Source organism: Schistocerca serialis, chromosome 6, assembly GCF_023864345.2.
Source record: "Schistocerca serialis cubense isolate TAMUIC-IGC-003099 chromosome 6, iqSchSeri2.2, whole genome shotgun sequence".
NCBI classification, from domain to species: Eukaryota; Metazoa; Arthropoda; class Insecta; order Orthoptera; family Acrididae; genus Schistocerca; species Schistocerca serialis.
Window position 1 is genome coordinate 637156363 of NC_064643.1, and position 72089 is coordinate 637228451.

A 72089-nucleotide genomic window follows, 5' to 3' on the forward strand; every position below is an offset into this window, starting at 1 on the left:
TATCTGAAACCTTCTAATATCTCCAGGCTTCTTCCATGTATACAACCTTCTTTTATGATTCTTGAACAAAATGTTAGCTATGATTAAGTTGTGCTCTGTGCAAAATTCTACCAGGCAGCTTCCTCTTTCATTTCTTAGCCCCAATCCATATTCACCTACTACGTTTCCTTCTCTCCTTTTTCCTACTACCGAATTACAGTCTCCCATGACTATTAAATTTTTGTCTCCTTTCACTATCTGAATAATTTATTTTATTTCATCATACATTTCTTCAATTTCTTCATCAACTGCAGAACTAGTTGGGATGTTACCTTGTGCTACTGTAGTAGGCATGGGCTTCATGTCTATCTTGGCCACAATAATGCGTTCACTATGCTGTTTGTAGTAGCTTACCCGCACTCCTATTTTGTTATTCATTATTAAACTGACTCCTGCATTACCCCTATTTGATTTTGTATTTATAATCCTGTATTCGCCTCACCAAAAGTCTTGTTCCTCCTGCCAGCAAACTTCACTAATTCCTACTATATCTAACTTTAACCTATTCATTTTCCTTTTTAAATTTTCTAACCTACCTGCTTGATTAAGGGATCTGACATTCCACGCTCCAATCCATAGAACGTCAGTTTTCTTTCTCCTGATAACGACGTCCTCCTGAGTAGTCTCCGCCCGGAGATCCGAATGGGGGACTATTTTACCTCCAGAATATTTTACCCAAGAGGACGCCATCATCATTTAACCATACAGTAAAGCTCGGGAAAAATTACGGCTGTAGTTTCCCCTTGCTTTCAGCCGTTGTAATTAAATATTATAAAGCATTAAAACCCTGATATCCATTTTTAAACACCCTGTACGATTGTTGACAGAGCTTCTCCATATGAAAAATATGCTGCCAATACTAATTTGTCTGGCAGGAACTGTATCTCTCTTCCCTATTACTGTATAAGCCCACAGTACCAAAAAGCTTTCAGGATCATGCTTCATTAATAGTTAGCATCCTTTTCCACAATTTAGGCAATGGTGCAACAGAACAAGAACTTCCAATCACTCTAGCACAAACAGTATGCTATTCACCCAGTTGCACATTATATTGTTAGATCACTAAACTTCACAGTATGTGGTCACAAAATCTTCCAGCTGTTACTGATTCCAAAGTAGAGAGCTTATTGCTCCAAAAAATCTCCATCGTAAGAAGCAATTTGACACTCATTGGTGGATAAGAGCCCTGTCTACACTTCTGTACTACACTGTGATATTCAGCCATGCACAACCACGTAGTTCATGGATAAGTCATCTATCTGCCTTCCATTAGGTTGCTGTATCAGATTTTTTATATCACTTGAGTTCCAATTAAGAACTTCCTTGGTCCATCTAAGATCCATTCACTTGATTATGTGCTCAATTTTCATTTTCATTAGAGCCATTACCGAATCCATTTTTTCATTTTACTCTTTCTTACATCTATCCAACTAAGGATGGATAGAAAAAGACCTAGAGAGTGCCCAAGAACACTGTGGAAAATGGGAGTGAGAATATCTGTGGAAAGGAGAGGTGTGATATGGCAACAAGCAGAGGAAGAAAAGTGGAGGGAGAACTGAGCCAAATGGAGAGGACTCTTCAGCTCCCAGACCCAGCAGTAGCTGGAGTGGGATCCGGATATAGATAGATTAATCTCTTTTAGTAATTTCTAACATGCATCTATCATTGCTCACTGAACAACCATCAGTTTCTGATTAATATTCACATTAAAAACCCATGTCTCTCTGCTATGAGGCAAAACTGGAAATGTATAAATGTTAATACACGGTGATTGTAAACATTCCTTTTTAGATTAATGGAAGGTTAGTCTTTCCCATTTATCCATCCATGGTATTCCACAGATCCCACAAACAAGGAGAACTTCCAGGAATGTGGTATGGGTCAAGGTATATGTCACCAAAAGACACAGAAGTCATACAAACTTAATCTATATACTTTATTAGAAAATTCTATTTAATTTACCAAAAGCAGTCCAGGACATTTTACCTTTCTTTTTGCATCCAGTCATTGTGTTCAACTGTCCTAAAGACAAAAAAACTCAACCGGTTTAAAAACTTCATTAATAATTTCTGCAATTTTTTTTTCAACTTACTGGTTATACTTCATTTCATTGCTACCTTATTATAATTGATTTTCAGACTTATATTAAAACTTGCACTTTTTGTTTATTATCTTGAATTGAGGCTACATGGACTGTGTCAACAACAAATCTCATTTTTGGTGTCTAGATATTGTTTGTCAGCTAGCTGTGACATCTTCCTATACAGTATCTTGAGCCCATCAATCAGCCATTTGTTCTTCAGGTAAAAGCCCCCCACCCCCCCTCCCCCGTCTTCTGTGCAGTGATTCCACAATAAAAACCTGACAGCTTTTCACTGTCCTTTTGAAACTGTTTCTGTCATTTATTATATATTCAGCAATGTCTATATCTTGTAGACCTCTTTTACACTCCTCAAGCTGTCTTAACTTATTTGGTTTTGGGTTTAGGAAATTCCAAATTTTCTTAGTGAGACAGTTATCATCTACATCATCATATACACAGAAGATGTGCACTTAGAGCAGTAACCTTTTCTTTGTAATTGTTGCTGTAAATGGTTCCATCTTGCTGTATATCTCTTTACTGGATTGCAATCAATATAGGCCATGGTACTTCTTGGCTCTTGCAGTCTTCCCATGGTCAGTTATCATCCATTTTGGCCCATTGCTGACAATCATGTACTTCTTCTTCTCAAAGAAGATTCATAGTCCTACTCTTCTTTTTTTAATTATTTTTCTTTCTGTCTATTAAACCGATGTTTTTGGCAAGAGAAACCAGTTCATCAGTGTGTCAACATACACTCCTATTGGCTGTGGGACCTAACTGAAACTGATCTTCTTCTTCTTCTTCTTTGTTACGAAATTTTCTTCATTCTCAAATGACCTTTTGTAAGATATAGTTGAAAAATAGGGACAGTCCATTTTCTTGTCTGAGCAAACTTGCTCTGCAAATATCAACTGAATTAAATTGTGTAAAATAGGAGTGAACTCAGTGAAGATGTAATGACACAAAATGATGTCAGTGTAAGACGTTCAGAAATGCTGAACATGGAATCTAATGAATACATCGTGAAAAGTGAAAATTTGTGCCAGAGATTTGACATCAATTTTTATTTGAAATTATATATTCATTGCTCTGTTAAATTCTGTCATTCATTGTTGGTGTTTTATTGTACTAGAGGTAAACAGGACAATGTCATAAGGAAAACTAAGATAGTTCAGACACAATCATAATCTATGAACATTTATTCCTTATTGGTTTTCCTAGTTTAAGGGTCTGGAAACTTCTTATAGGCTAGCTGAAAATAGTTTAGGTACACTGAATTGCAAGGCAGACTCCTCTCTCAATTTTACATTTGTCACTGTCCTGATAAAGTTTAACAGAAGCTGTAGCACTGACACACATATGCTGATGAGCCAAAACATCTATGAATACCTGCTTAAGAGCATGTGGGTCCACCTTTGGAAAGCAGTACTGTAGCGATTCTTCATGGTATGGAGTTGACAAGTCCTTGGTAGGTTCCAGGAAGTATATGGTATCAGATGTCTAAGCAAAGGTCATGCAGTTCCTGGAAATTATGGGCTAGTGGTTTGTGAACACTGAGCTGGCCCCCAAAAGTGTTCCAGACGTGCTCTGTCAGGTTCAGATCAGGCAAATTTGTTGGTTAAGACATCAACATGAGTTCACTGTCATGATTCTAAACTCTCTGTAGCATGATTCTGCCTTTGTGACACAGATACTTATCCTGCTGGAAGAAGCCATCACCATTGAGGAAGATGTCAAGCTTAAAAGATACATGTGTCTGCAATAACATTCATGTACTCTGCAGCTGACATGGTGCCTTTGATTACTACTATATCTCCTAAGGAAGCCTGGGTGAATGTCTCCCATGACATAGTCCTGCCACCAACTGCAAGTGTCTGTGGTGTGATGTATGTCTTGAGGAGCCATTCACATGGGTGATGGCGTATCTGGATGCAACTATTGACGTGGTGTAACAAGAAATGTGATTAATCTGACCATGCGCCATGTTTCCCTGAATTCATGGCCCACTCTCAATGATCCTGTTCCCACACCGATTGCAACTGACGAGGTCATTGGGTGGACAACGGAGCTTGTAGTGATCGTCTGCCGCAGATCCCCATGTTCAGTAATGTGTGCTGAACGGTGCACTCCAAAACATTTGTGCCTGTACTTGTATTTTGTCATCAGATCTGCCACAGATTGCCACCTTCCTGCTTTGCAGAGGAGGCAAGCATTAGATCTCCACTTTATGTGGTAAGAAAATTAAAATATTATCAGCCATGAGGTTTAGGTGTTACATAAAATCGGTAAGTGGTTCAGAATCATTTATTCAGTTATTCGGAGACCAAAACAGAAATGCCACAGAGCAGGCCAAAACATTGAATTCAGTCTTCCAAAATTGTTTCACCACAGAAGGTACAAATACAGTCTGTCTTTTCAATCATCATACGAGTTCGAAATAGCATATGTTAAGATAGCTGGTTGCAGAATAGAAAAACAGCTGCAATCACTTTGTAGTGGAAAGGTTGCTGGACCAGATGAGATTTCTGTCAGTTTCGACAGAGTTTGGCGTAAGGTCAGGTAAGAGAATGTGTCTGGCAGGAGTTCGTAGTGGCATTTTCTCTACATTGGCAACACTAACCAACAACAAAAACCTTCTATAATGACGCCATCACATGTATCCTTGTAGAGCTCATCCGGATTTATTGATTATAGCAGTTAAGTATGAGTTTTTGTTTCAGATTATGTAATCCTTAAGTTGTATATTGTAAGCAATAAGCACTATCTGGGTATGTGCAAGAGGATAAAATTATTTGGCAAAAGAATCACGGGTCTGTGAAGAACAAACCAAGTCATGACAAGCAGTGGCTGACACTTGTGATAGTTTTTTGAATTGTATGGTGCATTCATTAAGAGTAAGCTGTAAGATAGCGGGATAGACTATGCAGGTACTCTTACCCCCCCCCCCCCTTTATTTCTAATGGTTAATAATCCAGGAAGATCCATTAGGCAGACAGAGGTGAGAGCTTCATTTCAGGCTATGTATTCTAGAGTATCCCCACCCAATCAGCTTGGAAATCCTTCAAGTCAAAGAGAATATTCCCATTCAATCCGGATTTCTCCACAGCAGAAGACTGCGCCATCAGAACTCACAGAGAGAGCCGAATTTCCAACAACTGAAGAAGGCAGAGCGATTCAACAGGAGCCCATGGACAAATGATGCTCCTCAGTGACAGACAATTTGTCTGTCACAGTCACCAGGAAAAAACCAAGAACATGACACGAATGAAGTTTGGAATGCCAATGTACGAACAGGTGTAGGCCTTCTCAGTATTTATCTACTGCCAAAATATGATCAATGCACAACAAAAAGAAAAATGGCAAAACAATCCGAGATTTTGCCTGGGTCTCTATACAAAAATCCATTGTTAGAAAAGCAAGCTAAACCAGAAGAAAACCATGAAGGACAAAATACCAGTAACGAACAACGCAGGATCTCTAGAGTTAATCTGGATTTAACCGCTTCATCATCTTCATGAACAACTAGGTCCAAATCCAAGGAGGGATCTGATGTTTTAAATTACCCAGGGTGTAGTAAAGTGTACAAGGAGCTTATCACGGAAGGCTGGACTGATTGTGATAATTTCTCCCAATTGTGGCAATAAGAAAGCACGATTTATGAAATATGTGGTGAATTTTCTTGTGTTTTATATTAATGGGTACTCTCTGACTACATGTCGCATACTCTTACCAGACGATGTGGCTAAGAGTACGAACAAGAAGTTCTTACGTATGTTGACATTTAAGGTTTGTGTTTAAAGTTGGGCAGCTGTCACTAATAAATAAACCAGATATAATTTGTTATAAGAAAAGTTTGGTTAACCTCCTCATCTACTAGATATTCTACTAGATTTGTGCGGTTAAATGCTACGTGTGTACTCTTTTCCGATTTTCCCCGGTGCGAAAGAAATTGTCCGCCTTCTAGCAGCTGTTTATACGAGGTCGCTGAAGCAGCGAAGGGTATCTAGGAGACTGGGCAAAATGTACAGTCATTTTCGTTTTCAACAAGGGTCGTTTGACAGTTGCACGTAATTATACTACTATGTCGTTGACGTCTATCTGTTGTAGAATTACGGAACACGTTTTACGCGCTTGTATTATGACGTTTTTGAGAAAGAGCACCTCTTCTGAAAAATTCGACATAGATCCCGCAGAGATCTAGCGAAACTCAGTTCGCTTTGTTCTTCCATGAGATCCACAGCGCTGTAGACATTGGCGCTGACGCTGATGTCGTGATCCTCGACTTCAGAAAGGCATTTGACACTGCAGTTTCGTGAAAAAAGAAAAAAAAAAAACGAGCTTACCGAGTATCGTACCAGATTTGCGACTGGATTCAAGCCTTTCTGACAGACAGAACTCAGTACGTCGCTTTTAAAGGGATCAAAATCGACAGACGTAAAGGTAATTTCATGGGCAACCCACGGAAGTGTGACAGGACTGTTACTGTTTACAATGTATATAAATGATCTGGTACAAAGCATCGGAAGCTCTTAAAGGCTGTTCGCAGATGATGCGGTTGTCTGTAAGATGGTAGAGACGCCAGAAGACAATCAGGATTTGCGAAAGGACCTGCAGAGGACTGATGAGTGGTATGGGGACTGGCAGTTAACCCTGAACGATAAATGTAACGTGCTGCGCGTACACAGGGAAAGAAATTCGCTATTGTACAACTGCACCATCGATGACAAATTGCTGGAAACAGTAACTACCATAAAAAATCTAGGAGTATCCATCCGGAGTGACGTGAAGTGCGATGATAACATAAAACAAACAGTAGGAAACGCAGATGCCAGACTGAGATTCGTAGGAAGAATATGAAGGCAATGTAATTCATCTTATAAAGAAGTGGTTTAGAAGGCACGTGTTCGACCGACTCTTGAGTATTGTTCGTCAACCTGGGACCCTTACCAAATAGGACTGATAGAAGAGGTAGAGAAGAAGTAACGTAGAGTGGCACGTTTCGTCACGAGATCCTTCAGTCGGTTCGAGGGCGTTAGAGAGATGCTCAACAAACTCCACTGGCAGACGTTACAAGAGAGGCGTTGTGCTTCACGGAGAGATTATTGAAATTTCGGGAGAGTACTTTCCAGGAAGAGTCGGACAGCATACCACTTCCTCCTACATACCCTCGCGGAAGAACCATAACGAGAAAATTCGAAAAATTAGATCTAAGACAGAGGCTTACCAACGATCACTTTTCCCGCGAGCCTTTCGCGAATCGAACAGGGAAGGGAGATCAGTTAGTGGTACCGGAAGTAGCCTCCGCCTCACACTCAGATGGGTTATGGAGTATTGATATAAATTTAGATGGCGTGACGTCCAGCGCCATTTCATTTGACTCACAGTTTCATCGTCCTTCAACTACTTTCCATATATGCTCACGACTGTAGCTCGCGAACCGCTGACCAGCTTTGCCATTTGCTAGATGTTCGTTCCCAGGCGTCGGGCCCTATGTCGAAGTCGCTTTTGTCTGGATTTCCTAACGCGCAGCCTTTATTATTGTTCGTCTTTGCTCCGTTTACTAACTTTCCTTTTCGCGTCAGGTGCCCGCAACGCGAAACGCAACCCAATTTCGCGGTGCGCGGTGGTCGTAATGTTACGTAGGTTCAATTGGTGCCCTGTTCTCAGGGACGGTTGGTACAGATATTTTTGAATTAAAGTCAAAAGATTTCTCAAAAATCAAATGATTTCAAACGTTGTAGTTCATACCCATTGGTCCGTTCGTTAACATTGTTCGAAACTTGCAAGTGTTCATTGAGGTATATACCATATACTAAACCAGTTAGTTGCTTTACCTGTGCTCTAATTGGCAATGAAGGCAATTCTGCAAACCCGCTTGCTAAGAAACGCCTCGCCACAAGTAGCCTTCCTCATCTCTCCAATAGAATCGCAATTGCCCGCCGAAATAGAACCATATTTGATACAAGGCTGTCCTTCCGCCGCCGTGCAGGATGGAACAATGAAAATATGCCCTGTACCTCGGAACCATTATAGGATCACTTTGTTGTCTGTCAGTCGACTCTCCAAAACCCTTTTACTCAGGAAAGGGCAGACGTTGTAAGCTCAAATTTATGTCACACAGTGGTGGTGTAAGAAACTGACGCTTCTAAGTCAATGCAATCAAAAGATAAAGCCATTTGTGTCACATATTTTGATACTCGCAAACTCACTCATCAAAACCGGTAGGTAACTTACCGTAAGTCTAGAATCATGAAATTTGGCAAGACTCAAGGTCTCACTGCATGGGCGTACCCAGCAAGGGGTAGGGGGGCAACTGCCCCCCCCCCCCCCGCCCCCCCCTAGAAGATATTCGCAGTTTTTCACTAGTTTACTGTTTTATTTAATAAGAAATGCTGCATGTTTTCTCGGATTGTACAAGTGCATCCTTGTATTTAAAATGTTTATTAAAAACAGTTTTTCACTGGTTTACTGTTTTATTTAATAAGGAGTGCTGTATGTTGTCTCGAGTCCTTGTTTCCTGAGACTAGTATGACCTGCCCCCCCCCCCCCTCCCCCCCCCTCCGACAGTTCAGATCCTGGGTACGCCCTTGTCTCACTGCACAAATAATGAAAAAAAACGAAAATTTTGTGATCATATCACAGACAAAGAAGCCACTTGTTATCTGTTTGTCTTTTCGTCCGTCTGTCTGTTCAGACCATTTTTCTCAAGAAGGGGTACACCTATCGAGCTGAAATTCATACTAAGGTCTGTGGTTCATTGGTGGTATAATAAATGTTAGCTCCTAAGTCACTGCTATCAAAAGATATGGCCATTTATATCACATATCCGATGTTCGCAAACTCACTTATGAAAACCTTCAGGGGCTTCCCGTTACTGTACAATCCTGAAATTCGGCACAAAGAAAGGTGTCAACAAAAAGAGAAAAATCCTAAATTGTTAATTTGTAATTATATCAGAAGTAAAAAAATTATAGCCATTTGTTATCCGACGGTCTGTCTATCGGTCTGTTAACATCCCTTTCTCTCAGGAACGGAAGGACGTATCAAACTGAAATTTAAGTCACATACTGAGGTCTATGGTCCTTTTGTGCTGTAAAAAGGTTAATCGTCTAAGTCAATGCAATCAAAAAATTCCCCCATTAATGTCACATAATTTGACACTCGCAAACTCACTCATTAAAATCTATAGGGTGCTTTCCGTTGACGTGGAATTTGACAAGAAGCAAGGTTTCACAGTACAAGTGGAGGGAAAAGATTGGAAAATTCTTAATTTGTAATTATATCACACGAAAAAATACTTCTTTTGTCATTTGTCATGAGACTTAAAACTTAAATTAAAACATTCTCGAAAGTCTTAGAATCCCTCGGACCGAAATCTTGCCGGTATCAATGTGGATAACACGCAAAAACTGTCAAGATTCTCGATTGCCGGAATGAATGAACTGCGTATATACGTAATTAAGTTTGTACGGAACCTTCAGTGTGCGACTCCTACTTACATCTGTCCATTTTTTCCCCTTTTGGCTGGCGATAATCTTTGTGGACGTTGTGCGCGTTAAATAGAGGAGGCTAATAGGTCTGTAGTTGTGTACGTTCTCTCTGTCTCCTCTCTTGAGAAGTATCAGAATTAAAGCGTTGTTCCAGTTCTAGGTACTATCTTCCCCCTCAAGACACTTTGTGAGCAATTTTGCGAGTCCGTTTTGTGTTACTTTGCTTCCAGCTTTAATAATCTCTATTAAAACACCTTCATCTCCAGGCGCCTTTTCGTTCCTCACATCTCGAGTGGCTTTACATACCTCATTCGGTACTATTTCCATTACTACTACTTTATCTTGCGGTTTTTGTAATCCGATTTCCCACTTCCGTTCACAGTTGGTCTGTTAAACACTGTGATATCGGTTCAGGACGGCTGCCGAATTTCAGTTTCTACAATCGGTTTTCGGCTCCTTGTAAGTGCTATACCGCGTTTGAGTCGTAATTAATCCGTCAGGCTGCCACATGCCTTTTAAAATGTTGTTCATTGTGGACGAAGAGATTGTTCTGTGGGCTGAAGGAAAATAAGTGCTTGGCTGACAAGGAATTTATCAAATTCCTTAATTTAATTGACGAGAATCTTTTATCTTTATCTCAGATGAAATGTATTCTCAACGGCTAAATATTCGTTGATTCTACGTACAGGATTAAGAATGTATCTAGTCTCATGAGGAAGTTTTGTAGCCATTTTCAGTTCCAAAACATTGGAGTGTAAGTTCTACCAGTTGCAACTTCTTCTGCAACGCGCGTTATCTACTTAGGTGCAATAAAACAAATTCGCATTCCATAACCACCGGGAACAAGATTTTAATACATCTTTTCTTTCAGATATCTGAAAATGTTTTCTTAACGTCTCCCTCTCCTTCTCCCCCTCCTCTTCCTCCTTAAGAGTTCAGTGGCATACAGAAAGAAATTGTACTTTCTCTTTGTTAAAAATATCGCGTCATCGTGATGAAGAAATCGGAACAGCTGCTTTACAGGCACCATTCGTGTGAAGCAACTAACCCTCGGAAAACCGATATTTTGTTCGTACTAACAATACCAGTTCTGGCTTTACACGTAGACACTACGAAAACAGGTTTTCGTATTGCGTTAGTTATGTTTACGTAAAAGTGGTGTGTTTCGCATTCATATCTTGAACAACACAAAGAAATTTGAAGAAGATATCGGATTCTTGGATAATTTTATCTCTGTTTGTAGTTACTGCAACATCTGTCATCTTCTGATGAAATGTGGAGCCTACCAAACATTAGCTTCTTCAAATTGTTTTCAGTTGTTTGTCTTGTTATTCTTTGTATCTTCTCACATCCTCTCGAAAATATTTCCGAATAGTTTTGTTTAAGCCCAAAAATTTCCCATGTTCCTATCATCATCTACGGAAGCCCTTACCTGCTCTTTAGTAGCTGCTTTTACTATTAACAAAACAGTAGTCAGTTACAAATGAAGCGATGAACAGAATCACTATAAAATGGACAAAATTGTGACGACAATTAACAACGTAAATGGTCTTATCTGTTAATTGACAACTATATACAGCAGAAATAAATAAATGTCACTGTTTCGAGATCCTTCACAATGATTGGTAACATCTCTGCGTTTCTCTCATCCGCCAATGTATATACAAATTGGTAGACTTTCCAGTACTCTTGGCTACGGCGATTTTCAGTTAAAATTGTTATCGCTGACGACAATAGAGTAACCAATCATCACAGGCTTGTAGAATATAATGACTCAAATAAAAGAGCACTGCGGTGGATCCGTGTAGAGCACGACGCGTTTCAGGAATTTATTCCCATAGTTACGTTTTCTTTTTCCAATCACAGAATAAGGCATTTGAGGGATTTACTTCCATTTTATGAGGATAAATACCTGATACTAAGCATCGTGCTCTGGTGCATCGTGACAGGTGCAGTACTTTTTTATTTAAAGCGTAGAATAACATATTTCAGAAATTTACTTACATTGTACGGGAATAAATTCCTGATCGCAACGTGAACTACACGAAAAATGTAACTGATGCGGTACTTTTTCGAAAAACGGGTGTTATGATGGATGAAATTAAGTTTCACAGTAAAGTTAAAATATGCAAACCGTCGATGTGCAGCCCTTGTTTCATCAACAACGCTTCTTCAGCCATTTGATTTTCATCGCATATGAACTTGTTTTTTCTGCGTATTTTCATATGGTTCAAAAACACGTATAAAATTTTCATACATTCTCCTATGTGTTACTTATCTATTGTTAACAGTGAAATGAAGTCCTAATCAATTTCCATGCAGTAGAAACCACTTTTCCTCTGATGAACTGAGTACGTGCCAATAGAAGTGTTTTACGATGTTTCAGTAGACAAATAACTGTCTGACTGGATATAATACGTAATATATTTTGTCTATTTCATATACGCTTTTGTAACTCCGTACTTTACGAAAGAATTGTTTTATTTTCCAGCCCATGGAACCGTGTATGGCACTATGACCAGAACTTCAGAAAACTTCCTAAGGGCAGTGAAACAGATAATGGTATAAACGCAATTATTCTATTTCTTGGTTAACACAGAAACTAAAACGTTGTAATGATTATGTAAAATATTAGCTGATATGTTTAAGTACTCCACTACAGTAATTTTTGACAAACTATGCAAGGAAATGCAACTACATTGTTATAACGTAGCGTGTTATAAAAATGCACAGTTGTAAACGAATCCTGTGAAAACGGAAATGTAGCAACAAAAAATTATTTCTTACTGATAAATTCGCTAGTTGTTAGTGTCAGTCTTAAAACACGCATTGATTTTAAAATCATGTTACATTCTGGAATCTGTAAATACCGCACACTATTCAACATTTATATAAATTACAAGTCGACGGCGAGTAGTGCGACACTCTCCGAGAGGTCATCAATTTACATGGCTACGTTTCCACGATACTTATATCTGTTTGCGTAACTTTCGAATGAAACACACACGTACAGGAAAACACCAAGAGGAAGCAAAAATATTATTAACACAATTCAGTTTGCTTACTTTGATATTACGAGAAGATTATTAAGCCCTTGAATGTTTAGCAAATATTCCACGATCCTTCATTATTACAAATCACGCGTCGGCGATAAATACCGACTGACACAATGTCTTCCGAGGTTTCACTGTTACTTGAAGTGGCTGGCCGCTCAACGTGGAATGGACATGGAAGCCCGTTGGTGGCCTCGCCGCCCAGGGAATCAGTGTTCTACGCGGCCGTGAAATCTCTATAGATTTCTGGGTAATGACGTCACGAATAGCTAAATAGAACGGCAACGCTAACGTGACGTCACGGCTATGACGTTGCGGATCGAAGACGCCATGGGTTGTGCTAATGTTGCATCGCGAGAAGGGGTGTCCGGTATGCGGAGCGGCGCGTCGGTTTGAAAACGAAGCTAGACTGATACGTATTGGCTTCACTGAATCAAAGCAACTAATAAACTCCCCGTTATTTAAAGAATCTAACCCTGATGTATACAACAGCTTCAAACTTTCGATTACTTTACAGAGTAATGAGTTTATGTGTTAAATATTTGACGTTAAGCATGTAAGCAAGAACACGTTTAGAAAACGTTTGAAATTATGTTTGAAGTGTATTGGAAGTCGGTAAGTTCTCTCATTATCAATCACTGGATGAGTATAGTCTGGGTAGTTTTAAGCAAAAGCTGGTTTTTCACGCATCTCAATGTTTGTGAAATCATGCTTCCTGATCTATCGGTCACACAGTGGTACAGTTTTGCAGGTACCTTCAGTGGTATAATTAGATACCGTCTGCAAAATGTATTGCGAATGACGTTAATAGAAAAGAAGTAATAATTGAAACGTCGTGAAGTTTTACTGCATGAGCAGCGAAAATATAGCAGATGATAAACTTTCATCTCTTCAGCATTTTGTGGAGTGTGTCAGCAAGAAAAAGTTTTGTAAAGGTTTGAAATTAAGTGTAAAATACGTTAAGCGCTCATTCCCAAATACTGGATGAATGTAATCTGGGCAATCTGTGCATCGCGAATTGCATTGCCTCAAGACATACACACAGTTTGTAACTGTAATACTTCTTTTACTGTGTTAAAACCTTTTGACGTAAGATCATACCTATTAATGTTACATGAAATACTGAAAATTACATTTTTGTTGCCTCTGGAAGCCGTTAGGTAGGCACCCTGCAATTGGTATTGAGTATCGCGAACCGTATTATTCGTTAGTAATATGGATAACCAGAGGAAAAACGTTTCTGTTGGAGCACAGGAAAGGCGTAAATGTTCCTCTTCAAAAAACACCCTGACAGAAAAGAGGGGAATCAGTTGCCGTGGTCTTTATTCCGCCTTCCTCATCAAAAATTTTCGCATGCGAACACACTCGCGGCTTTTGAACAAGGAACATTCTAAATCTTTATACCGAGTCTCTCTTTGCAGTTAAGGCTTCATACACAGCATCTCCCTCAAACTGACACTGTCTCCTTTTCCTCCCACTGATTTACAGCATACAAGGACTGTTCTAAAAGTAAGGTGACTTTTCAAATTGCGCGGGCAACGTACATTCGACTATCATTCGTTTTCTGTTATGTTGGTGCACATGTCCCGAACGTATGTTCACAGTTTCAAGTGTACAGCATACTTCGTTTGTTTTTGACAGATAGAAAGGTTAAATGTGTTTTAAAGTGCTCGGCGGTTTTCAAGTATTATAAAAAATGGACCAAAGAATTTGCATCAAATTTTGTGTGAAAAATCGAATCAAGTGCTCTAAAATACTTGAAATGTTGACAGTGGCATACGATGAGTCTGCTCTAAGTAAAAAAAAAAGTTTGCAAGTGGTATAAGCTCTACCAAGGTGGCCGAGAAGATGCCAATGACGAACTCGCTCTGGACGCCCCAGCCCATCAACAGCAGATGATGACCTCGAAGCTGTGAAGAAAATTGTTTTGGAAAATCGTCGAATTACCGTAAGAGAAGTTGCTGAGGATGTTGGCATATCGGTCGGCTCATGTATTGCCATTTTTTTGGATGTTTTGGGCATGAGTCGCGTGTCAGTTAAGTTTGTTCCAAAACTTCTCAATTTTGATCAGAAGAACCGTCGCATGAGCATCGCCCAGGAGCTCTTGAATGATGTCACTGATGATCCTGATTTGCTCAAAAGGGTCATAACTGGTGACGGAACGTGGGTTTACGGTTATGACGTCGAAACCAAAGCTTGATCGTCCCTATGGAAGCATCCCAGAGAGCCAAAATCGAAAAAAGCACGCCAAGTTCGATCAAATGTCAAAGTTTTGCTCACTGTTTTTTTTTTCAATTACCGAGGTCTAGTGTATCATGAATTTTTGCCTCGTGCGGTCAATGAGGAGTATTAACTTGACGTTATGCACCGTCTGCGAGAAGCAATACGCAAAAAACGTCCGGAAATGTGAAAAAACAGTTCCTGGCTTTTGCATCACGACAATTCACCTGCTCATTCATTGTTGCTTGTGATAGATTTTTTGGCCAAAAATAACACGACAATCATGCGTCATCCACCAGTTCACCGGATTTGGCCCCCTGCGACTTTTTCCTGTGCCCAAAACTGAAGAGAGCTATGAAAGGACGAGGATTTTCAACGATTGAGGAAATAAAGACCGCATAGCTGGCAGTACTCAAGGCTGTACGAAAAAGTACTTATGAGAAGTGCCTCGAGGACTGGAAGAAGCGTTGGCACAAGTGTATTGTATCTTAGGGGGATTACTTTGACAAGTACAACATGAATACTGATGGATAAACAAATATTTTTTCATAAAAATATAAAGTCACCTTACTTTTTGAAGACACCTCGTATTCCACTACCACAGTTTCCTCTCTCACTCATTCACTTATACTATCTCCTTTTGTCTTTCTTTGTCCAGACTGTAGTCCCTCCTCCCATGCCTATGTATGGTATCGAATCATCTCACTTTTTCGTTTCCACTATCTCCTCTCTCTTTTCCTCCCACTCCTTCTGTCTCCATCCATTTCTCTTTCTCTTTCATTGTTACTGTCTCCCAATCAATATCTTCTCTCTAGTTGGCTCCCATTGCTATTGTCTTCATCTTCTTTTTCTTTCACTGCCACTTTCTCTCTCCCAGCATTGTCTCTTTTCTCTTTCTCTCCCACTGGCACCATCTCCTCTTTCTTCGGCCGGCCGTGGTAGCCGTGAGGTTCTAGGCGCTTCAGTCTGAAACCGCGCGACCGCTACGGTCGCAGGTTCGAATCCTGCCTCGGGCATGGATGTGTGTGATGTCCTTAGGTTACTTAGGTTTAAGTAGTTCTAAGTTCTCGGGGACTGATGACCTCAGATGTTAAGTCCCATAGTGCTCAGAGCCATTTGAACCATTTTTTCCCCTCTTTCTTCCACCGTCACTGTCTTCTTGTTGCTCCCTTTCAGCACGAAGAGCGTGAATAAGCATGCTCGCATGCCAGAATTTTTGATGAGGAATGTGCGAGGTGGACTGAGGCCGCTGATTCCCCCACTTTTCTGTCAGAATCTTTTAAAGAGGAACGTATTTGACTTTTTTGTACTCCGGTAGGAGTATTTTTCTGCTTGTTTCGTTCTTTTCCCACTTAATAGCGGGGTGTGCTGCTTATGCAAAACAAATTCTATAGGTCAGTGAAGTTTTAACGTTTTATATATGTACTGCGACTCATTTACAGACACTGACGGGAAAAATAATCGCGACACCAAAAAATAGTTGATGTAGTGTAATGAAATTTCGGGGATACGTTTGTCTAGGTAGTGTATTTAAGTGATTAACGTTGCTAGACCGCAGATTAATGTAAGCGCGAGGTAAGGCACTGCAAATGTGAAATGCTAGTACTTTGGTAACATGCGTAAACGTCAGAATGTTGAATGCAAGCACGCATACGTGCATGCATTGTGTTGTACAGGTGACAGATGTTAGTTGTGGGCTGGAGTTTGTTATGGTACTTGAATTACGTAACCATTAAGGCACCTCACCTCAACCTCTCGATACCAGCAATATTCTACTGTGTTTCTGTAAAATAGTTAACTTATTTCTGTGACAACATTCAGATTTGATTTCACTAATGTAGAGGTACTACGATACATCGATATGTATATATTGCAATGATATTATTCTTATGTGTATTCTTTCTTTTGTCACTATGATCTTTGACGTACTTGTAACTGATTTTTGGGCGCGTAAGCTGTTATTAGAGAGTCAAGCTATGGTCGTCATGTTTTAAAGACGCAAATTGTAGTCAGTTTATGAAACGTGAACTTTAACAGTGAGGAAGATATTTTCAAGTATGTTTTATATTCTGAAGTGATGTTTTGGAACGAGTTACGTGATATTGCAAGAAAAGTAATAAAAAAGAAGTGTAACTTAAATTCGGAGTGCTGATTAGTTTTTTACATCACCATTGTCCTAACTTGCAAAAGTTTAATCTTCAAGAATGGTTTATGAAACACATCTATAAAACTTTTGAATATCGCAGAATAACACCTAGGCCTCTTTGCATCCGAGCTTGGAATCATCACTACCTAGATTGAGCCATGAGTTCACAACAAGACCAGCGTGGGAAACACGAAAAGATGAGTGCCTAGTTTATCCATTATTTCAAGAAATGACTTTATTAACTGTGTTCTAATGACACCTGCCACATAATATAACTTTGTTGTTGCCCGAAAATGCAATATTTAGCAGCGTGAGCAACACTACAATCATAATTAATTTTTGACTTTTGTTGCGGTAGGGTTGTTAGAAGTTCCATGCCTGTTGCACTTGGTCGGTCAATAGAGGGACGGTTAATGCCGTTTGCGGATGACGCTGGAGTTGTCGTCCGGTGATGTCCCATATTTGCTCGATTGGAGACAGGTCTGGTGGTCGAGCTGGCCGAGGCAACATGTCGACACTCTATAGAGCATGTTGGGTTCCAACAGCGGTATGTGGGTGTTCGTTACCCTGTTGGATAACACCCCCTGGAACGCTGTTCATGAATGGCAGCATATCAGGCCACGTCACCAGATTGGCGTACAAATTTGCAGTTAGGCAGTGTGAGATAACCACGAGAGTGCTCCTGCTGCCGTACGAAATCGTACCCACACGATAGGTGTAGGTCGAGTGTGTCTAGCACGTAGACAGGTTGGCCGCAGGAACTTAACTGGCTTCCTTCTAACCAACACACGGCCAGCATTGGCTCAGAGGCAGAACCATCTTTCACCAGAAAACACAACAGACCTCCACCATGCCCTCAAATGAGCTCTCGCTTGACATAACTGAAACCGCAAGTGGCGGTGGTCTGGTGTTAATGGAATACTTGCTACACGGCGTGTGACTCGGAGCTACCCTTGAAGTAACCGATTTCTACATCTACATCTACATCCATACTCCGTATGCCACCTGACGGTGTGTGGCGGAGGGTACCTTGAGTACCTCTATCGGTTCTCCCTTCTATTCCATTCTCGTATTGTTCGTGGAAAGAAGGATTGTCGGTATGCCTCTGTGTGGGCTCTAATCTCTCTGATTTTATCCTCATGGTCTCTTCGCGAGATATACGTAGGAGGGAGCAATATACTGCTTGACTCTTCGGTGAAGGTATGTTCTCGAAACTTTGACAAAAGCCCGTACCGAGCTACTGAGCGTCTCTCCTGCAGAGTTTTCCACTGGAGTTTATCTATCCGTAACGCTTTCGCGATTACTAAATGATCCTGTAACGAAGCGCGCTGCTCTCCGTTGGATCTTCTCTATATCTTCTATCAACCCTATCTGGTACGGATCCCACAATGCTGAGCAGTATTCAAGCAGTGGGCGAACAGGCGTACTGTAACCTACTTCCTTCGTTTTCGGATTGCATTTCCTTAGGATTCTTCCAATGAATCTCAGTCTGGCATCTGCTTTACCGACGATCAACATTATATGATCATTCCATTTTAAATCACTCCAAATGCGTACTCCCAGATAATTTATGGTATTAACTGCTTCCAGTTGCTGACCTGCTATTTTGTAGCTAAATGATAAAGGATCTATCTCTCTGTGTATTCGCAGCACATTACACTTGTCTACATTGAGATTCAATTGCCATTCCCTGCACCATGCGTCAATTCGCTGCAGATCCTCCTGCATTTCAGTACAATTTTCCATTGTTACAACCTCTCGATACACCACAGCATCATCCGCAAAAAGCCTCAGTGAAATTCCGATGTCATCCACAAGGTCATTTATGTATATTGTGAATAGCAACGGTCCTATGACACTCCCCTGCGGCACACCTGAAATCACTTTTGCTTCGGAAGACTTCTCTCCATTGAGAATGACATGTTGCGTCCTGTTATCTAGGAACTCCTCAATCCAATTTGTAACAGTTCGTTCTGTCTCTGTGGTGCCAACTGCTGCTCAAATTGCTGCTGCGGATGCTGTATGGTGCGCCAGAGCCATAAGCCGAACACGATGGTGGTCTCTCTCGGTAGTGCCACGTGGCCGTCCGGAGGCCGGTTTTCTTGCGACCCTACATTCCCTTGACTACCGCTGTCAGCATTCTTGTACAGTGACTACATTCCTGACAAGCCTTTCTGCAATATCACAGAAGCAACATCCAGCTTCTCGTAGCCTTATTAGTCGACCTCGTTCGTTCAAGCTCAGTCAGTTGCTGATGATAGAGTCTTTGTCGTCTTAAAGGTGTCGTTAGCTGACATCAACTCACCATGCCCAGTCTCAAAGGTAACTACTGTTACAGCGTGCATTTGAAACAAACTTGTTTTGCAACCTCATACTGACGCTTCTACAATTACTTTTATGTGTTCGGCGCGAAATTTGAATAGACATTATCTTTCAGATACAGAAACACGTCTGCCAACTTTAGTTTTTGTTGCTCAACTCCTTCTTGGCGACGTGATTTTCTTTCCGTCGGTGTATTTTGAGAAACATAAACAACAAATAAATAGGCACAACGTAAGGTCAACACAAAATAAAAAAAATGGTTCAAATGGCTCCGAGCACTATGGGACTTAACATCTGAGGTCATCAGTCCTCTAGAACTTAGAACTACTGAAACCAAACTAACCTAAGGACATCACACACATCAATGCCCGAGGCAGGATTCGAGCCTGCGACCGTAGCAGCAGCGCGATTCCGGACTGAAGCGCCTAGAACCGCTCGGCCACAACGGCCGGCAACACAAAATCGTTTGCTGTACATTTTTTCTGAATCCTTCGCTAATTGATCGCAATTCATCGAAAACGTCCGACTTTCGATTTGTATCTTAAAAGAGTAAAAATGTTACTTGAAATATTTTACTGAATTTGTAGTCCCCCAGTTATGTATAGTTTTTGGCGGTAATTTTAAGATCTTTTCAGACATGTTAAGACCCTTTCTAGTCCTTTTTTTGTCATTGCAGTACCACTTAGGGCACATTTTTACAGGCATGGTGCCTATTGTACAGAGACAGCACGTTATAAAGTTTTACTGTTGAGAAATGCTGACTAAAAACATAGTTCATGGTGACCCTATAACTCTTCCAATGTGTTCGCTACGTCACTAAATCTTCGATTACGCCTCAGAGCGGGGATTACGTGTATATTTTGAACCTCTGGTGCTCCGCAACGGATAATGATATCGAAAAAATATCGAAGTTCCCCGAAAACATCATCTTAAGAACATGTGGTAATATATTCTACGGTTTGCTATAAATATAAATTATAGAAGTGGCTATCCCCACAATTGGTACTTTTGGGACCTAAAGTCATGGTTTTTCGAGCGCATATTGATAACGGACACAGATGGCGTTAAGGAATGTACAGGTAAATTTGAGCCATTTGCTATGGTTCGTTATTTAGATAATTGCGGCCCACGGTGCAAAAACAGCGAATAACTGGTTTTGCGGTTTTCTGCAGAAGTATGGTAACTTTGAACTCCTGGATCTCGGTAACGGATTACGATATCGAAAAAAAAAGTCTCGAAGTTTCCAGAGAATATCATCTTAAGAACAAAACATTTCAACTATCTGCTTTGAACGGAAGTTGCAGAAGTGGTCATCCCCACAACTGATACACTATGTGATCAAAAGTATCCGGACACCCCCAAAAACATACATTTTTCACATTAGGTGCATTGTGCTGCCACCTACTGCCAGGTACTCCTTATCGGCGACCTCAATAGTCATTAGACATCGTAAGAGAGAAGAATGGGGCGCTCCGTGGAACTCACGGACTTCGAATGTGGTCAGGTGGTTGTGTGTCGCTTGTGTCATATGTCTGTACGCGAGATTTTCACACTCCTAAACATCCCTAGGTCCACTGTTTCCGATGTGATAGTGAAGTGGAAACGTAAAGGGACACGTACAGCACAAAAGTGTACAGGCCGACCTCGTCTGTTGACTGACAGAGACCGCCGTCACTTGAAGAGGGCCGTAATGTGTAATAGGCAGACATCTATCCAGACCATCACATAGGAATTCCAAACTGCGTCAGGATCCACTGCAATGACTGTTAGGCGGGAGGTGAGAAAATTTGGATTTGATGGTCTAGAGGCTGCTCATAAGCCAAACATGACGCCGGTAAAAGTCAAACGACGCCTTTCTTGGTCGGTGGTGTTATGGTGTGGTCGTGTTTTTCATGCAGGGGTCTTGCACCCCTTGTTGCTTCGCGTGACACAGTGATGTTTTAAGAACCTCCTTGCTTCCCACTGTTGAAGAGCAATTCCGGGATGGCGATTGCATCTTTCAACACAATCGGGCACCTGTTCATAATGCACGGCCTGTGGCAGAGTGGTTACACGACAATAACATCCCTGTCATGGGCTGGCCTGCGCAGAATCCTGACCTGAATCCTATAGAACACCTTTGGGATGTTTTGGAACGCCGACTTCGTGCCAGACCTCACCGTCCGACATCGATACGTGTCCTCAGTGCACCACTCCGTGAAGAATGGGCTGCCATTCACCAAGGAGCCTTCCAGCACCTGATTGAACGTGTGTCTGCGAGAGTGGACGCTGTCATCAAGGCTAAGGGTGGGCCAACACCATATTGAATTCCAGAATTACCGATGGAGAGCGCCACGAACTTGTTAGTCATTTTCAGCCAGGTGTCCGTATATTTTTGATCACATAGTATACTTTTCGTACCAAAGAATCACGGTTTTTCGGGGCTATCTCAGGAAATGCCCACGAACAAATGATACTTTTATGGGACACCTAAGATCCACCCTAGAGCACACCTAACGCAAAAGAACCAACCGATTTTGTTCAATATTCCAGCGCTGTCAAATAGTTTTATAGCTGCACATTTTATGCCTTTCTTTGCCAAAGTTAGATGTATTAATGGATAATTCATGTCATTTTCCTCGTAATCTTGTACTTGGGAATAATTCTTTAATTCTCAAACTTAGAGGGATTGTTAACGACAAATTTCGTAAGCGAATAAATGCACTGTGAGGCTGTGGTTAACATCCCCAGCTGCTTAAAGAGAAGCCTGCGCTATGTACATGTATAAACTCTAAACACAAATCTAATTCCTGTCTTTTGTGGAATAAGTCATTTTTTACATAAATGAAGAATTGTCCCAATATATTATCCTATAATACATTAGTGAATGAAAATGTGCTAACATACTGACTTCAGTATCTCCTAAGCTGGCAATTATTTTTACTGCGAAAGCATCTGAACGTAAATGTTTTTCAGGTCTACTGTATAGTTTCCCCGCTTTCAGCTTTCACCAATATGCACACCTAAGAACTTATAACTTTCTACCCTGTTTATTATTTCTTGTTGGTGTATTAGATTAATAGGAGGTGGGATATTTTTGACAGTGCAACACTGGATGAGCTGTGTTCTACAAGTTTAAAACTAGCTTATTTGTGCAAAACTGATCAGTAATTATCATAAAAACATTATTTACTATTTTCGCTGTCGATGCTTCTTTGCTGGACTTCACAATAACGCTTGATCATCTGAAAACAGTGCTGATTCTGCCTCCTGATTCAAATAAAATGGAGAATCATTAACATAAAGCAAGAATAGTAGTGGGCCAGTGATTGAACCCTGTGGGACGTTCACTATGATTTCCACGCAGATGATGTGGTGTCCTTTCTATTACTCGAACAGCTTTCGGTAATTCTCTGCATTTCAGTTCTTAAATAAGAATTAAATAAGGCATGCTCCATAAGAACTTAAATTCTCTAACAGAATATTATGATAGACACAACAAAACGCATTCGATACGTTACAGAAGGTCACAAATGGTGATACTATATGATTTAAAGATTTTAGTATGTACACTGTAAATGGATAAATAGCTGAGTTAGTAGAATGGCCCTTCGGAAATTTTGAAATTCAAACTGTGACTGGCTAAAGATCCCATTACTACACAGGTAGATGACAACCTCAACTTCTCAAAAATTTTAGATACCGACTGGCACTTTAATCTGCACAAATTGCTAGGACTTTTTAACGATACGCTGACAGTCTGCAGTGAGAGTTCGATTTCGCGAAGAGCCGATTTATTAAGCAATGACTCAGAAAACTTACCACTTCTTGCTTCTTGTCCCCAGACACAATCTCTTCAGCTCTTCGAGTTGGCGAAAATCATTTTCAGGTAATTGTATTCGTTAATGAGATGGTTAGGTTAGGTTATGTGTTGCAGCAAGGAATTGTAAATGAATTAAATATATTTATAATTTGCATTTTTATTACGTTCATTTTGTTATCTGACAATTGGCCAACAAACAAGTTTGCGTATAGTTACAATACGGTTCTTCTTTTTTAACTGAAATGCTGCTTTTCGCATGGACATACAGTTACAGTTATTAACAAACCGTTTTGAGTACCTTAATGATTTTAATTATATTCATTTTGTAGTCTCATAAGTACATTTAATCATAAATTGTTTAGTAAAGTTTTAGGCAGTTAAATAATATTTGTTGCGTCATAGGTTCTTAATTTGAAAATTGCTCTAAAATGCTGTGTTTATGGATTGGTTACAGTACCACAAAATTAGGGCACTGGCCATAGTCTCAGTCTAGGGTGTGTAAATCGTAAATACTGGCCTCTTAATAACGCACTTGCATGCTTGCTTGTATAAACATATTTGAAATGGCTGATTTCAGTCTATGATTTTATTATTATTAGGAGTTACGGTCGTGTAGCATTGTTAAAGAGATAATGATTTCGTAATTTGACTGTTATTTTGTTACCACTATTGCGGTTTCGAGTTTGTAGTTATTACCACGTAATTCTGCAATTAACATACACGTTTAAGCATTAGTACACAATTACGACATTGTAATTTACAACATGAAAATTCGTATCCAGTGTACTGTTAATAGACAACACACCATTATTGTTCCATGGAAATTTGTTGGCTTGCATATCATGGCACAGGTCAAGAGCATCATCCCATTAATTGACAGTACAGGGATTGTCATTTTAATGCTTGATGCATCAGAATGTGAAGTGAGAGTATCGTGTAGGAAAGTTGTCAACAGGGACTCGATAACGTTTTTCGACACAAGCGACAAATTATTAGCCCCCCCCCCCCACACACAGACAATAGTTACTTTGCACTTAGTTGCACCAAGAGGCCGTTTGTAAGAGGATATTCATTCATTTATTAAATGGCACCAATAGCAAATGTAATCCAAATAAAATATGGTAACATCGTTAACCGTAGGCCATATGCTAATCACTTGTAAACCTGCACAGCTATGTTTCGTCTAAAGCCAGTATGATATACTTGCAATTTACTATTGCAAGCAGTACACCTACTTTCGAAAGGCCAATAGTGAATCACTCCATAATGGCTGTTGTTGTTGTGGTCTTCAGTCCGGAGACTGGTTTGATGCAGCTCTCCATGCTACTCTATCCTGTGCAAGCTCCTTCATCTCCCAGTACCTACTCCAACCTACATCTTTCTGAATCGGCTTAGTGTATTCATCTGTTGGTCTCCCTCTACGATATTTACCCTCCACGCTGCCCCCACCCCAACACGAAATTGGTGATCCCTTGATGCGTCAGAACAAAAAAAATGGTTCAATTGGCTCTGAGCACTACGGGACTTAACTGCTGTGGTCATCAGTCCCCTAGAACTTAGAACTACTTAAACCTAACCAACCTAAGGACATCACACACATCCATGCCCGAGGCAGAATTCGAACCTGCGACCTTAGCAGTCGCACGGTTCCGGACTGAGCGCCTAGACCGTTAGACCACCGCGGCCGGCGTCAGAACAGGTCCTAACAACCGATTCCTTCTTCTAGTCAAGTTGTGCCACAAACTCCTCTTCTCCCCAGTTCTATTCAATACCTCCTCATTAGTTATGTGATCTACCCATCTAAACTTGGGCATTGTTCTGTAGCACCACATTTCGAAAGCTTCTATTCTCTTCTTGTCCAAACTACTTATCATCCATGTTTCACTTCCATCATGGCTACACTCCATACAAATACTTTCAGAAACGACTTCCTGACACTTTAATCTATGCTCGATGTTAAGAAATTTCTCTCCTTGCCATTGGTAGTCTACATTTTATATCCTCTCTGCTTCGACCATTATCAGTTATTTTGCTCCCCAAATAGCAAAACTCATCTACTACTTTAAGTGTCTCATTCGCTAATCTAATTCCCTCAGCACCAACTGATTTAATTCGACTACATTCCATTATCCTCGTTTTGCTTTTGTTGATGTACGTCTTTTATCCTCCTTTCAAGACACTGTCCATTCCGTTCGACTGCTCTTCCAGGTCCTTTGCTGTCTCTGACAGAATTACAATGTCATCGGCAAATCGCCAAGTTTCTATTTCTTCTGCATGGATTTTAATTTCTAATCCAAATTTTTCTTTTGTTTCCTTTACTGCTTGCTCAATATACAGATTGAATAACATCGGGGAGAGGCTACAACCCTGTCTCACTCCCTTCCCAACCGCCGCTTTCTTTTCATGTCCCTCGACTCTTATAACTGCCATCTGGTTTCTGTACAAATTGTAAATAGCCTTTCGTTCCCTGTATTTTACCCCTGCCACCTTTAGAACTTGAAAGAGAGCATTCCAGTCAACATTGTCAAAAGCTTTCTCTAAATCTACAAATGCTAGAAACGTAGTTTTGCCTTTTCTTAATCTATCTTCTAAGTTAAGTCGTAGGGTCAGTATTGCCTCACATGTTCCAATGTTTCAACGGAATCCAAACTGATCTTCCTCGAGGTCGGCTTCTACCAGTTTTTCCATTTGTCTGTAAAGAATTCGTGTTAGTATTTTGCAGCCGTGACTTATTAAACTGATAGTTCGGTAATTTTCACATCTGTCAACGCCTGCTTGCTTTGGAATTATTATATTCTTCTTGAAGTCTGAGGGTATTTCGCCTGTCTCATACATCTTGCTCACCAGATGTTAGAGTTTTGTCAGGACTGGCTCTCCCAAGGCTGTCAGTAGTTCTAATGGAATGTTCTCTACTCCCGGTGCCTTGTTTCGAATTAGGTCTTTCAGTGCTCTGTCAAACTCTTCACACAGTTTCGTATCTCCCATTTCATCTTCATTTACATCCTCTTCCATTTCTATAATATTGCCCTCAAATAGATCGCCCTTGCATAGACGCTCTATATAGTCGTTCCACCTTTCTGTTTTTCCTTCTTTGCTTAGAACTGGTTTTCCATCTGAGCTCCTGATATTTATACAAGTGGTTCTCTTTTCTCCAAAGGTCTCTTTAATTTTCCTGTAGGCAGTATCTATCTTACCCCTCGTGAGATAAGCCCTTTACATCCTTACATTTGTCCTCTAGCCATCCCTGCTTAGCCATTTTGCACTTCCTGGCGATCTCATTTTTGAGACGTTTGTATTCCTTTTTGCCTGCTTCATTTAGTGCATGTTTGTATTTTCTCCTTGAATCAGTTAAATTCAATATCTCTTCTTTTACCCAAGGATTTCTACTAGCCCTCGTCTTTTTAGCTACTTGATCCTCTGTTGTCTTCGCTATTTCATCTCTCAAAGTACCCATTCTTCTTCTACTGTATTTCTTTCAACCGTTCTTGTCAGTTTTTTTTCCTAATGCGCTCTCTGAAACTCTCTACAACCTCTGATTCTTTCAGTTTATCCGGGTTCCATCTCCTTAAATTCCCACCTTTTTGCAGTTTCTTCAGTTTTAATGTGCAGTGCATAAGCAATAGATTGTGGTGAGAGTCCGCATCTGTCCCTGGAAATGCCATACAATTTAAAACCTGGTTCCTAAATCTCTGTCTTACCATGATATAATGATTAAGTTATGCTCTGTGCAAAATTCTACCAGGTGGCTTTCTCTTTCATTTCTAACCCCCAATCCATGTTCACCTACTAGGTTTCCTTTTCTTCCTTTTCCTACTATCGAATTCCAGTCCCCCATGACAATTAAATTTCCATCTTCCTTCACTAGCTGAATAATTTCTTTTATCTCACCATACATTTCCTCAATCTCTTCGTCATCTGCGGAGCTAGTTGACATATAAACTTGTACTATTGGGCTTCGTGTCTATCTTGGCTACAGTAATGCGTTCACTGTGCTGCTTGTAGTAGGTTACACGCGCTCCTATTTTTTTACTCATTATTAAACTACTCCTGCATTACTTCTATTTGATTTTGTATTTATAACCTTGTATTCACCTAACCAGAAGTCTTGTTCGTCTTGCCACCAAACTTCACTAATTCCCGCTATATGTAACTTTAATCTATCCATTTCCCTTTTTAAATTTTCTAACTTACCTGTCCGATTAAGGGATCTGACATTCCACACTCTGAACCATAGAACGCCAGTTTTCTTTCTGCTGATAACGACGTGCTCCTGAGTAGCCCCGCCCGGAGATCCGGATGGGGGACTATTTTACCTCCGGAATATTTTACCCAAGAGGACGCCATCATCATTTAACCGTACAGTAAAGCTGCATGCCCTCGGGAAAATATTACGGCTGTAGTTTCCCCTTGCTTTCGGCCGTTCGCAGTACCAGCACAGCCAGGCCGTTTTGATTAGTGTTACAGGGCCAGATCAGTCAATCATCCAGACTGTTGCCCCTGCAACTACTGAAGAGGCTCCTGCCCCTCTTCGAGAACCACACGTTTGTCTGGTTTCTCAACAGATACCCCTCCGTTGTGGTTGCACCCACGGTACGGCTGATTGTATCGCTGAGGCAAGCAAGCCTCCCCACCAAAGGCAAGGTCCACGGTTCATGGCACAAAGCCGAAATCGCAACAGTGCATCCAGAAGCAAATACAATAGCAGTCAAATGGCGAAGGAATTGCAGTTTAGATGGACGAAGATGGTCGAGTTAGTGAGCCGTGTAAGTCAAAGTTCTTAGTACTGATCAACACATTAAAACAAAACTTTCTTTATATACATTTATATTCATTTATACATTTATATTCATTTATACATTTATATTCATATATTTCAAGCGAAAGTGTATGAGTTCGTTACTCTCGTCCAATTTTTCTGAAGGCACCGCTGCAGTTGATTTTATTTATTTTTAATTTTGTGGGGAGTCCTTTGAGCATAACTAGGAATTAATTTTGTCAAACCCAAGGGAGCGCATGGCGTTTGTGCGGTGAAATATATAGCCATATACCGTTTAGGTGGCCGCACGTATTATTTTTCTCAGCCTTTTTATGTGGTTTAGAAGAAAGCCTCACAAACAGTTTATTGTTAAAACCGATCTCCGTACCCAGTATTATGATATTTATTTTCGTCGACGGGATGGCGTGCCTTTCCCAAAAGGATTTGCCAATAACTGAGAAGAGTTTTTTCCGGCGACAGCCCGCGGCGTGGAGACTGCAGAGCGCCCTGGCGGCGGACGGCGGCAGCAGCGGCCTTGACCAGCGCGCGGCCTTGGCGCGGCCGGTCGATCGCCGCGGCCAGAATTATTCCTCGCACATCCACCCACACCTGCGAGCGGGGCGCAGCCGCCCGCCCACACGCGACCGCGGCTGACACCGTTTGCCCCACTCCGCACTCGGCCCGCGCCCATCCCGGGAGGACCCGCGGCGGGCTGGCGCGAAACCCGACAGCTCCCTCCTGTGTGACTGCTACATCGTTAACGGACAACTATGGCAGTCTCCTCTTGTCAAAAGCAACCTAATCCACCATCAGATTAAAAAAAAAAAAAAAAAAAAAAAAGAAATGTTTTTGTATTCTTGAGTCCGGAGACGGGTTTAATGTAGGCTGTACAATCCCTTTTATCCCTGTAAAATTAGGTGGACTGATAAGGTAAGGAATTAGGTGGTTCTACGCAGAATCGGAGAGGAAAGGAATATGTGGAAAACACTGATAAGGAGAAGGGACAGGATGATAGGACATCTGCTAAGACATGAGGGAATGACTTCCATGGTACTAGAGGGAGCTGTAGAGGGTAAAAACTGTAGAGGAAGACAGAGATTGGAATACGTCAAGCAAATAATTGAGGACGTAGGTTGCTACTCTGAGATGAAGAGGTTAGCACAGGAAAGGAATTCGTGGCCGCATCAAACCAGTCAGTAGACTGATGACCAAAGAAAAACTACTACAACCCATATCCAGGTGAACCTGCTTATTGTACTCAAACCCTACAATTTTTGCCGCTCAGACTTCTTCCATTACCCAATTGCCAAATCGTTAATGACTCACGATGTATCCTATTAACTGATCTCTTCTTTTTGTCAAGTTGCTTCATATACACTTAGGTGATAAGTTATTGGATACCTCCTAATATCGTATCGGACCCTCCTTCGTCTGGCTTAGTGCAGCAACTCGACGTGGCAAGGACCCAACAAGTAGACGGAAGTCCCCTGCAGAAATCTTGAGCCATGCTGCCTCTATTATAACTCCGAAAGTGTTGCTATTTCAGGATTTTGCCCATGAACTGCCCCCTGGATTATGTCCCATAAATGTTGGATGGAATTCACGTCGGGCTATCGGTCGCCATATCATTCGGTCGAACTGTTCAGAATGTTCTTCAAACCAGTCGTGAACAACTGTGGCATGGTGGCATGGCGCACTGTCATCCATAAAAATTCAGTCGTTGTTTGGGAACATGAAGTCCATGAATGGCTTCAATTGGTCCCCAATATCCGAACATAACCATTTCCATTCAATTATCGGTCCAGTTTGGCCAGAGGACCCAGTCGGTTCCATGTAAGCACAGCCCACACCATAATGGAGCCACCACCAGCTTGCACAGTGCCTTGTTGACAACTTGGGACCATGGGTTTGTAGGGTCTACGTCACACTCGAGCCTACCACCTGCCCCTACCAACTGAAATCGGGACCCATCTGACCAGTGTACTATTTTCCAATCGTCTACGATCCAACTGACACGGTCATTACGTCCCATAAATGTTGGATAGAAGTCACGTCGGGCTATCGGTGGCCGTATCATACGCTCGAACTGTTCAGAACGTTCTTCAAACCAAGCGTGAACAACTGTGGCATGGTGGCATGGCGCACTGTCATCCATAAAAATTCAGTCGTTGTTTGGGAACATGAAGTTCATGAATGGCTTCAATTGGTCCCCAATATCCGAACATAACCATTTCCATTCAATTATCGGTCCAGTTTGGCCAGAGGACCCAGTCGGTTCCATGTAAACACAGCCCACACCATAATGGAGCCACCACCAGCTTGCACAGTGCCTTGTTGGCAATTTGGGACCATGGGTTTGTAGGGCCTACGCCACACTCGAGCCTACCACCTGCTCCTACCAACTGAAATCGGGACTCATCTGACCAGCCTACTATTTTCCAATCGTCTACGGTCCAACTGACACGGTCATTACGTCCCATAAATGTTGAGTGGAAGTCACGTCGGGCTATCGGTGGCCGTATCATACGCTCGAACTGTTCAGAATGTTCTTCAAACCAATCGTGAACAACTGTGGCATGGTGGCATGACGCACTGTTATCCATAAAAATTCCGTCGTTGTTTGGGAACGTGAAGTCCATGAATGGCTTCAACTGGTCCCCAAGTATCCGAACATAACCATTTCCATTCAATTATCGGTCCAGGTTGGCCAGAGGACCCAGTCGGTTCCATGTAAACACAGCCCACACCATAATGGAGCCACCACCAGCTTGCACAGTGCCTTGTTGGCAATTTGGGGCCTTGGGTTTGTAGGGTCTGCGCCACACTCGAGCCTACCACCTGCTCATACCAACTGAAATCGGGACTCATCTGACCATCGGGACTCTTCGGTCTAGCCGACATGGTCACGAGCCCAGGAGAGGCGCTGGAGAGGATGTCGTGCTGTTAACAAAGGCACTCGCGTCGATCGTCTGCTGCCAAAGACCATTAACGCCAAATTTCTTCTCACTGTCCTAACAGACACGTTCGTCGTAGGTCCTACATTGATTTCTGCGGTTATTTCACGCAGTGTTGCTTGTCTCTCATCACTGGCAACTCTACGCAAACGCAGCTGCTCCCGGTCGTTGAGACAGGGTCGTCGGCCACTGCGTTGCCCGTGGCGAGAGGTAATCCCTGAAATTTGATATTCTCGGCTCACTCTTGATGCCGTGGATCTCGGAATATTGAATTCCCTAACGATTCCCGAAATGGAAGTCACACGCGGCTAGTTCCAACTATACCCCGTTCAAAGTCTGTCAATTCCCATCGTGCTGCCGCAATCACATCGGAAATCTTTTGACACGAATGACCTGAGTAGAAATGAGAGCTGCGCCAGTGTACTGCCTTTTTAACCGCCAACCGTATACGTCCTCATCGCCGTCCCACGGCCTCACTGTATTTCTTTTGTCCACAGCTTGGTTCGGTATCTCCTCATCAGCAATTCGATTTACTCACCTAATCTCCAGCATACTTTCTGTAGTACCACATTTCGAAAGCTTCTGTCTTCTTCCTGTGAACTGTTAATCGCCCACGTTTCACTTCTGTACAAGACTATTCTGCAGAAAAATACCGGGCGATGAAAAAATAAGTATAAATTTGAAAACTGAATAAATCACGGAATAATGTAGATAGAGAGGTACAAATTGACACACATGCTTGGAATGACATGGGGTTTTATTAGAACCAAAAAAATACAAAGATCAAAAAATGTCCGACAGATGACGCGTCATCTGATCAGAATAGTAATACACTCCTGGAAATTGAAATAAGAACACCGTGAATTCATTGTCCCAGGAAGGGGTAACTTTATTGACACATTCCTGGGGTCAGATACATCACATGATCACACTGACAGAACCACAGGCACATAGACACAGGCAACAGAGCATGCACAATGTCGGCACTAGTACAGTGTATATCCACCTTTCGCAGCAATGCAGGCTGCTATTCTCCCATGGAGACGATCGTAGAGATGCTGGATGTAGTCCTGTGGAACAGCTTGCCATGCCATTTCCTCCTGGCGCCTCAGTTGGACCAGCGTTCGTGCTGGACGTGCAGACCGCGTGAGACGACGCTTCATCCAGTCCCAAACATGCTCAATGGGGGACAGATCCGGAGATCTTGCTGGCCAAGGTAGTTGACTTACACCTTCTAGAGCACGTTGGGTGGCACGGGATACATTCGGACGTGCATTGTCCTGTTGGAACAGCAAGTCTCCTTGCCGGTCTAGGAATGGTAGAACGATGGGTTCGATGACGGTTTGGATGTACCGTGCACTATTCAGTGTAGTAATCGAATTCGTTGCAAAAGAATGGAAAAACGAATTCTGTTACTATTTTGTAACCTGACTTATTAAACTGATGTGCGGTAATATTCACACGCATGTCACCACCTGCGTTCCTTGGAATTGGAATTACTACACTCTTCTTGAAGTCTGAGGGTATTTCTCTCTTACATCTTGTAGATCAGATGGAAGTTTTGTCACCGCTGGCTCTTCCAAGGCTATCAGCAGTTCTAACGGAATGTCCTCTACTTCAGGAGATTTGTTTCAACTTAGGCCTTTCAATGCTCTGTCAAAGACTTCTCGCAGTATCATATCTCCCATCTCATCTACGTCCCCTTCCCTTTCTATAATACTGCCTTCAAGTTCATCTCCATTGTACAGATCCTCCATATAATACACTCTTGGGAACTGTGAAACAGGCCGCTGTGGCCGAGCGGTTCCAGGCGCTTCAGTCCGGAACCGCGCTGCTGCTACGGTCAATGTTTTGAATCCTGCCCTGGGCGTGGATGTCTGTGATGTCCTTAGGTTAGTTAGGTTTAAGTAGTTCTAAGGCTAAGGGACTGTTGATCTCAGATGTTAAGTTCCATAGTGCTTAGAGTCAATTTTGAGTGGAAAAAATTGCAGAAGCCTAACTAGGGAAAGATCAGTTTGGATTCCGGAGAAATGTGGGAACATGGGAGGCAACACTCACTCCACTACTTCTCTTACAAAAGAGGTTAAGGAAAGGCAAACCTACGTATGTAGCATCTGTAAACTTAGAGAAAGCTTTTGGCAAAGTTGACTGGAATACACTCCTTGAAATTCTGAAGGTTGCAGGGATAAAATACAAGGAGCGAAAGGCTATGTGTAATTTGTACAGAAGTCACACGGCAGTTATCAGAGTCGATAGGCATCAAAGTGAGGCAATGATTGAAAAGGAAATGAGACAGGGTTGTAGTTTGTTCCCGATGTTATTCAATCTGTAACATTGAGCAAGCAGTAAAGGAAACAAAAGAAAAAATTTAGAGTAGGAGTTAAAGTTCAGGAAGGAGAAATAAAAACTTTGATGTTTGTCGATGACATTTTAATTCTATCAGAGAAAACTGGGGAGAAAAAAAGTTTGTGGCACAACTTGACTAGAAGAAGGGATAGGTAATTATCTAAAGGAATACAATAATTATAACAGAAACCTTATTTGTTCGCATTACGCCGGCCGTAGTGGCCGTGCGGTCCCAGGTGCTACAGTCTGGAACCGAGCGACCGCTACGGTCGCAGGTTCGAATCCTGCCTCGGGCATGGAGGTGTGTGATGTCCTTAGGTTGGTTAGGTTTAATTAGTTCTAAGTTCTAGGCGACTGATGACCTCAGAAGTTAAGTCGCATAGTGCTCAGAGCCATTTGAACCATTTTTGTTCGCATTAATTAATAATACTATCCAAAACAATAATATCAAAATGCTCAGTGGGAGAAACAGTGTCACCAATAGTTCGTTAACAGTGGAACTAATATCTTCAAGGTATCTTACAAAATATCATAATTTCAAATTGAGTTCTGGCTCAACCAAACTAGAAACCCTCAATCAGGGAATAACTCAACATGTTAACTATAAAATCATAACCTAGGGGGCGTAAGATAATATCACACTTAAAACTTAAATTATGCAAAGTAAGACAATATGCAATAGGTAACAAGGCACTTCGCAATACTGGCAAAAGCCAAGTTACTACACTAATTGAAAAGGTTATATCCCACACACACACACACACTCACACACACACACACACACACACACACATACACACACACACACACACACACGCAGTCATGTCATTCAGTATTATGAACAGCAATAGATAGTAAGCTTATGAAAAGCTCTTAGCACAGCTAAACATCAAACCGGAAAAGTATCGCGATACCAAACCCAAAAGTTGACATTTTAAGAAAGGAAGTTTTAACAGAATCAAGACGAAGCTTCCCCAAGGGCTACCCACAAATAAGCTGCAATGAGACAGCTAGGCAAGGTCACTATGTGCCAACGACAGTCGTCTGCAATCGCCTGCCAGTAAATAGTGGGCAATAAAGCATACAGTTTGAAAAGACAGCAAGCAAACAACTGACAAAGTCACTGTTACACGCTACAGAATCCGTAACAAGTATTAAGGACTGTTAGCACTCCGAGGGTCAAAAGCTTCCTTGAGCAATCCTGTGTCCGGGCACACAGCACTGAGTCGCAGTCACGCCTGTGCTCCTCAGAAACAGTAACAGTTTTCCTAGGAAGTAGAAAAACACAGTCTGGCATGTTTTCGGTACCAGTCCCTCGGATTCGTCGGCCACCAACTGCCACTCAGCTCCGCAGGCGTAGGTTTCCAGACTAGACTGTAACGCAGCTCCCCAAAAAACTCCAGGAGAGACGTTGCGGAACCACGCAACTCTTAATGGCTGGTCCCCGTGTGATTGGCCCGCTATCCTATGCTGTTAGCCAGCAGACGCCACACGTGGCCCCGGCTCCGAACTCCGGCCGTTCCACTGCTTTCAGCGAAGGTCTCCAGAAATAGCCAACCGGCGCACCACCAGAGCAACCAATGCCGCTACCCTTGCGTTGTCGGCCACCAGGCATCCATCTTCTTCTACATCTACATCTATATACACTGCTCAACAAAAGTTTGGAATACTATCGTAAAATGTAGTCTATGATACTAGAAGTCCCACCGACCTAGGCACTTTGTGCATTCTCCAGTTACAGCCCGTATACTGGACGGCGTTTACTGCTGGCATGCTTTGTGGCCGTATCCCAGTCATGTAAACATACCGCTGCCGCAGTCCAGTATCAACAACTGCTTCATTCAGTTGGTGTTCAGCACTGCAGTTGAGAGGCACCCACATGCCTTGCTCATACTGTGGCATCAAGCAGTCAGGCCTGCAAGATGAGTGGTCTGCCAAGCGAGTGGATTCATTCTTATTTATCGAGTAACATGAACTCTAGTACTCACACTTAAGTTACAAGTTATCCTCCTATATGATTAATACGCAACGGAAACACGCATCTGACTATCAGTAATTTACAGAACTCTGACTGTACACTACGCACTGGCAATACCCCATTTTCTTTTTGTCTTTTATTTAACAGCTTTTGTCAACACGTGGCCACCGCACTGAATATGAATGGCGCACACATTATAAATTCGGGACATTATGACAACATACAATTCGAAGTAAAAGTCCACCAATCTTTTTCTTTTCACTATCTTATTTATTCCGATAAATTCTCTAACCTAAACACAAATTCTATAACCTACAACAATAACACATGAGAAATTCCGCCCAGTGGGCATAGCTTTACAATGGTGAATCTCTATATTATGGTCTCGTAATTATTTTTAACACTACAGTGCACTTTCTGGATAGGGTGGTGGATCTTTTATTATACCTCACACTTCGACTCTCACAATCATCATCACGAAACTTTCCTCCAGACCGAGCGGTACCGAAGGAACAAGCATAACCCACTAATCTTTTGAAACTACCTCGCTACTCTCCCATGCAAACCACACATACCCAAATTACATGACATACACCACACTACAACATGAAATACTACACAGAGAATAGTCACAACATTATCACTTTCAGCTTTCCCACTTCAATTAGTATTTATCCCAGTTTCACACGACACTGCCCCACTTTATAATTCTACTTTCCTACTATGAACTCTGGAGATATTTGCACGTCTTCCTGTGCAATGCAAGCCAAGTAGCGTTGCTGGATAGACGGCCGACTCACCTTGCTTCTCTCTCAGAGTTTGAATCAAGCGTCACACGGAATCATATCAGACAAAGTAATATTAAGAACATCACCCACGCGAGTCCTCAACTGATACCATGGACGAGTACTTCTCTTTATCCTTTGTCTCATACATAGATTGAGACTCACACAGTACTCACCACGTGGAAGTACTCGTCTCGAATTTCAAGTCCTGCACACGCCATTTCTTAAATATTTCAACTTATGGCACACACGCTATTTCTTAAATATTACAACTTATTGTACACACGCTAGTAATTCAGCTTAACTTAAGCACACGGAAGTATTTCAACTTATTGCTACACGTGGTTTCATTGTGACCGTTGGTCACTTCCGAAGATTACTACAATCCCTTTAATATTACCTGCCTGACATTTAATTCTCCCCACAAAAGTTCCTGAAATAGAGAAATTATTATTTCAAACTGCTCTTAAATATTCCACATGCATACCATGTCTCCACTCATTCGTCATTACGGAGCACAATTAAAAAAAGGTCTTAACAGCACAAGATCCAGCGGCAGAGTGCCGAAACATGGCCGTTCTCTAGGTCCTCTCCCATCTCTGTCGAGGTGGGGGAAGCACCTTGCTATCGTATTGGTCAGCCACATTTCAGGCGCTCAAAGCTCTGGTAAATTTCATCTCTTTGGTACCACCAAAGGTGGCCAAAGGATCGACTCAAAGATGATCATATATTCACATTCACTATCTGCGGTTAGCAGACGACCATACATTCATTCATTTCACAGATCTCACCAAACTGGATGTAGGGATTTACTTTGTGGGAGTGCACATGTGATCAATTAAATAAATAAATTGTCATTCTTTCCCACACTGGTATCCGGCTTCGCTGTATCAATTGAAATTGAGTTATTTTACAAAAAAAAATTGTTGTTCTGACAAAAATAATGAAGTATGTTGTACCTATTTTCAATGTCGGGCGGTACTGTACCCTTTCACAGTAACAACCCATGTAGAGACATACAACACTTTGACGCAGTCAGAATTGTGGCTTTACTTTCAGCAGGTTATACCCAGCGAGATTTTACCGATCGGTTACGTGTCACTCAAAGAGGTGTGTCTAAGGTATGGAGAAAGTACAGAGAGACGGGAAATGTGAACGATAGACCTCGCAGTGGTCGTTCTCGTATGACAGTTCTGAGGCTGGATCATTTCCTCCAACTGTCGGCTCGCAGGCGCCCAACATCATCTGCTAAAAATATTGGAAATGACTTATCCAGGGCAACAGAGATTCCTATCTCTGACCAAATAGTGGGTAGAAGATTGCATCAGGGCGGTCTTCATTCCAGAAGACCAATGAGAAGTTTTACACTGAACCAACGGAACTGACGCGAAAGACCCGGGCTCTTGCATATCAGTACCGGACCGTTGCAGAATGCAGTAATGTCATGTTTCCTGACGAGACGAGGAATGGTTTGTGACCTGACACTAGACGTGTTGGGGTTTGGAGAAGCGCTAGGCGACACTAGGAACGCCGTTACGATCAGGAAGTCCATCCGTTTGCACATGCAAATGTAATATTCTGGGTGGCAATAATGATTGGTTGGCGGACCTCTATAATTTCCATTTGCAACAATTAGACTGGTCCCCAATCTCTGCAAGACGTAATATAAACGATTGTAAGGCCCCACAGACTTGAAGTCAGTGACAACTTCACCCTGATCAATGACAGCACCGTACCCTAGCAGTACCTCGGTATCTTCAAAGAATGCATTGGCCAGCACAGTCCCGAGACATGAATGCACATGTGCATGTATGGGACTTCTTGCAGGTGACTATTGTACAGCGACCGAATCCAGCTGAAAATCTTTGGCACCTCACCGAAGCTGACATTGAGGAGTGGGACTGCATAACCCAAGATAAAATTGATGATCTGAACCAGAGGATGCCTTCTCAAGTGGAAAAACTCATCCGTGAGTGGGGAGGACATACTCACTTACTATGTGATAATCATCATGAGATAAAGATTTTCACTATTTTTATTGTAAAGATTTACAGGAAGGAGAGAGCCTGCCCTGTGTTGCAATGTTTTTTTTTTTTTTTTTAAATAACCAAAGTCCTTCTTGTTTTCAAAAGGAATTATGTTTATTTTGTTAGTGAGGTTTTGTACAAACCTCAATGGGCGTGCAATAAGAAGTCATTGTAGTATACCCTATGATATTCCAAACTTCTGTTGAGGTGGTACATACTCAGCAAACCATCACACGGTGGATGGCGGGTGATACCACGTGTCACTACTAGTCATTTACTTTCGTGTTCCACTCGCAAATAGAGCGAGGGGAAACTGGTTGTCTAAAAGTCCTCACATGAGCCACGATCCTGACGTGAAATGTGCGTTGGAACTGGCTTCAGGCTCCGATCCGCCCGCCGCGTGTAAGATTACAGATATCCATCCTATACTTGAAGGATGGAATCTACCCTTACGCTCTTTTGCTCTTTGCTCTGCGGCATCGTCGACGGGAATGCCCCATCTTGCTACACTCATGCTCATAAATTAAGGATAATGATGATACATGGTAAAACAACGCTCTGGCGAGCGGTTTGCGGGTTTAAATCACCTCGGGGTATGACCGTGCGGTGCATTTGACCAGTGGTCGTCGCACAGTGGCGCTGGCAGCAGTCCACATACGCAGAGGTGTGTTAGTGCATGTCAGAGTACGGTACAGCGACTAAGTGTACAGACGTTCCCAGACTTGCTGATGGTGACTGTGTGTTGAAAATGGCTCAAAGAACACATATTGATGACGCTATGAGGGGTAGAACACTAGGGCGACTGGAGGCAAGTCAAACACAGCAGGTCGTAGCATGGGCCCTCCGTGTGCCACAAAGTGTGATCTCAAGATTATGCCAACGATTCCAGCAGACAGGAAACGTGACCAGGCGCTATAGTACGGGACGTCCACAGTGCAGAACACCACAAGAAGACCGATATCTCACCATCAGTGCCCGCAGACGGCAACGGAGTACTGCAGGTAGCCTTGCTCGGGATCTTACCGCAGCCACTGGAACAGTTGTCTCCACACACACAGTCTACAGACGACTGAACAGACATATTTATTCGCCCGGAGACCTGCAAGGTGAATTCCACTGGCCCCTGGTTGCAGTAGAGCCCGTAAAGCCTGGTGTCAAGAACACAGTACATGGTCATTGGAACAGTGGTCCCAGGTTATGTTCACGGACGAATCCAGGAATAGTCTGAACAGTGATTCTCACCGGGTTTTCATCTGGCGTGAACCAGGAACGAGATACCAACCCTTAATGTCCTTGAAAGGGATCTGTACGGAGGTCGTGGTTTGATGGTGTAGGGTGGGGTTATGATTGGTGCACGTACACCCCTGCATGTCTTTGACAGAGGAACTGTAACAGGTCAGGTGCATCGGAATGTCATTTTGCACCAGTATGTCCGCCTTTTCAGGAGTGCAGTGGGTCCCACCTTACTCCTGATGGATGATTACACACGGCCCCACCGAGCTGCCATCGTGGAGGAGTACCTTGAAACAGAAGATATCAGGTGAATGGAGTGGCCTGCCTGTTCTCCAAATCTAAACCCTATCGACCACGTCTGGGACGCTCTCGGTCGACGTATCGCTGCACGTCTTCAAATCCCTAGGACACTTCAGGAGCTCCGACAGGCAATAGTACAAGAATGGGAGGCTATACCCCAGCAGCAGCTCAACCACCTGATCTGGAGTATGTCAACCCGTTGTGCGGCCTGTGTACGTGTGCACGGTGATCATATCCCATATTGATGTCGGGGTACATGCGCAGGAAAGAGTGGCGTTTTGTAGCACATGTTTTTCGGGACGGTTTTCTCAAGTTGTCACCAGTACGGTGGACTTACAGTTCTGTGTCGTGTGTGTTCCCTATGTACCTATGCTATTAGCGCCAGTTGTGTGGCACCACATTCTGCAATTATCCTTAATTTATGAGCATGAGTGTGGACTGGAGGGCCAGCCGTGGTGGCCGAGCGGTTCTAGGCGCTACAGTCTCGAACCGCGCGACCGCTACGGTCGTAGGTTCGAATCCTGCCTCGGGCATGGATGTGTGTGATGTCCTTAGGTTAGTTAGGTTTAAGTAGTTCTAAGTTCTAGGGGACTGATGACCTCAGAAGTTAAGTCCCATAATACTCAGAGCCATTTTGTGGAATGGAGGGATTGTCGCCTGGACATCTTTCGGCGCGAAGGAGTGAGTCATTCGAGCCTGACTAAGCGTGCAGGGCATATCCAAGGAGAGCGTGCTCCACGCATCGCGGGTAAGAAAATGAATTAGCTTTGTGATATTGCGGAATGTAATCAGTCGAGCCGGAGCGTGCTTACCGGGCAGATCTTCAGTCCCTACGCTTCTCGCGATCGCGCATAAGAGTGAAATATGTTACTGGTAATCGCACCAGAGTTAAAACGCGAGCAGGACGCGTATGTGTGTGAGCAAAGAATTTTGAAGCTCAGAGTTATAATTCGTATCCCGGAGAATTGTTGCCTAACAAAAGGTGATCGTACAGTAATGGATATTTTGGAGGAAACAGACTCGTAGAACAATGTGGGAGAATACATAGGGCATGCGTCGTAGGCTCACGGTCAGAACTTTAGTTACCGGTGCATATACCTTGGGACTAAGTTCGCCCTCTATAATTGGCTGCTTATAAATGTCTGATGCCCAACTTTTCGAAGTAGCCAGACGAAAGCTAGTTTTAATTAACTATGTGCACTAATAAAAGCATAAAATACTAGTGGCGGCTTGCACGTGCGATGGAAGACTCCGTAACGTTGTGGCGTTCGCCCCCTCAGCGACTCAGATGGCGCTGTGTTCGGCTGTCTCGATGCTCCGCACGCCCTGTGCCGTGGCGGGAGCACTCCACCAGCCTTGGAACCAACTGCCGAACAGGGTGGGATTTTTACTCTGCCACGTAATCATGCGACGCAATAAACAGAGAAGAAGCCATGAAGAACCATCAGTCAGCGACTCCGACCATGCTAGGATAACGTAAAATATAGAGAAGAGTTGCTCGTTTTCTCACAGGATTGTAGCTGCTCAGCTAACTTCAGTGGCAGACGTCATAACTGAAACGTTGTGCGCGACAACAAGTTTACGGTTCACATTCCGAGTGCGTGTGTACCAGGAAAGAATCTGGCAATACACATCGTCTCTCCAAAAGTTCCGAGAGTGGTTTTATTCCTGGCGTATAAGCGGCCTCCGTGTACTAACTAAAGTGGCAGCTTGAGCTAACAACTGTGAACAACAGATGTGCATTCGACCAGTCAGCTGGGAGCAGGCAGTTGTGGGCGTGCAGCCGTAGAATGTCAACGTTTTTGTGTCAGAAATCGCAATGGAGCAAACATCTCTAAATGAGGAAAGAGATTTTCACTCTGCAGCGGAGTGTGCGCTGATATGAAACTTCCTGGCAGATTAAAACTGTGTGCCGGACCGAGACTCGAACTCGGAACCTTTGCCTTGCGCGGGCAAGTGCTCTCTGAGCTCCCCAAGCACGACTCACGCTTCGTCCTCACAGCTTTACTTGCGGCAGTAACTCGTCTCCTACCTTCCAAACTAAGGCAAAGGTCCCGAGTTCGAGTCTTGATCCGGCACACAGTTTTAATCTGCCAGGAAGTTTCATATCAGCGCACACTCCGCTGCAGAGTGAAAATCTCATTCTGGAAACATCCCCTAGGCTGTGGCTAAGCCATGTCTCCGCAATGTCCTTTCTTTCAGGAGTGCTAGTTCTGCAAGGTTTGCAGGAGAGCTTCTGTGAAGTTTGGAAGGTAGGAGACGAGGTACTGGTGGAAGCTGTGAGGACGGGGCGTGAGTCGTGCTTGGGTAGCTGAGATTGTAGAGCACTTGCCTGCGAAAGGCAAAGGTCCCGATTTCGAGTCTCGGTTCGGCACACAGTTTTAATCTGCCAGGAAGTTTCATCTCTAAATCAAATGTTCGAGACAGAAAGTTCTGAAGAAGAGAAAAGTTGTAGAAAGTTTGTCCCGCACACCTTGACATCCGAACAAAAATGGCGACGCATGGACACCTGCCGTGACCTGACTGAAATGCAAAACGAGGACAGTTCATTTCTGGGAAAAATCACCACACGTGGCGAGAGTTGAATCAAGACGCGCCTACTACAAAACGACAATGTGCAGAAATTCGCATGGAGGCTCAACACTTTGATGACATAACCAACATTCAAGCCAATGTGACGTGGGACTTGAACAACATTCGAAAGAAGGACGCGTCTGAATGTTGCAGGGTTCGTACGAGCATTCTGCACGTTTTACGCAAGTGGGGGCAGACTATGTAGGACACTTGATGCAGTAAAACCACAATATTAACTTTTCTTTTTTTTTTATTCACTCAACCTCAAATGTTTTTGGGCTGATGGGATGTTACTTCCTCCCAGAACCGTCTCGCAAACTGACCGTGCGGAAAACGCAGACACTGGAAATCAGAGGTTTAACAACAATCTTTCTTCCCACGCTTCATTCGTGAATGGAACGGGTAAGTGTGGGAAATGATAGTATACCAGTAGTACCCTCCGACACACACCATGTAGTACCTTCTGGAATATAAATGTACATCTAGATACACACTACTGGCCATTAAAATTGCTACACCACGAAGATGACGTGCTATAGAAGCGAAATTTAACCGACGGGAAGAAGAGGCTGTGATATTGCAAATGATTAGCTTTTCAGAGCATTCACACAAGGTTGGCGTCGGTGGCGACACCTACAACGTGCCAACATGAGGAAAGTTTCCAACCGATTTCTCATACACAGACAGCAGTTGACCGGCGTTGCCTGGTGAATCGTTGTTGTGATGCCTCGTGCAAGGAGGAGAAATGCGTACCATCGCGTTTCCGACTTTGATATAGGTCGGATTGTATAAATAATATTGTGGAACATTCATACGTTGTATTCAAGTTATTATTATGTCTATGTTCCTCCATGAGCCGACGGAATATTCCATAAATATTACCTTAGTTATACTTTTTATACGCTTTTGTATATGTTCCTTGCTGCTAGCACAACAACTTGACATGTACGTAGATGTTGTCCAGTTACTATAAATTGCCAATCTATGTTTTCAATAATCACGTAGCGTATGTGCATATTTGGCCATATTAAGACTTTACGGTTCTACTGTCAAACTATTACTAAGTAAGTTTCTGTAACATACTTTACATAAATGTATAGCAAAGGTCTAAAGATTAATAATATCCCTAATTTTGTAGGCTTCTGAAGATGAAAAATTAATTTGTCAAAATCGGTAAAGCGAAATAAAAATGTATTTGCAACTGACGACTAAATTTTATTCTGAAATGATCATAGCACTAGATTTGCGTTTCCATATACAGACTGACTGATGTAAACGTTCATTGAATCAAAACTGAGGCGATCAATAAGCACTTCAAGTGGACTACTGACGAGAAATAACGCTAAGTAGACTGCCGGAAGAATCATCCAATCCAGAAAATTCCTGACCAAGCAGCGCACGATCTTAAAGTGTCAAAGACGGACGGTAACACTACACGTACCGGTGTGGAAAGTGAAACAATGTGTCGCAAGTCGTTTTAATTGATTCAACTGTGGTTTCTTGGCGAAACATTGTATATTGTATTAACTAAACGAAACATTTTTCTGCTTTGTTTCACTAAACTTTATTATTTTTATACGACCTAGCTTTCGGATTGTAAACCAATTTTCCAGTACGTAACTGACATCTTGGGATTCTGTTGTTTGCCAGAAGATGGACTTACAATCTAAAACCTTTGTAGTATAATACCGTAATAATAAAGTTTTGTAAAACAATGGAAAAAAGCGATTCGTTTTGTTAATACAAGCACACTATCGACTCGATTCAGCATAGGCTGTTCCTGAATACGGTGTTTAATGACGCTTTAACTGTTCGTAGTGATGATAAAGCACTACCACACATGAGGTCAGCTGACATCGTTAAAATGAAAGATGAAGAGCAGCAAAATATTTTGAGAGAAAATACCATACAGTTAACAACTATCAACAACGTACCGTTAAGGTGAGATCAAACCGACAATGTAAATTTCTGCCGACACTAAAGCCATTATTTCTGAAACTATTGAAGATATCACTATCAAATTTTTACCAGTTGAACATCTGAATGTACTTAATACATTGATCTAGAATGGAGAAGGTACACGTAGTGTCAATTGAGATAAAATTTTTAAATCTACCTATTTTTTCAAAAAACTAATTGTGTTTTATATAACATACCATCAATTATGTAACAATCAAAACACTGATTCTAGATCCATATAATCACCTCCACAATATGAATAATTTCTACGGTTTTTATGTTTATCCATTTATTGGATCCTCAGAAAACAGGGCTTTTGTCAGAAAATTTGCCTTTTGATAAAATTCGAATTAAAGCAGTAGGTCTGTTGTTGTTGTTGTGGTCTTCAGTCGTGAGACTGGTTTGATGCAGCTCTCCATGCTACTCTATCCTGTGCAAGCTTCTTCATCTCCCAGTACTTACTGCAACCTCAATCCTTCTGAATCTGCTTAATGTATTCATCTCTTGTTCTCCCTCTACGATTTTTACCCTCCACGCTGCCCTCCAATGCTAAATTTGTGATCCCTTGATGCCTCAGAACATGACCCACCAACCGGTCCCTTCTTCTTGTCAAGTTGTGCCACAAACTCCTCTTCTCCCCAATTCTATTCAATACCTCCTCATTAGTTATGTGATGTACCCATCTAATCTTCAGCATTCTTCTGTAGCACCACATTTCGAAAGCTTCTATTCTCTTCTTCTCCAAACTATTTATAGTCCATGTTTCACTTCCATACATGGCTACACACCCGACTTAATTCGACTACATTCCATTATCCTCGCTTTGCTTTTGTTGATGTTCATCTTATATCCTCCTTTCAAGACACTGTCCATTCCGTTCAACTGCTCTTCCAACTAATTTGCTGTCTCTGACGGAATTACAATGTCATCGGCGAACCTCAATGTTTTTATTTCTTCTCCATGGGTTTTAATACCTACTCCTAATTTTTCTTTTGTTTCCTTCACTGCTTGCTCAATATACAGATTGAATAACATCGGGGAGAGGCTACAACCCTGTCCCACTCCCTTCCCAACCACTGCTTCCCTTTCATGTCCCTCGACTCTTATAACTGCCATCTGGTTTCTGTACAAATTGTAAATAGCCTTTCGTTCCCTGTATTTTACCCCTGCCACCTTTAGAACTTGAAAGAGAGTATTCCAGTCAACATTGTCAAAATCTTTCTCTAAATCTACAAATGCTAGAAACGTACGTTTGCCTTTCCTTAATCTTTCTTCTAAGATACGTCGTAGTGTCAGTATTGCCTCACGGGTTCCAACATTTCTACGGAATCCAAACTGATCTTCCCCAAGGCTGGCTTCTACTAGTTTTTCCATTCGTCTGTAAGGAATTCGCGTAAGTATTTTGCAGCTGTGGCTTATTAAACTGATAGTTCGGTAATTTTCACATCTGTCAACACCTGCTTTCTTTGGGATTGGAATTATTATATTCTTCTTGAAGTCTGAGGGTATTTCGCCTGTCTCATACATCTTGCTCACCAGATGGTAGAGTTTTGACAGGACTGGTTCTCCCAAGGCTGTCAGTAGTTCTAAAGGAATGTTGTCTACTCCCGGCGTCTTGTTTCGACTCAGGTCTCTCAGTGCTCTGTCAAACTCTTCACGCAGTATTGTATCTCCCATTTCGTCTTCATCTACATTCTCTTCCATTTCCAGAATATTGTCCTCAAGTAAATCGCCCTTGTATAGACCCTCTATATACTCCTTCCACCTTCCTGATTTCCCTTCTTTGCTTAGAACTGGATTTCCATCTGAGCTCTTGATATTCATACAAGTGGATCTCTTTTCTCCAAAGGTCTCTTTTATTTTCCTGTAGCCAGTATCTATCTTACACCTAGTGAGATAAGCCTCTACATCTTTACATTTGTCCTCTAGCCATCCCTGCTTAGCCATTTTGCACTTCCTGTCGATCTCATTTTTGAGATGTTTGTACTCCTTTTTGACTGCTTCATTTACTGCATTTTTATATTTTCTCCTTTCATCAATTAAATTCAATATTTCTTCTGTTACCCAAGGATTTCTATTAGCCCTCGTCATTTCACCTACTTGATCCTCTGCTGCCTTCACTACTTCATCCCTCAGAGCTACCCATTCTTCTTCCACTGTATTTTTCTCCCCCATTTATGTCAATTGTTCCCTTATGCTCTCCCTGAAATTATGTACAACCTCTGGTTTTATCAGTTTGCCCAGGTCCCATCTCCTTAAATTCCCACCTTTTTGCAGTTTCTTCAGTTTTAATCTACAGCTCATAATCAATAGATTGTGGTCAGAGTCCACATCTGCCCCTGGAAATGTCTTACAATTTAATACCTGGTTCCTAAATCTCTTTCTTACCATTATATAATCTATCTGATACCTTCTAGTATTTCCAGGATTCTTCCATGTGTACAAGCTTCTTTCATGATTCTTGAACCAAGTGTTAGCTATGATTAAGTTATACTCTGTGGAAAATTCTACCAGACGGCATCCTCTTTCATTTCTTTCCCCCAATCCATATTCACCTACTATGTTTCCTTCTCTCCCTTTTCCTACTCTCGAATTCCAGTCACCCATGACTATTAAATTTTCGTCTCCCTTCACTATCTGAATAATTTCTTTTATCTCATCATACATTTCATCAATTTCTTCATCATCTGCAGAGCTAGTTGGCATATAAACTTGTACTACTGTAGTAGGTGTGGGCTTCGTGTCTATCTTGGCCACAACAGTGCGTTCACTATGCTGTTTGTAGTAGCTTACCCGCACTCCTTTTTTTTTATTCATTATTAAACCTACTCCTGCGTTACCCCTATTTGATTTTGTATTTATAACCCTGTATTCACCTGACCAAAAGTCTTGTTCCTGCTGCCACCGAACTTCACTAATTACCACTATATCTAACTTTAACCTATCCATTTCCCTTTTTATGTTTTCTAACCTACCTGCCCGATTAAGGGATCTGACATTGCACGCTCCGATCCGCAGAACACCAGTTTTCTTTCTCCTGATAACGCCGTCCTCTTGAGTAGTCCCCGCCCGAAGATCCGAATGGGGGACTATTTTACCTCCGGAATATTTTACCCAAGAGGACGCCATCATCATTTAACCATACAGTAAAGCTGCATGCCCTCGGGAAAAATTACGGCTGTAGTTTCCCCTTGCTTTCAGCCGTTCGCAGTACCAGCACAGCAAGGCCGTTTTGGTTAGTGTTACAAGGCCAGATCAGTCAATCATCCAGACTGTTTCCCCTGCAACTACTGAAAAGGCTGCTGCCCCTCTTCATTAACCACACGGAAGGAAATCGTTCTTCCTAAAAAAAAAAAAAAAAAAAAAAAACTGGTCAATAACAGTCTGCTTTATAGTCCGATCCTAATGGTTCAAATGGCTCTGAGCACTATGGGACTCAACTGCTGTGGTCATAAGTCCCCTAGAACTTAGAACTACTTAAACCTAACTAACCTAAGGACAGCACACAACACCCAGCCATCACGAGGCAGAGAAAATCCCTGACCCCGCCGGGAATCGAAGCCGGGAACCCGGGCGTGGGAAGCGAGAACGCTACCGCACGACCACGAGATGCGGGCAGTCCGATCCTTCTTCACCTAAATTCGTCTTTCTTCTTTCTTAATTGGTCATTTCCTGAGCAGAAATTTCAGCCTTCCGCACTCTTAATCGTTCCATAGCTTCCAATATTCTTGACGTATTCTGCCGCATACGTATTCCCGGCTGTTCCAGGACTTTTTCTCTTCCACAGGTCCCATGACTGAAGGAGATAACTGCATCACATATACTTATTCTTAAAGCTTCGACGCCTACAAAGGCATTTTCTGGAATCCGAATGCACACAACGTTGTTAAATGGCTCGTTAACATTCTATACTTTACCATGGAGGCACTTCTTTAGCAAGTCAGGATTCGCTAAGTCTCTGAATATAGGCTTAATGGCCGCCATTACTACTTCAGGTACTGAATGTTTATGTTTGAATTCATCCAGTTTGCCGCTTTCTCTGCTTTTCTATACTTGCATCATGTTGGTGCAGGCAGGCACAAGTCATCTACGGGGATAGTAGCTATCTGTGGATAGCATGTGGAAATAATTGCTCCCACTGCTCTTTTAATGCATTCCAAATCACATAAGTTCTCCCTAAGGGCTTTGTCGTATTATTCCTGAAATTCATCAATAACGTTATCAGTAAACCTTCCAGCATATTTTATACTTTTTCATCTGTTAACCTGGTGTCACCAAGTTTCTTTTTCAGTTGACGAAGGGGGGCTCCGATTCTTTACTTTACTTGGTCTACATGTTCAAGCTTTGTAATAGATTCATCATAGGGTTTGATTTGTAGAACGGTGTTAAAGGATTTACAGTTTCCGTCTCCCAGACATTTTATATATCGAACTCCTCCCTCTGTCTGCGAGCGATGTAAAGTAGCTACAGCTGCTGCGACCTCCATACTACAACCTGGCCCCTTATAGTTCTTTGTACACGAGGGCTTATGGGAACTCTTTTTCTCTTCAGTATCAGCTACTAAGGCGCATCCTTGGCAATATTTAGTGAGAAATTCGAAGTTCAACACCCTATTAGTATCAACACTTGTTGCAGTAGCAAATCCATTTTTCGAAGTTTGAGCCCCTTTTTGCCATGACCCATCAAATGCTACACTAATATCTGTAATACCACTATTCTCATTCACTGCTTCTACTGCTGCAGTTTTCATGGACTCTGTTGCAACAGTGTCTACGCAGTTACCAATAATTTCAGTATACTTCTCATATGGTATGGGCGGATTTGATAGATTCAGGAGAGCACTAAGTAGTCTACCAACGCTATTATATTTCCCAATACACCTAAGTCCATAAAACAATTTCACATTGGCTTCATATAGTTCGTAATTGGAACATTTGGCAGAAGCTAGAAATGATCTGTCAACACCACAATTTGAGCCCTTTCTGGCAGTCACATCATCGGAAAGCGATATATGTCCACCGCATAACTTCCATGTTACAGTCTCTTTCAACACTGATGTTAAAATATTCAAATCTGTAATCATATTTACTCCACTGGCTTCATGGGTATGTAATGTATTTTCTACACAATGAGCTTGCACTTTTTTTCGGTGAACAGGGAGGAGCATCAACGGTCTATTATTTTGCTCTATTTCCCTACTATCCACGACTGGTGTTGCTCTAAAGAACCTGTTTCCTTTGTTATGGCGCCTATTGAAGATATCTTTTGGTTTAGTCATTTTAAATGACAGCAACAACACGCAGCCGTTTCACTATAAACACAGCAAGATACCAAATATCGAGTACTTGCTTTGTTTTCAATGATTTACAAGCACACGAGCAAATAATATTTAATAATCAGTGCAGCCAATCTGTGGTTAACAAATCCAAAGCGAACTTTAAAAGCCACAGCCTTCTAGAGCATGTAGTTTCTGAGACTTACATACATATCTGAAAGGACGTCGAGATCTACGAGGACATCGTGATGTGTCAAGAAAAGTTAAAAAAATCAAAAATACATTTATACGCATTTTTTTTACAAAAATTATGCTCCAATTTGTTCAGGAAAGTCCAAATATTTATGTAGTAGAAAAAATTCAGTTCTTTTTGAAATATTTGAGGTCTTATCTCATCTCAAGTTAAACGAACGAACAGGAAATCTCCATATAGAATTTTAATGAATTACGGTAAGGAACAGTGTTACTTGCCGGCCGCGGAGGTCTAGCGGTTCTAGGCGCGCAGTCCGGAACCGCGCGGCTGCTACGGTCGCAGGTTCGAATCCTGCCTCGGGCATGGATGTGTGTGATGTCCTTAGGTTAGTTAGGTTTAAGTAGTTCTAAGTTCTAGGGGACATGACCACAGCTGTTAAGTCCCATAATGCTCAGAGCCATTTGAACCATTTTTGAACAGTGTTACTGTTGTTATTACAGTCCGTATGCAGGATGCTGTTGAACATTGCCAATAGGTTGAGGACAGCGATTGCAAACACTGATGCAATAACGAGATAAATCACGTTTACATAATATCTAATAAAACACAAAAATCTGTCCACGAATTGGAATTTTTTTTAACCAGTCTTGTCTTTTTCCAACCTTTAATTAGGGCACCAGCACACCTAATGTCTTGTTTCATAAGCAAACAAAGTTTTATTATATTATTTGAATTTTTTAAGAAATTGACCTGTCTCGCTCCTGCATCAAACAATTTCGTTTTTTGAATGTTGTCAAATAAATAAAAAAGTAACTAAAGAAACAACAACTATTAGCACTTCACAGGTCACTAAAGATTATGATAAGTCTGATAATTGCGAAGGGGGAAAAAGTAGATACTCTACTAAAAGTCACAGGCATGGAAGATTAATAGGAAATTCGTTGTGCTTCTTCTTCTCATCAACTGTATGTAGCATCTCAACAGCAGTGTCAAACACCAAATTATTGTAAAATTTCATGTCCGAGGCTTGCACATATGTCTTGAAAAGCTACGTGACATCTTTATGTTTCTCAGATTTAACTGCCAGATAGACTTTATAAAACTATTCCTCCGGAAAAGTCAATATAATGGAGGCTGCCTGAATAACAGAATCATGACAATGTGATAATGACGCACTACAGCGTACTACATGTTTGTGTTCAGAGGAGTGTTCAAAGAACCTTTACTTTGAAATAGAAAATTTCTCTTTTTCAGTACTGGTAATTTTAGACTGCAACAGGTTTTTTAGGTGGAACGAGAAGTCAAAAAATAGGTGTTGCGTAACGTCAACCGCAGTGAACTTCTTGGTTCAAATGGCTCTGAGCCCTATGGGACTTAACTTCTAAGGTCATCTGTCCCTAGAACTTAGAACTACTTAAACCTAACTAACCTAAGGACATCACACACATCATTGCCCGATGCAGGATTCGAACCTGCGACCGTAGCGGTCGCGCGGTTCCAGACTGTAGCGCCTAGAACTGCTCGGCCACCCTGGCCGGCTGAACTTCTTGGATGTGTTTCACGTGCTAGACTCTGACTAATGTTTGGTGCTATAGCGAACCGAACATCGAACACGTCTGGTTCTTGCCCCAAACATCCGTCGTCCACGAGTCCATTCTCTACGTTTTTCTGAATCACTCTCGTTCTTGCCCCATACGGCAGAGCAATTTTCAAACTACGCAATCTTATTCTCGGCCAAAAGCGGATATATCTCGTTACTGCACCAGTACCTTCAACTGTTTCAGAGCACGGCCCCCAGCAGCCCGGGACCTCCTAGTTTCCTGGTGCTGAGTCGGCAGACCTCTTATCCTCGTCCCCTGCCCTTGGTTCCAGACCCTGTTCCTCGAGGGTCGGTTACAGGGATGAAACTGGTGGCAAAGGCGTCAGTCGACCCACTGACCTCGGCATTTTCCTCGCTCACCTCTTCACACCGCACATGCTCTGTCTCCGTAGCAAGCATCTCTGAGTAATCTTCCAGGTACTGCGTTCACCGCTTCTGGGTACGTTATCGTGCCGGCGCAGTCAGGCGACGGTGCTCATCCGAGCACGCCTTGATGTTCATCGCCTGAACGGTTTATATTTAGTCTCCAGCTTACAGCAATTTTCAAAAGAAGCCGCCGTGTGACAGTGCCGCTTTGTCGTTGGCCGCTGCCTTTGACTACCCTCCCCCGTGGTTTCTATGCTTTTATTCTGTGGCCTCAGAAGCCCTCAAAGGCGGCCTCGAGAAACAGTTGCACCTGAGGGACCCCTTACTCCGCGCATTAGGTTTGAAATCACTGCCTGTTTCATCGGCATCGCGTTTCCATCCACCTCCTCCCTCAGGTCTTCTTCCTCTAGACTGACAGCACACAACTGGCTTTAGGGGCATAGTGTGCACCGTCCTCTCGACGTGGTGTGTCTTTGGTCTTGCAGTCCGCTATTGACTGCTTCTCTTTATAATTGCTGTCTTATATTTTCATGCGCGAACCTAACCTCGTACGACTTTTAGTAATAAAGTTTTACGTATCACGTCCTAAAAACAAGATAAAAAATATTTTTTGTATGTTTGCATGTATATGACTGTAGTGCTGGTACACTTTGAAATCCCAGCGCAAGAATACTATAGAATGCCGCTAGAGCTCCCAAGAACAGAATGGCGCAGCTCACTGATAAAGTCGAATAAATGTCAACTCCGTCCACGGCCGTCAGAGGGCCCACCGACGGCGGCTGACTGCCACGTCACCCTTGTCGATGGGCCCATTGGATGCGGAATGGAGTGGGCCGGTACACCGTTGTCGGTTTTAGTGTCCGCGAGCCGCTGCTGCTCGGTTAAGCACGACGCCAGCTGACACCGAGAGGTTGAGTGCACCCCCTCCAGTCCTCCCACCGAGCAAAAATCCCTGACATTAGCAAGAATCAGACTCGGGTCCTCCACATAGCAATGAGCTGTGCTGACCACTCAACTACGGAGGTTGACGATAAAGTCGAATTCCGTTTCCGGCACTGCAACGCCACGAAATGCATGCTGTATTGGCGGAAGTGTATGGTAACAATACTCCAATGAATCACACAGTGCTTAGGTGAAGGTGGCACTTCCAATGTGATCAGACAAATCTAAATTACAAAGAAGGAAGTGACAGACCATCTCTCTGTGGAGAACTGGGAATCAAAAGAGAAGTGGATACCCACATGTTAGAAGTCCGGCATTTCACACTCCAGGCGATAGTGGAAAAAATGAAAATCAATCACAGATTAGTTTTCAACATCTGACACGACGTTTTGAACATGACAATGGTCGCCCCCGCAGGGTTCCGCGACTAACCACACAAAGCCAGCAGAACAGTGACAGCTGCGGACCTTTAGTATATGTGGCAGAACAAGCCTGATGACTTTATTAGCTGCTTAATCACTAGGGACAAGTGCTGGGTGTATCACTGCGACCCCAAGACGAAGGAGTAAAACAAGCAGCGAAACCATGTAGACTGACCACCGCCGGAAATGGCGAAGGCCCAACTATCATCGGGCAAGATGATGATAAGTGCCTTATGAAACTACTATCGTGTGTTGCTGTCACATAATGCTAGGAAGGAAGAGATCTTTGCAGAAGCATACTACCGGGATCTTCTTACGATTGGCTGTTAAGACGAAGTGCTCTATGTCAATACGTCAACTCATAGTGCACTGAACATACACTCCTGGAAATGGAAAAAAGAACACATTGACACCGGTGTGTCAGACCCACCATACTTGCTCCGGACACTGCGAGAGGGCTGTACAAGCAATGATCACACGCACGGCACAGCGGACACACCAGGAACCGCGGTGTTGGCCGTCGAATGGCGCTAGCTGCGCAGCATTTGTGCACCGCCGCCGTCAGTGTCAGCCAGTTTGCCGTGGCATACGGAGCTCCATCGCAGTCTTTAACACTGGTAGCATGCCGCGACAGCGTGGACGTGAACCGTATGTGCAGTTGACGGACTTTGAGCGAGGGCGTATAGTGGGCATGCGGGAGGCCGGGTGGACGTACCGCCGAATTGCTCAACACGTGGGGCGTGAGGTCTCCACAGTACATCGATGTTGTCGCCAGTGGTCGGCGGAAGGTGCACGTGCCCGTCGACCTGGGACCGGACCACAGCGACGCACGGATGCACGCCAAGACCGTAGGATCCTACGCAGTGCCGTAGGGGACCGCACCGCCACTTCCCAGCAAATTAGGGACACTGTTGCTCCTGGGGTATCGGCGAGGACCATTCGCAACCGTCTCCATGAAGCTGGGCTACGGTCCCGCACACCGTTAGGCCGTCTTCCGCTCACGCCCCAACATCGTGCAGCCCGCCTCCAGTGGTGTCGCGACAGGCGTGAATGGAGGGACGAATGGAGACGTGTCGTCTTCAGCGATGAGAGTCGCTTCTGCCTTGGTGCCAATGATGGTCGTATGCGTGTTTGGCGCCGTGCAGGTGAGCGCCACAATCAGGACTGCATACGACCGAGGCACACAGGGCCAACACCCGCCATCATGGTGTGGGGAGCGATCTCCTACACTGGCCGTACACCACTGGTGATCGTCGAGGGGACACTGAATAGTGCACGGTACATCCAAACCGTCATCGAACCCATCGTTCTACCATTCCTAGACCGGCAAGGGAACTTGCTGTTCCAACAGGACAATGCACGTCCGCATGTATCCCGTGCCACCCAACGTGCTCTAGAAGGTGTAAGTCAACTACCCTGGCCAGCAAGATCTCCGGATCTGTCCCCCATTGAGCATGTTTGGGACTGGATGAAGCGTCGTCTCACGCGGTCTGCACGTCCAGCACGAACGCTGGTCCAACTGAGGCGCCAGGTGGAAATGGCATGGCAAGCCGTTCCACAGGACTACATCCAGCATCTCTACGATCGTCTCCATGGGAGAATAGCAGCCTGCATTGCTGCGAAAGGTGGATATACACTGTACTAGTGCCGACATTGTGCATGCTCTGTTGCCTGTGTCTATGTGCCTGTGGTTCTGTCAGTGTGATCATGTGATGTATCTGACCCCAGGAATGTGTCAATAAAGTTTCCCCTTCCTGGGACAATGAATTCACGGTGTTCTTATTTCAATTTCCAGGAATGTAGTTACTACTGTGAACGGTCTGTATGCCCTACAGACCGGCAACCCTCCTCACAGCCTCGGTGTACCAACGGCCTAACCTCAAGGAGTTACATCAGCTGACGACTTCAATCAAGCACGCTGCCTAGGTCAGCAGTGTCTCTACGTGGCCTTGGTATTTAGGGCGCTCCTTGGCATTTTCCACTGGGCTCTGGGCCAGGTATCGTATGCACCCGCAGTTCTTCAATTGGATTCTCCATCAGAACCTTCGCTACGGATGACACAATGCCACACCAGCCACCGCTGCCTTCACCAGCCACCAGAACCCGCTGCTACTGCCTTGGCCTCTGAATCGGGGCCGACCAGGAACTTGATAATGGCCATCAAACGGGCCACTGGACCCATTCCAAAGAAGAGCGTACCACTCACGGAAATAGATGGAAAAGTCATCACAGATCGAAATTGTCAATTGCACCGTTGTGTAGAACATTACTCCAGCCTCTACTCACATCCCATCAACATTAGTCTAAACGCAATGGATGAAATTCGTCAAATGACACCTTACCATGACTTGGATGTCACGCCTACTATGGAGGAGCTTCAAAGAGTAATTGCACAGCTTAAATGTGGGAAGTGCCCTGGCAAAGACGTCATCTCCACAGAAATTGGATTTATATACCACCTGAAGTACACACACATATATTTGACACCTGAAAACAAACACCGCCAAATGCTTAAAGCAATCATTCTGTTATTATATTGTTATGATATATATTCTTTGCGCTTTGCGATTATGTCTTCACTTCTGCTATACGAACTTTGCACCCAGCTGATTCCAGACGCCATATTTGTTTACAAATGTGGCAGTATACATGTGATGTGTTACGACAGCAAAAGGAACCTGTGATCACTGAAGGTACTGTAGTTTACTTATTTCATGTTTACCATTAGATATCAGTTTAATTTTTCATAAAAGTTATCCTAAACCATATTCTGAAATAGTGTCTCGTTTCTCCACTAGGCAGTGCCACAAGTTCCCCCAAAAATCGTAACACAACACACACACAAATGTAATACTTACTAATGTAAACCCACCCGATGATGGAGGTTTAAACCTTCGAAACGCGTCGTGGAAATAAAAAACGGTGACTGGTAACAGTGAAATTGTTGTTTCATTTAAACTTAAGCCAGTTTTTCCGCTGCTTTTCAACTTCTTACTGAAATGTTGGGCTGAGGGTACAGTGCCGCAAGACATGCGCGATGCCAATATTGTAAAGGTGATCGTGGCGATTGCAACTGTCACCGTGGAGTCTCACTTCTGAGTGTACCTGGAAAAACATTTGCCCGTGTGGTGATGGGCAGACTTCAAAAGCTTACCGAGCGCAAATACCCTGAGGAACAATGTGGATTACGTCCAGAACGATCTACAGTTGATATGATCTTCACACTCCGACAAATTCAGGAAAAGTGCTACGAGCGGAAAACTCATCTGTTCATTGCCTTTATCGACCTAAACAAGGCTCTCGACACAGTCAGCAGAGAAGGACTGTATGCAGTACTTTTGAAGATAGGGTGTTCTCCAAAGCTCTTAAAGACGATCATGGCTTTTCACGAAGATATGGAAGGTGCTTTTCTACGGATCGGAGCGTGGAATGTCAGATCCCTTAATCGGGCAGGTAGGTTAGAAAATTTAAAAAGGGAAATGGATAGGTTGAAGTTAGATATAGTGGGAATTAGTGAAGTTCGGTGGCAGGAGGAACAAGACTTCTGGTCAGGTGACTACAGGGTTATAAACACAAAATCAAATAGGGGGAATGCAGGAGTAGGTTTAATAATGAATAGGAAAATAGGAATGCGGGTAAGCTATTACAAACAGCATAGTGAACGCATTGTTGTGGCCAAGATAGATACGAAGCCCACACCTACTACAGTAGTACAAGTTTATATGCCAACTAGCTCTGCAGATGACGAAGAAATTGAAGAAATGTATGATGAAACAAAAGAAATTATTCAGATTGTGAAGGGAGACGAAAATTTAATAGTCATGGGTGACTGGAATTCGAGTGTAGGAAAAGGGAGAGAAGGAAACATAGTAGGTGAATATGGATTGGGGGACAGAAATGAAAGAGGAAGCCGCCTGGTAGAATTTTGCACAGAGCACAACATAATCATAACTAACACTTGGTTTAAGAATCATGACAGAAGGTTGTATACATGGAAGAACCCTGGAGATACTAAAAGGTATCAGATAGATTATATAATGGTAAGACAGAGATTTAGGAACCAGGTTTTAAATTGTAAGACATTTCCAGGGGCAGATGTGGACTCTGACCACAATCTATTGGTTCTGACCTGTAGATTAAAACTGAAGAAACTGCAAAAAGGTGGGAATTTAAGGAGATGGGACCTGGATAAACTAAAAGAACCAGAGGTTGTACAGAGATTCAGGGAGAGCATAAGGGAGCAATTGACAGGAATGGGGAAAATAAATACAGTAGAAGAAGAATGGGTAGCTTTGAGGGATGAAGTAGTGAAGGCAGCAGAGGATCAAGTAGGTAAAAAGACGAGGGCTAGTAGAAATCCTTGGGTAACAGAAGAAATATTGAATTTAATTGATGAAAGGAGAAAATATAAAAATGCAGTAAATGAAGCAGGCAAAAAGGAATACAAACGTCTCAAAAATGAGATCGACAGGAAGTGCAAAATGGCTAAGCAGGGATGGCTAGAGGACAAATGTAAGGATGTAGAGGCCTATCCCACTAGGGGTAAGATAGATACCGCTTACAGGACAATTAAAGAGACCTTTGGAGATAAGAGAACGACTTATATGAATATCAAGAGCTCAGATGGAAACCCAGTTCTAAGCAAAGAAGGGAAAGCAGAAAGGTGGAAGGAGTATATAGAGGGTCTATACAAGGGCGATGTACTTGAGGACAATATTATGGAAATGGAAGAGGATGTAGATGAAGATGAAATGGGAGATACGATAATGCGTGAAGAGTTTGACAGAGCACTGAAGGACCTGAGTCGAAACAAGGCCCCCGGAGTAGACAATATTCCACTGGAACTACTGACGGCCGTGGGAGAGCCAGTCCTGACAAAACTCTACCATCTGGTGAGCAAGATGTATGAAACAGGCGAAATATCCTCAGACTTCAAGAAGAATATAATAATACCAATCCCAAAGAAAGCAGGTGTTGACAGATGTGAAAATTACCGAACTATCAGCTTAATAAGTCACAGCTGTAAAATACTAACACGAATTCTTTACAGACGAATGGAAAAACTAGTAGAAGCCAACCTCGGGGATGATCAGTTTGGATTCCGTAGAAACACTGGAACACGTGAGGCAATACTGACCTTACGACTTATCTTAGAAGAAAGATTAAGGAAAGGCAAACCTACGTTTCTAGCATTTGTAGACTTAGAGAAAGCTTTTGACAATGTTGACTGGAATACTCTCTTTCAAATTATAAAGGTGGCAGGGGTAAAATACAGGGAGCGAAAGGCTATTTACAATTTGTACAGAAACCAGATGGCAGTTATAAGAGTCGAGGGACATGAAAGGGAAGCAGTGGTTGGGAAGGGAGTAAGACAGGGTTGTAGCCTCTCCCCGATGTTGTTCAATCTGTATATTGAGCAAGCAGTAAAGGAAACAAAAGAAAAATTCGGAGTAGGTATTAAAATTCATGGAGAAGAAATAAAAACTTTGAGGTTCGCCGATGACATTGTAATTCTGTCAGAGACAGCAAAGGACTTGGAAGAGCAGTTGAATGGAATGGACAGTGTCTTGAAAGGAGGATATAAGATGAACATCAACAAAAGCAAAACAAGGATAATGGAATGTAGTCTAATTAAGTCGGGTGATGCTGAGGGAATTAGATTAGGAAATGAGGCACTTAAAGTAGTAAAGGAGTTTTGCTATTTGGGGAGCAAAATAACTGATGATGGTCGAAGTAGAGAGGATATAAAATGTAGACTGGCAATGGCAAGGAAAGCGTTTCTGAAGAAGAGAAATTTGTTAACATCCAGTATTGATTTAAGTGTCAGGAAGTCATTTCTGAAAGTATTCGTATGGAGTGTAGCCATGTATGGAAGTGAAACATGGACGATAAATAGTTTGGACAAGAAGAGAATAGAAGCTTTCGAAATGTGGTGCTACAGAAGAATGCTGAAGATTAGATGGGTAGATCACATAACTAATGAGGAAGTATTGAATAGGATTGGGGAGAAGAGAAGTTTGTGGCACAACTTGACCAGAAGAAGGGATCGGTTGGTAGGACATGTTCTGAGGCATCAAGGGATCACCAATTTAGTATTAGAGGGCAGCGTGGAGGGTAAAAATCGTAGAGGGAGACCAAGAGATGAATACACTAAGCAGATTCAGAAGGATGTAGGTTGCAGTAGGTACTGGGAGATGAAAAAGCTTGCACAGGATAGAGTAGCATGGAGAGCTGCATCAAACCAGTCTCAGGACTGAAGACCACAACAACAACATGGAAGGTGCTGTTGTCTTCAACGGAATCACGTCTGAGCCGTTTGCTGTGAAAAGAGGGGTTCGTCAGAGCTGCATATTGTCTCCCACTCTGTTCAATATTTTTTTTTCTTAGCACCCCTCAGCGTTGCTTTTGGTGAAACTAACCTGAGCATTCATCTGTATACCAGAGCCGATGGGAAGCTCTACAACATTTCTCTACTCAGATCCAAGCGCTTCCGAGAAGACTTGCTTGTAAATAACCTTTTATTTACTAACTATGCTGCATTTGTAGCGCATACTCAAGACGATCTGCAAGTTCTTGTGGATAAATTCTCTGTTGCATGCAAGCTCTTCTCCATGTCTATAAACTTAAAGAAGGCGGTTGTCATGGCATAAGGATACACAGATCTGCTTGTCATCAAACTGGACGGCTCCTTGTTGAGGGTAGTTGATAAATTCTTGGTTCAATAATGACATAAGATCTCTCCTTGGATGACGAGAGAAATGCACGAATAGGAAAGGCTGCCAGCACTTTCGGAAAATTCCGCACACGAGCATAGGACAACAAACATCACTGTCGACAAAAATACTTGTGTATTAATCATGTGTGCTGAGTACTCTTCGGTATGGAGCTGAGACTTGAACGTCGTTTGCAAAACAGGAACAAAAGCTCAACGCCTTTCACCTGCGGTGCTTAAGGAGCATCTTGGGAACATTATGGAAGGATCATGTGACAAATGATATGCGTCTGAAAACAGCTAAACAACATAGTATCACTGCCACGCGCAAGCAACGTTGCCTGTGATGTTTAGGATAACTGCCTCGTATGGACCACTCCCGTCTGCCCCGGCGCAGATCACTCAGTGAAATAGCAGGAGCAAAGAGACCTCGTGGAAGACCTTCACTACGCTTTAGGGATTGCATCAACCGTGATATGTGCGCATTTAATACTGACCGTGACAAGTGGGAGCAACTCGCTGACGATCGCAGCAAATGGAGGAAACTGACTGCAGATGGAAGAAAGATGCACGACCAAGTATGGCTTAACAGCTTAGCTGCAAAACGATCGCGCAGACATGACCTATATTTGCCTCGCTTGTGGGCGTCAAGTCGGCCATTATATACATCACTACGTTATTTTGTTCTACTTCCGACTGGACATTAAACTTCGACTATTTCATCATTACGGCCTTTTCCTAAGTTCAGACTTGTGTAAATTCAACGCCAATCATGAACTTTCACAGACTACTGCAGTGACCAACTTTTCTCAAAAGGAGGAGTATTTCGTTTTATGTTTTTTCCATTAAAACGGTTCTACATTGCTTACCTGGGCTACATTATTATCGCGCCTCAACCAGCGCAAGACTTCGTAAGTCGTGACGAGGAAATTCTCTGTAAACCCATATTTCCAAGAGTGTTTTACATCCCAGATTGATAGTGTTCGCCGGCCGGGGTGGCCGAGCAGTTCTAGGCGCTACAGTCTGGAACCGCGCGACCGCTACGGTCGCAGGTTCGTATCCTGCCTCGGGCATAGGTGTGTGTGATGTACTTAGGTTAGTTAGGTTTAAGTAGTTCTAAGTTCTAGGGGACTGATGACCTTACAAGTTAAGTCCCACAGTGCTCAGAGCCATTTGAACCATTTGACAGTGTTCGTGTGCTTGTGAATCCTACGTCGTGAAGACCTTTAATATTCACCATGTCCCTGGACATCTTCAGAGGTGCTCCTGAGTCTTGACCACTGACGAGTCGGACGTCAGCGAGCGTTATAAATAGTGCGGAAAGGGGGCGTGGCCAAGTTTACACCTGATCAGCACAGATAACCTTTGTCGGAGATAAAGATCCGCTGTCGAACTCGCCCACTTTACACAGTATTTATGTCGCCCTCCGATGTCCGATTCGTTAGCTGGCAAGACTCAGCATCCCCAGGTGCACCTCCGAAGATGTACAGCGCAGCTCTGGACGAAAAGTCAGCAACCGAAAAGTTTCTTCGACCATGGCCATACAGCCTGGAAGACTCACCAGTAACTATGGCATCCGGTCGTGAAAGCCTTCACTGTACTATCAGATATTCACCAACCAGCAAATCCGTTAAGGAAATGAATATGTAGATAGTCAGTGCTATACTGCCCCACAAATGAGAAACACAAATTTGTTAAGGCTTTCGTGGCCATTTGTTGACAAACTGCCTATTGGCTTCTGTCTCGGGTTCTTCGGCCGACGTTCATCTAATGATTTTTCTGACGTTTCGCCAGCACCAGTGGCTGGCATTGTCAAAGCTTCACCCTCCATTGCCGGTGGTGAACTGGAGCCGAGCTCGCGGGCGCAGACTGTATGTACCTGGCGCGCCAACGTCCGAGGGCTTCTCCGCGGTCATTTCCGGTGCGGTTCTCCTCTTGCTACCTGCGACGGTCGCTCGCTGCAGTACGGGAAGCCAGGATCCGTTGATCTTAAGGCTTTCCTCTTTCTCGTTCAAACTGTTCGCGTGTTTTTGTATTTCTACAGCTTCTCTGAACAAGCGCGTGTGATAGTGCCGTGGCAGAGCACGCACTCAATGAGATCGACCACGTAATAAAATTCGCCGATACGGAAGTTCTGGCTGTAGAGAAGCACTATCACACGCGCTTGTTCAGAGAAGCTGTAGAAATACAAAAACACGCGAACAGTTTCAACAAGAAAGAGGAAAGCCTTAAGGTAAACTGATCCTGGCTGCCCGTACTGCAGCGAACGACCGTCGCAGGTAGCAAGAGGAGAACCGCACCAGAAATGACCGCGGAGAAGCCCTCGGACGTTGGCGCGCCAGGTACATATGGTCTGCGCCCGCGAGCTCGGCTCCAGTTCACCACCGGCAATGGAGGGTGAAGCTTTGACAATGCCAGCCACTCGTGCTGGCGAAACGTCAGAAAAATCATTAGATGAACGTCGGCCGAAGAACCCGAGACAGAAGCCAATAGGCAGTTTGTCAAAAGAGAAACAGTTCATTACTACAAAAAATCCTAAATATGGGCCCCGTTTTATTGGGGCTCCTTCTTGGATGCAATTTCGTTCCTTTACTTTTGAAAAAGGCGTCACGTAACTGAGCAAACATTAGTTCTATTTTTCTCTGAGTCCACTTGTGAACAGCAGTTCAGATTTGGGGAAGACCGCAGTAGTATCCGGCCGTTGATGTCCCCTTATTATTATTATTATTATTGTTGTTCTTACTGTTTAGAAATATTGTGCATTGCATCATAACGGAAAAAAGAGAATCATAATTTCGTTGAAAAGCAAGAAGGCAGTTATTTTGTTTATTTTTAGACTCCAAAAATGTTACATACAAATTCCTAGCGTAGCTTTCCTGTTCATAGTTCAGGAACCAAATCCTTTCGTGGCAACCACAAGATTAATTTTCCCAGTCGTATCTTGATGAACATGAGTTGCTGGGCGAGTCTCAACGAGGTCATTGTAGATCTGAGGCAAGTTTCAAGGCGTCGCAAGGCGCTGAATGGCCTTATTTGTATGCTGAGTATACTGTAACTGTCATACTCAGAAGGATCAGACGAATACCTTCCTGAAACTGTTCTTCAACCATACCACGTTCAGCAATAAGTTGTCTTCCAATAGAGGATTTGTACACCAGTCCTTCTGATTCGCAGCATTTTGAGCTGCATATGAAGCCTGTAAAGGTAACGTTGATGTGTGTGTCTATTCCAAGCAGCTCCTTCAAACGCCTGGTAGATGGAGGTTATGTTTGGCAGAACGTAATAAATATTTCTTCAAGATGGGATAGACGCTTTAGATTCTCCTGATTGAGCCCTAGATCACTCTCATTGAGAAAGAGATCAAGAATTTCAAGCACACCTCTCTTAAATCTTCATTCACTAGACAGTTCTTCAGGAATTATGTGTTTCAATCTCGCTCGTATTTTTCTTGGCCGTGAGATTCTTGGGTCTTTCAGATTTAGGTTCTTAAAATAATTTCTCACTTTCTCTAACAGCATTTTAAACGCTTTCACACTTCTAAGTTTCGCAAGAGCTTCTTTTAGAACATCTAGAGAAAGTCTCACTCCGGCTGCATTGAAGTTCAATTCTGCAGAGATCTGGCCAGTTCTTCGCATAGTCCAAACAACTGCTACTGTCACAAAAAATAGTCTCAGACTTTTCAGGCCTTGCGCAGTCAATACATAGGTCACTGTCTTCTAGACCTGATCACACTTTTCCCTGAAATGTTTGAAACATTTTCCCTTACAGCTCATCGAGTCGGCCGCGTTGGTATTAGCCGCTGAACTTTCGGACTTAGATTCTCCTTGTCGACACAAATGTTAGCACAAGCTCTACATACAGTTTTTACGTGTATCTGGGCTCCATAATTATTCTTGAGACTTACTTCACAGTTGCTGAGCTGTCGCATAATTCATCACAGCTTTTTGAAATGTCCTCTTGTGCAGTGGATATTACAGCTCTTTGGCTAGTTTTGACGAAGAATTTCCTTCACGACTTTCTTCTGCCCAGAAATGTTAACCGCACCACGGAAACAATGGGCGCGTACAAACTCAGAGTTTGAGAAGGATGTATTGTTGCCAGCGTTTGTGTTCTGAACTCCAGTCTATTGTATAAAACAAGAAATAGTTCTTTTAGTTTGAGCATTTCACGATCGACGCAGCTTACACAAAGAGTGAACATCTCCCGGCAGTTCACGTCCGCTCTTTGAATATGCCATAACCACAAAAAGGGAGAATTTCTCATTTGCTGCTCAAAGTCTCATGAGACCCATAATTTTCAGTATTCCATTTTGTATAACTGACATCAATAAAGTGTTGCGGGGCTTCAGTCAGGTTATCAGTTCTGGCAGGTCGTTCTTTCCCTCATCGAAAAGTGTGACGAGATTTCCAGTGATCGTTTCATAGCCTGTCAGTGTTGTTCCGTTTAGTAAAGGAACCTAAGGGAACTGATACGTACCACTAAAGACGTTCTCGTTTACTGCTAATGAGCCAGCAGATGTTCCACTAGTTGACTGACATACAAAATAGTTTGTATCGCTGGACCTGCTTGTAGGTGAAAGTGGGCGGGAGGAAGCAGAAACAGTATCTCTCTTGACCCCTCAGGCGAAAGTGCGCCTCGTTCCCCTTCGCCTCCCCGCCCCCCGTTTGCCGTTTGATATGCCATTGTGCAACAACAGTTTCAATCGATCGGATTGCTTGAGACTAGGCTTTCAGTTTTTTGTGTGTGGGACATATTATACCAGAATTAAATTTAAAAACAGTTCGCACGCTACAGCTTTCGGAAGGTTTGCTTCTGAGGCTAATGTCAGGTCAGGAAATTCCCTTCCAAACTACGAGTGCTATTCGGAAAGTAAGGTCAGATCGGTCGCGAAATGGAAACCATTGGCAAATCAGAAATGTTTTATTTTCAACAGTTAGCTACACCTTCCAGCTACTTCTCTACTTAGTCGCCTTTCCGACTTGGATATTTATAATAGTGTTGTACCAACTTTCCAGTACTCTTATCATAGAGGGCAGCCGCCTGCACTTGGCCCCACTTCTCTGCGCTGGCCTGCAGCTCGTTGTCTGTGCCAAAATGCTGTCCTTATATCCAGTGTTTGCTGTGAGCACAGAGATGAAAATCAGAGGGAGCCACATCCGTTCTGTATGTTGGGCGATCGAAGACGTCCCACGGAAAGCACTGCAGGAGCGTCTTCCTGGTCCCTGCAGTGTGCTGTCCAGAATTGTTATGAAGAAGGAAACGAATGACAGTTACGTTATATTTGACATAAGGCGAAATCTCTCTCCAGGTCCTCACACCTGGCGGGAGACACTACTTTCCAGGGGTCTTTACGCACTCACTGTACTACATGTACCGAAAAGAGTAACGTGACGCCATACCAGAGACACTGTCCAACACATCTATGCAAAACTTCATTGGACTTTCACTGTGGTTTCCACTACGCGCCCGATCGGACCTCACTTACCGAATAGCCCTCGTATTCCCTGCTGAGATGTACCCCACTTTATTAAAAGAATTAACATACGGTCGTCTGGGATATAGGGTGTAACTGTCGGAAGGAATTCAATTAAATCCCAATTGCAGTCGACCAGAACTTAATGGCTAGATGAGTCTTCAGTTTGAACTCTGCAACGCTGCAAAGATAAATTGATATACGCTGATAATTACATAGGTAACGTCTTTGGAACGAGCAGCATTAGGTGTTGCTAGGCTTTCAGTCCCATATTCCGTGTATCTGTCACGTGAGTGTCTCTGCTGTTATAGGGCCAATACGACCAGCTGCTGCAGCAGATTCCTGTTTTCATGTTACAAGTTCACAGCATTGAGGCTGGCAGAAGTATTTTACTTCGTATCACAACATCTTGAGGTCAAATATATCTAAACAAGAAGAAGCCAAGTCACGCAAGCTGCGGCAGAATTTGCATGACTAAAGTACATCAACACAGTGAAACCAAGTAAACACTGCGCATTGCTTCAGCAACTGTTGTTTAGATTTGCATTTTAATGAACCGTGTATTTTCTTTCTGCTCTAATGATTCGACAAAAAAAATTCAGACACGTATCTGTTTGTGTGTCGGAAGTTGGCACCTGAAGTGGAACATTTCCTCTCACGTACAACTCGGATAGAATGGTTGGGACTTACTAGTGAGTATAGCATCATGCGCTGAACTGATACAAGTTATAAACATTTTACAATTCATCACCCCAGCAGAATCTATTAGAATCGGATATATTTAGATGCGCGCTTATCAGCGAAATTATTTCAGGTGAAAGGGAAAAAAGGAAAGAATAAAGCAGCAGCATCAGGGGATTGTTAACAGCCTAGAGCTTGTGTAACTGGTTTCCTTCTGTGTCGTATAGAAACTCTCCCCCTGTCCAGTACCAGGGCGTCTAATGATGCTTTTCAAAGTACAGTACACCGGAACAAAGCATGGAATTATGATACAACGATATCGTATTATGTGACCAAAGAACGGGGCCGAAATTAGATAATCGCTAATAATGAAATAATGAGTATGTTCCAGAATTAAAAAAATAGTCTACGGACGAAAATGAATTTTCAGTAAATTTAATCAACAACGTTCCGATGTTTGTGATGAGACTGTGATACTTTTTTAATTTTCTCGTCCTGGGGTTAGTACAATAGAAACCTGTTAATTAAAGACTACTGAATAACTGTTTTCGTAAGCGAGTTTTCGCGATGACGACCCCCTAGATACGTAGGCGGGCGCGACTGCGCCTGCGCGACTCCGTCTCGTGTCTCGGCCGCTAGGTTCTCTGCCGTCGGCGGGGTAGCGCGGCCGGTAGGGGCGAGGGTGCTGGGTGCGCCTCCCCGCCAGCCCCTACACGATGCGGCTGTGACGTCACACTGCAGTATTTGACGTCAGACTGCGAGAATGACGTCACTCACGAGGGAGGGCACTATGACGTCACGGGCGGGGCGCCCACGCTATTGCGACGTCACCCCTCTGTCGGTGCTACCCCTGCGCAAGGTCGGGCGCACTGCCTCCCCTACTCTTTCCCCCTCCTAGGGCTGCCAGCAGCTGTCCGGCGACCTTGACACTGGGACGCTCAGCTGGCAGGCAGTACGCATGCGCAGATCTCGAGGTGAACTGCACTCTAGAACGAACCACCTGCTACCGCAAAGCGAGAGATGCCGAAGTAAACACGAATATAAAAAGAGATACATTGGAACCGTAGATAAAAGTCATTCATTGAGAAGGATAGAGAAGGTGGGCTTCTGTACATAATGAGTTGTTGTCTCGTGTAACTACTGGACGAGTATTCCGTTATGAAAAGCAAGAGGTTCATTAGCATCCAGCTGTCTGTCAATCTAGTCTGACACCAAACATGCAGTTTTTTTTTTATCAAATGTAATCAGTATAACGATGATGAGGTTTCTTCCGCGAACCCCTATACGAACTTTCAAACAATCTTAGTACGTTCTGTGAATTCGGTTTCGCCTATTATGGAAGCAGCTAGGTTTTTTGTTGCCCAAACATGTTTCAGTACATTTGTGCCCTCAGTTGTGGGTTGTGTCGTATTATATTATGTAGTAATTATTGGTTCAAATGGCTCTAAGCACTATGGGACTTAACATCTGAGGTCATCAGTCCCATAGACTTAGAACTACTTAAGTCGAAGGATATCACACACATACAGGTCCGAGGCAGGATTCGAATCTGGAACCGTTGCAGCAGCGCGGTTCCAGACTGAAGCGCCTAGAACCACTCGGCCACAGCAGCCGGCTAATAATTATTAAAAGGGAAATTAGACCTGACATATTTTGTATCTATTATCGTCATTACCTTACTCTCTCGATTGTTAGGTTAAGTGGGACGGTGACTTAGTCTGCAATAATGGCTGTTGTCTAATGACGATAATCTTAGTACGTATGAAACCATGCATGATAAGGAACTTTTAAATTCGTGAATTGTGAATTACATTCTCTTTAATCTGATTTTGGTTTATGTTCCTCAGGTTCGTATGAACAGAACGGTCAAGTCTCCGCTCAGTTGTGATGGCTTGACAGTCTTCCCACCCCCTCTCCCACCCCCCTCCCCACCCCCTCCCACTCACCATGAAAACGCCTAATGATACTGATCACAAACATAGTAAGTCCGCCGGCCAGAGTGGCTGAGCGGTGAGGTTCTACAGTCTGGAACCGCGCGACCGCTACGGTCGCAGGTTCGAATCCTGCCTCGGGCATGGATGTGTGTGATGTCCTTAGGTTAGTTAGGTTTAAGTAGTTCTAAGTTCTAGGGGACTGATGACCTCTGAAGTTAAGTCCCATAGTGCTCAGAGCCATTTGATTCAAACTAAGTCCACGGCAACACGCAGAGTCTTCAGATGCCTATTGGCAAGTTAACACATCCACGGTCTAGGTAATGTTTTAATAGTTCGTTCTTGGCGAAGTACTAATGAAAAGGCAGCCGCAAGTTTCATGCACACAACTTGTGAGACGGTAAATATTTTTTGCCAATAATTAGTTGTCATCAGAATCTATTGCGTGGGGAGGAATTTTAAATAAAGAGTCTGAATGTGTCCACATAAGAGATTAGTTTTCTGATTTTCCCCAATAATGCTGACAATTGATTTCATACTATCTATTACTTTGCTCTGTACCATTTATCACACAAACTGAATAAATAGATTTTCGTACAATAGATACATTTCATTCGCAAATATCTGTTTAATCTAACAGAAGAGCTCACTGAAATGCTATATAACAAACAAAATGTACTGTTTGAGCGACTGTTTTTATGACCTACTCTAAACTATTGTAAGACGCTTGTACTTTAAAGGTATGGCTCGGTGTTCAGACGACGGGCCTGTCTATTTGGGGTTGAGTACTCAGGAGCTCGCGTGGTTTTTTCTGCCTCTGACTGCTTGTTTAGTATGCATCAATGACGTGGTATGAAAAATGCCTAATAGCGCGATGACTTGGAGTCAAGGTTAAACTACCGGTCATCTGTAACTGACTGTAATATTGAGTTCAAACGTGGGAGGAATGCAAGGACGCATCACCACCGATATGATGATGCCTAGTTATCATTGGAGTGAGTGGAGAGTGAGGTGAATCAGTATTATTCGGATACCTACTGTATCACTTGCACATTGTCCAAGGAGACACCTGAAACGAGTGTTAGAACACAGAAGATAAACACGTGGACAACGGCTAAAACTTTGCATCTGATAACTGTGGCCCGATGCCTGCCCACTACTCTTATCCCAGCTGGTGCTATCTGCAGGCCCCCGGCTGATGAGCCATTGCTCGCATTGGTCTCGAAATTTGTTTCTACGGTGTTATTCATCTTTGTCACTTTCTGTTCTTCTGGTATCTTTCCAATGTTTTATGCCTCATCGCAGATATGTATCATTAGTTTTGTTTCAATTTCTAGTTATTATTTACGTATAAATTAAATAAAAAGAAATCCGGCTGAGCTTGAGCCAATTATCTATGATGCAGGACTATTTTCGTAATTCAGTCTTCATACAAAAGTCATATTTTCTCAAAAAAGGCCGTATTATAAGTTGCTGTATACATAAAATGTTCGTGCATCAGCTGGATTAAAGTTCAGAAGAGAAATTCGGATTACGTTGATGTTTTTGTCTGCGTCCGGTATCGCAGCTGTCGGCATTGAAACCACGAACACATGTGAGGTTGGACCGTTGCATTTACTTTTTTTGCAGAAACAAAAGCTGTTCTTAACATAGCCTCAAGTGAATATAACGCGTATTATCCAACGAGTTTCCAATATTCTTCCTCAGAAAAGAAATTTATTCCCTATTCTACACAATATTCATTCCAATACAGATAACCTCCGTCACTTCACAACAATGCTACCTCCACAGCAAGGCCGCCCAGGCCTAAGTTGTTACAGTGCACAGCACAGAAATATATCTTAAGAGGCTAATAATTCCATAGTTGCAGAGATTTACATATATTATCCCCAGATGCGTTTCATGTGTTAGTATTATTAGTGCCTCACATCAATGTTCCATGTAGTATCAGTGCTGGATACACATGTGGGGTGTACGGGATGCGCCGCCACCCCCCCCCTCTCCCCCCTCTCACCCCTCTCCCCCCTCCCGCGCTGTAGGGCCGCCCGCTTTGCCACTAGCAGCAGTAGGATCGTTGTACAGACAGCATCAGATTCCGGTTCTCTAAACTTTCTCAGTAGTATTCTTCGAAGAGAATATTTTCTTCTCTCCGGGGATGCTCTCGAAGCATATCCGTAACACATGCATGCTGATCGAACCTACCGGTAACAAATCCAGTAGCTCACCTCCGAATTGCTTCGATGTCTCCTTTCAATCCGACCTGTTGCGGATCCCAAACACTCGAGCAGTATTCAGGAATAGGTCGCACCAGCATCCTACACTACTGGCCATCAAAATTGCTACACCACGACGATGACGTGCTACAGACGCGAAATTTAACCTACAGGAGGAAGATGCTGTGGTATGCAAAAGACTAGGTTTTCAGAGCATTCACACAAGGTTGCCGCCGGTAGCGACACCTACAACGTGCTGACATGAGGAACGTTTCCAACCGATTTTCCATACACAAACAGCAGTTGACCGGCGTTGCCTGGTTAAACGTTATTGTGATGCCTCGTGTAAGGAGGAGAAATGCGTACCATTACGTTTCCGACTTTGATAAAGATCGGATTGTAGCCTATCGTGATTGCGGTTCATCGTATCGCGACATTGCTGTTCGCGTTGGTCGAGATCCAATGACTGTTAGCAGAATACGAAATCGGTGGGTTCAGGAGGGTAATACGCAACGCTGTGATGGATCCCAACGGCCTCGTATCACTAGCGGTCGAGATGACCGGCATCTTATCCGTATGGCTGTAACTGATCGTGCAGCCACGTCTCGATCCCTGAGTCAACAGATGGGGACGTTTGCAAGACAACAACAATTTGCACGAACAATTCGACGACGTTTGCAGCAGCATGGACTATCAGCTCGGAGGGCATGGCTGCGGTTACCCTTGACGCTGCATCACAGACAGGAGCGCCTGAGATGGTGTACTCAACGACGAACCTGGGTGCAGGAATGGCAAAATGTCATTTTTTTCGGATGAATCCAGGTTCTGTTTACAGCATCATGGTGGTCGCATCCGTGTTTGGCGACATCGCGGTGAACGCACATTGGAAGCGTGTATTTGTATCACCCGGCGTGATGGTATGGGGTACCACTGGTTACACGTCTCAGTCACCTCTTGTTCGCATTGACGGCACTTTGAACAGTGGACGTTACATTTCAGATGTGTTACTTCCCGTGGCTCTCCTGGATACAGAAAATGTTCGACTGCTGCCCTGGCCAGCACATTCTCCAGATCTCTGACCAACTGAAAACGTCTGGTCAATGGTGGCCGAGCAACTGGCTCGTCACAATACGTCAGTCACTACTCTTGATGAACTGTGGTATCGTGTTGAAGCTGCTTTGGCAGCTGTACCTGTACACGCCATTCAAGCTCTGTTTGACTCAGTGCCCGAGCGTATCAAGGCCGTAATTACGGCCAGAGGTGGTTGTTCTGGGTACTGATTTCTCAGGATCTATGAACCCAAATTGCGTGAAAATGTAATCACATGTCAGTTCTAATATAATATATTCGTACAATGAATACCCGTTTATCATCTGCATTTCTTCTTGGTGTAGCAATTTTAATGGCCGGTAGTGTATATGCGGTCTCTGTCACAGGTGAATCACACTTTCCTAAAATTCTCCCAGTAAACCGAAGTCGACCATTTGCCTTCCCTACCACAATCCTCACATCCTCGTTCCATTTCATATCTCATGACAACATCAAGTCTAGGTATTTAAACGACGGGACTGTGTCAAGCAGAACGCTACTAATGCTGCATCCAACATTACGGGGTTCGTTTTCCTACCCATCCACATAAACTTACATTTTTCTACATTAAGAGCCAGGTGCCATTCATAACACCAACTAGAAATTTTGTCTAAGTCATCTTGTATCAACCTACAGTCACTTGACTTCGACATCTTCCTGTACATCATCAGTGAACAACCGCAGATTGCTGTCCATCGCTGGCCGGAGTGGCCGAGCGGTTCTAGGCGCCACAGTCGGGAGCCGCGCGACCGCTACGGTCGCAGGTTCGAATCCTGTGTCGGGCATGGATATGTGTGATGTCCTTAGGTCAGTTAGGTTTAAGTAGTTCTAAGGGACTGATGAGCCCAGAAGTTAAGTCCCATAGTGCTCAGAGCCGTTTTTGAACTGCAGTCCATCCTGTCTGCCAGATCATTTGTGCAATGGTGCTATCATACTCCCCTGGGGCAACCCTGATGTTACCCCCGTCTCCGATGAACACTCGCCGTCGAAGGCAACGTACTGGGTTCTATTACAGAAGATGTCTTCGAGGCAGACGCATATCTGGGAGCCTATTCCGTATGTCCGTACCTTCGTTAACAGTCTGCTCCCAGGTATTTAGGCGAGGTAACTGTGTCAGGCAGGACA